At 32.5% G+C, this 72,089-nt stretch overlaps 7 protein-coding genes, 1 long non-coding RNA gene, 1 other non-coding gene and 1 pseudogene across 10 annotated transcripts; 6 read left to right on the top strand and 4 right to left on the bottom strand.

Annotated features, from left to right (window-relative positions):
• Positions 1-5,543: 5,543 nt before the first annotated feature.
• LOC108479634 (probable galactinol--sucrose galactosyltransferase 2) lies at positions 5,544-9,810 on the top strand. The gene is made up of 14 exons (XM_017782347.2): positions 5,544-6,063; positions 6,158-6,420; positions 6,563-6,653; positions 6,749-6,797; positions 6,881-6,972; positions 7,074-7,181; positions 7,337-7,456; positions 7,641-8,051; positions 8,139-8,280; positions 8,551-8,618; positions 8,705-8,839; positions 8,920-9,137; positions 9,214-9,302; positions 9,386-9,810. The coding sequence occupies exons 1-14, from the start codon at positions 5,885-5,887 to the stop codon at positions 9,668-9,670; spliced, it is 2,250 nt and encodes a 749-aa protein (XP_017637836.1). The 5' UTR covers positions 5,544-5,884; the 3' UTR covers positions 9,671-9,810.
• LOC108479635 (protein-L-isoaspartate O-methyltransferase 1-like) lies at positions 9,803-11,968 on the bottom strand. The gene is made up of 4 exons (XM_017782348.2): positions 11,628-11,968; positions 10,903-11,173; positions 10,491-10,655; positions 9,803-10,271 (listed from the first exon to the last, which is right to left on the bottom strand). Exons 1-4 carry the CDS (start codon positions 11,826-11,828, stop codon positions 10,024-10,026), a joined length of 885 nt encoding a protein of 294 aa, XP_017637837.1. The 5' UTR covers positions 11,829-11,968; the 3' UTR covers positions 9,803-10,023.
• Positions 11,969-21,672: 9,704 nt separating this feature from the next.
• Positions 21,673-23,985, top strand: LOC108477168 (leucine-rich repeat receptor-like serine/threonine/tyrosine-protein kinase SOBIR1). The gene has a single exon (XM_017779634.2). It carries the CDS (start codon positions 21,799-21,801, stop codon positions 23,815-23,817), a length of 2,019 nt encoding a protein of 672 aa, XP_017635123.1. The 5' UTR covers positions 21,673-21,798; the 3' UTR covers positions 23,818-23,985.
• On the bottom strand, positions 23,690-26,607 carry LOC108478306 (protein MHF2 homolog). 2 transcript variants are annotated; one of them, XM_017780752.2, is made up of 7 exons: positions 26,500-26,602; positions 26,360-26,408; positions 26,226-26,272; positions 26,088-26,127; positions 25,960-26,013; positions 25,760-25,865; positions 23,690-24,948 (listed from the first exon to the last, which is right to left on the bottom strand). In XM_017780752.2, the coding sequence occupies exons 1-6, from the start codon at positions 26,530-26,532 to the stop codon at positions 25,762-25,764; spliced, it is 327 nt and encodes a 108-aa protein (XP_017636241.1). In that variant the 5' UTR covers positions 26,533-26,602; the 3' UTR covers positions 23,690-24,948; positions 25,760-25,761. The 2 variants fall into 2 exon arrangements, with proteins under 2 accessions (XP_017636241.1, XP_052878730.1); XM_053022770.1 differs by lacking the exon at positions 23,690-24,948 and having other exon boundaries at positions 25,562-25,865; positions 26,500-26,607.
• Positions 26,608-26,648: 41 nt separating this feature from the next.
• TRNAT-UGU (transfer RNA threonine (anticodon UGU)) lies at positions 26,649-26,720 on the top strand. The gene has a single exon. It is a non-coding gene; the product is annotated as a tRNA-Thr (tRNA).
• A 191-nt stretch (positions 26,721-26,911) lies between these two features.
• On the top strand, positions 26,912-27,319 carry LOC108478094 (uncharacterized). The gene has a single exon (XM_017780523.1). The coding sequence runs from the start codon at positions 26,912-26,914 to the stop codon at positions 27,317-27,319; it is 408 nt and encodes a 135-aa protein (XP_017636012.1).
• A 2,599-nt stretch (positions 27,320-29,918) lies between these two features.
• Positions 29,919-31,269, top strand: LOC128285246 (uncharacterized). Its single transcript, XM_053022651.1, has one exon. The coding sequence runs from the start codon at positions 30,350-30,352 to the stop codon at positions 31,166-31,168; it is 819 nt and encodes a 272-aa protein (XP_052878611.1). The 5' UTR covers positions 29,919-30,349; the 3' UTR covers positions 31,169-31,269.
• A 2,550-nt stretch (positions 31,270-33,819) lies between these two features.
• On the top strand, positions 33,820-37,090 carry LOC108476863 (autophagy-related protein 16). Its single transcript, XM_053023475.1, is given in 6 exon segments — positions 33,820-34,117; positions 34,298-34,424; positions 34,595-34,783; positions 35,749-35,951; positions 35,953-36,424; positions 36,426-37,090. Coding segments are annotated over 6 exon segments (1,335 nt in total). The 5' UTR covers positions 33,820-34,115; the 3' UTR covers positions 36,768-37,090.
• LOC108476864 (vignain-like) lies at positions 36,833-39,599 on the bottom strand (annotated as a pseudogene).
• Positions 39,600-55,718: 16,119 nt separating this feature from the next.
• LOC128285747 (uncharacterized) lies at positions 55,719-56,590 on the bottom strand. The gene is made up of 2 exons (XR_008276290.1): positions 56,429-56,590; positions 55,719-55,982 (listed from the first exon to the last, which is right to left on the bottom strand). It is a non-coding gene; the product is annotated as an uncharacterized LOC128285747 (long non-coding RNA).
• Between the last annotated feature and the right edge of the window lie 15,499 nt (positions 56,591-72,089).

A 72,089-nucleotide genomic window follows, 5' to 3' on the forward strand; every position in this document is an offset into this window, starting at 1 on the left:
TTTATATTTACACTTTAACCCCTCAAATTTTGAGTATTTACTCTTGTGCAACAAAACTTTTCTCACTTTTACAATTTAATCCTTTCTTGAATTAATATACCATAATATACTTCCCAATATTGTCATAACTCAAAATTTCCCTTTTTGTCCCTTTATTTCCTTATTTTATTATATCACGGATAATATTTTACTGTAAAAATTTCCGGGATATTATACGGAGGACACCCAAAGATCTTTAAGTCAGAATAATTAGCAAGATTACCAGACCATACCTCTTGTGGAGTATTTTTCTCAATGGCAACGGATGGAGATCGGTTGATCAAAAAACATGCAGTAAAGGCTGCTTCTGCCCAAAACGACTTCGGTAAGTTGGCATTTGACAACATACATCGAACCTTCTCCATGATCGTCCTGTTTATTCATTCTGCAACGCCATTTTGCTGTGGAGTATGACGAACTGTCAAGTGTCTCACGATCCCTTCTAACTTGCACAGTCTATTAAACTCATCAGAACAGAACTCTAAGCCATTGTTTGTGCGTAGGTATTTTATTTGTTTTCCCGTCTATTTTTCAATCATAATTTTCCAAGACTTAAATGCAGAAAACACATCGCTTTTCTGCTTTAGAAAGAACGCCCAAACTTTTTTGGAAAAATCATCAATAAAAATTAGCATATAATTAGCTCCACCTCTCGAAGTCACTTTAGATGGCCCCTACAGATCAGAATGAATATACTCCAACGTTCCCTTCGTGTTATGGATTCTTCTGGTGAATCGAACTCTCTTTTGCTTCCCAAAAATACAGTGCTCACAGAACTTTAGTTTGCAATTTCCTTGCACATCAAGAAGTCCTTTTTTACTCAATTTTGTCATGTCATTCTCACTCATATGCCCTAGGCGCAAATGCCAAAGTTTAGTAATATCATCATCTGACAAGGAAGAGGAAGCGACAACTGCATCACCAGTAACAGTAGAACCCTGCAAAACATATAACTTGGTAGTCTTTATCTGCCCTTTCATCACATCAAGGGAACCTTTGGAAATCTTTAAAACTCCACTTTCAGCTGTATATCTGTACTCTTTTGAATCAAGAGTACTAAACGAAATTAAATTTCTCTTCAATTCTGGAACATGTCGTACGTCACTAAGTGTTCTGACAACTTCATCAAACATCTTAACTTTAATTGTTTCAACACCTGCGATTTTACATGAAGCATTATTTCTCATCAAAACAACACCTTCAGACATTGTTTCGTAAGTTGTAAACCAATCCCGATTGGGACTCATGTGGAAGGTGCAGCCTGAATCAAGTATCCACTCATCGCTCACTTTAGAATTGTTGACAAAAACGGCTAGAAGTTCACTATCGTTATAGTCTTCTACAACATCAGCTTCACTGAAATTTTTTGGTTGTTTTCCCTTTTGATTCGCAGCCTCCCTTTTAATCTTGTTTGGTAGCTTATAGTACTCAGATTTAATGTGTCATTTCTTCTTGCAGAAGTTACAAATTTTACCTCTTTTTGAAGACTTCGATCTACCCTTAAATTTACCTCGAGGATTCTGTTCCTGTGTCCTTCCATGATCATCATCAACATTCCGATCTTGTCTCTCACGAACAATGAGTCCCTTTCCCTAAGAGTCGGGTTTAGCCACAAGATGCTTCATCTTATCATACGAGGTCAAAGAATCATAAACCTTATCAACTGTGAGAGACTCGCGGCTATATAAAATTGTGTCTCTAAAGGTTGAATAAGACGGGGGCAACGAACAAAGTAGAATCAACCCTAGATTTTCCTTATCATATTGAACCTCCATAGCCTCCAAGTTTGAAATAATTTCTTTAAACACTGTTAAGTGCTCGTGTACAGACACACCTTCCTCTAAACGATGAGCATAAAAATGCTGCTTCATATGCAACTTGTTTGTTAGAGTTTTTGACATACATATTTGTTCCAGCCTCTTCTATAATGCAGCGGCGATCTTCTCCTTCATCACATCCTGCAAAATTTCGTTGGACAAATGCAGATGTAATTGTGTTAACGTCTTTCGATCATTACGCTTTTTCTCTTCATCTGTTAATGTTGAAGGCATCTTATCTATCCCTAGTAGGGCATCCTCGAGATTCATCTACGCAAGAACTGCTTGCATCTTAATCTGCCATAACGCAAATCTGGTGTTGCGATCCAACAGCGGAATTTCATACTTCAAAGATGTCATTACCATGATCGAGATGAACTACCTGGAAGCTGTGATACCAAATTTGTAAAAATAAAATAAAGAACACACAGATTTTACGTGAAAACCTTTTCGGAAAAAAACCACGGGCAGAGGAGAAGAAAATTCACTATGTCAACTACATCTATTTATAGGTTGAAAAAGCCTAATTCTAATCAAAGTCAAATATATTATGCTAATAAATGCTAAAAATATTATACTCATAAATAGTAAATCTTCTATAAAGAAGATATATTTTGTTTAACTTGACTTGTAAGCAATCTCTTAGAATTTGAGTCACACAACTCTAACACTTACTTTATCGCTTTCATTCATTTCATATGATTAGATCTATACACAATTCGTTTTTGGTTTTATCGAGTTAGCGGAGAGGCCGATTGGACATAAATAATTAGGCCTCAAATAATTTGTAATTAAGTTTTGGCTTGATTGCACACATCGGTGTTCATACACTAAACAAAGAATTAGCACAAATATAAAGATTTAAAAGCAACTTTGAGTGCAAGTGTGACAAGTTGAATATTTATGTGTTACAACTGAAAACAGAGTATTTTAAGGATCGAACTCAAAGAATTGTCAAAATGATAAATGTGTTATCAAGTTAATTAAAAATTAAGCAATTACTAATCTAATTTATTCAAGAATTATTAGTGCAATCAAATAAAAAGATATATTTAAGATAATTCTCAGTTAACAAATTAAACAAACTAATCTAGTTTCTTTCATATTGTTTTAGATGATGTAAATGATGAAACGATGGTTGATTGATTAGTCGGTTGCAAATTAAACTAATAACCTATCCTAATTATATTACTTGCTACTCGAATTAAGAATCTTCTCTCAGTCTCATCCTAACTCGAAATTACCATCTAAGCTCTCCTCTTGGTCTCACTACTCGACACAATTATCTCGAACTATCTAATGATAAACTCTCCTCTTAGTCTTGTTTATCTAAATTTTTGAATAGATGCGTCATTTCTAGGGTATTAAGAATTCCGATATAAAAGAATAACCAAACAATCAAGCATAAAACATTAACTTAATCTAACAATCAACTCATCCATTAACTAATAAGCAATATCAATACATAATAAAGTTTAACACCCAAATAGAAATGAACAATTGAAATGCATAATATAAAGGTAAAGGTAAGAAATGCTCATTTAGATGTGGAACCAATGACACCCAAAGGTTTGATCATCTCCATTTACAAAAGTCATTAACAAAAAAGAAGAAATAAAACAACAACAAAAAAAATATTTTATAAAAAGAAAATAGAAAATCTAATTTAAAAAATGAGAAGAAAAATAAAAGAAATCTAATCTAAAAATATGAAAAAGTAAAGAAAATGTTCTGCCTCCTAAAATCTACTCTCAAAAGCTTATAAAGTAATATTTATAGTCTAATAACAGTTATATCCTTAAATGAAAAGTGACTTAAGTTTGTTTGGTTACAAAATTATTCCTGTAGTTTTTAACTTGTCAGTCTTCAGTATCACGACACCCATAATAATTAACATGAAGAAAGTTTGAGGGACACTTGGTGTCATAGCACGGCCTTACTGTCATCGTGACATGAGCGATAAGCCACAAGGTTCCCTTCACTTCAACATTTGGTTTGGAGCCACAACCTCGAGGACTTGAAATCACGACTTTAAAGTTCAATGTGGCGATGCTCTATATTTAATGTAACAACCTCCACAACATACTATTCCAAAGTTGAGTTTTGGTGAAATTGAAATTCATCAAAATGATAAAAATATTAAATTTTAGTTGGTTCACGTAAAATTAATTAAATTCGGATATTAGAATATATGTACCGTAAATAGCAATGTGATAAAAATGTTAAATTATAAGATTAGAAAATTTGTCAAAGTTAGAAAATGAAAAGTGAATTAATGTAATAAACGTTAAAGAAAAAGAGACAATAATATTACATAAAAATATGGAGGTAGTTTTGGATATAGATCGGATGTAGGTGGGATTAGCAGCCCTCATATTTGAACAACACAAGAATTGGAGACCAAAGTAATTAGGAGTGAACAAATTCGATTTGATTCGAAAAAATCGAAAAAGATTTAAATTTCGAGTCAATTTGAATAAGTAGTTCAAGTCGAGTTGCATTTACCATTCGAATAACTTGAATAATTCGAATAATAGATTGGTGTAAATACTACTTTGGTCACCGTCAATTTTGAAAATGAGCAAAATGGTCTCTCTCTCAACAAAAATTACAAAGTAAATTCAAAATAAATTTTAAAACTCAAAATATTTATAAAATTCCAAAATTTATATTTTAAAATATTATAAAAATTTTAATTAATTAATTTTGATATCTAAATAAGTTAAAATTTTAAAATTTTCTAAAATAATAATTTTGGGATCTAAATAAGTTAATTGGTTATTCAAGTTTATCATACTAAATTTTTTTATTTGAATTTTTTTCAAATGTATAGGGTTTCAAATTTAAGTGTTACAACATGAAATTAGTTATAATGTAAAATATTTTAGTTTGACATGTTTAACTTTTTAGTTGTAAGGACCATTGTAGATAGATGTTTTTAACTTTTTAGTTATAAGGACCATTGTAGATAGATGGTGCGTTTACTTGTAGTTAATATAAAACAAATGATGACAGAGAAAATTATATACTGTAATGATATTATAATGTGAGAAAAAATTAAACGCACCATACTAAAAGTAAATATCCATATAAAAGAATCCTAAGTCTTGAGGTTGAATTGGGTTTGTTATGGCTTATTCATGTACTATAAACTTTGACATAAAAAGAATCCAATTTGTTGAAAGTTTATAACCCTCGTCACAATATATATACATATATATATATATATATATATTAGATTTTGTCACATTTACGACTTAGGTGAAAAAATATTATATGTTAAAAATTCATTTAATAATGAATATAATTGAATGGTAATAAATTTGTATTTAATATTATTGAACACATATTTAATTCTTAATTTGTAATTTTTAAACATTTTATTTAAAAACGATATAAAAGTATGAAAAAATAAAAGTGTCATAATCTTACTTAATTATAATTTAAAATAAAATATAATTTTATAATTTTATAATTAAATTGGTTATTCGAATAAAAATAACACTAATCTAATAAGTACTTAAATATAATTCTATTATATAGATTAATTATAATTTAAAAATAATTTTCAGTATTTTCATAATTAAATTAGTAATTAAATTAAATTAAGAGTAACATTAACTCATTAAAACAATAAAAGGATAGATGTTTTGATTGATTCATAAATTAGAATAAATGGAGTTTGATTGGAGTTAAAACTAAATTTCATCCGACCAGATAAAATCGAATCCGATGAAAGCATGTAGATGAACATCTTTCCAAAACTGATGTGTGTTTGACGTGGCATTGCAAAGCTGTAACTGAAGAGGAGCCAAACATGCAGCAGACCAAACTCTCGACAACATCGCCATCATCATCATCAAATCCAAGTCTAACCCCACGCTTTCATTCTTGGAGTTCACATTTTATTTGGATAACTATACTTCTCGCCGTTTGAATTACTTCAACCTATAAATAGCTGATCCCTTTCCATTGAAAAATCTGTCAAACGCGTCTTCTTTCTTCTTCATTTTGATTTCCTCAAACAAATGACAATCACAGCAGCGCCCTGTGTGAATGATGGCTGCCTCATGGTGCGGGGAAAGGTGGTTTTAACTCATGTTCCCACCAACATAATCCTTTCTCCGGGAATTTCAGGGGCAGCTTTTCTGGGATCAACTTCACCCATTCCCACTTCTCGCCATGTTTTCACTCTTGGGATTCTTGAGTAAATTCCCAGTTTCCTCCACTTTGTTCATACGAATCTGCCTCCTTTTTCATGAACTTCGGTTTCATCTTTTTTTTGGCTTTGATTATTACAGGGGATACAAGCATCTATGTCTGTATAGATTCAAAATATGGTGGATGATTCCAGGGTATGGGAAATCTGGCAGTGAAATTCCATTGGAGACTCAATTGCTTCTTCTGGAAATAAAAGAAGAATCGGTTGTTGAAGATGACGATTCTTCTGGTCCTCCCACACCCACCACTTTCTATGTTCTTTTCTTGCCTGTCTTGGATGGTGATTTCCGAACAAGTTTGCAAGGAACTCCTGCAAATGAGCTCCAATTTTGTGCGGAAAGTGGTCGGTATTTTATCTATAATTTCAAGTTTTCTATACGTTCAATCGTGTTACGATCTTCATATTTCTTAAAATAGGACATATTCGTATTCCACTCTCACATTATACAGTAGTAGCCTATAGGCTTACTGTTTGAATGTTCCAGGTGATGCCAATGTCCAGAACTCACAAATATTGGAGCCAGTGTTCATCAATTCAGGAGATAATCCATTTGAACTCATTAAGAATTCCATAAAGTAAGCTCAAAAAAGCAAACACGAAACTGACTACCAATGTTTTATCTGCTGCAATTTGTTGTCATTTGACATTTACCTTGTTTGTGTTTGTGTAGGATATTGGAGAAGCACAAGGGCACTTTCAGACATATTGAAAACAAGAAGGTATTTTATTAATCTTACACTGTTGAACATTGTACACATCAACATTTGTTCCATTCATAAATTTGGGATGTTTTGACGAACAGATCCCTGCACATTTGGACTGGTTTGGATGGTGCACTTGGGATGCCTTTTATACTGAAGTGAACCCTCAAGGCATCAAAGAGGGTCTTCAGAGGTACTAAAAGAATAAATAAATAAATAAAACTCAACGTTCATTTCTCCAAATTCATTACAAACCTCATACAACATATAATCTTTGTTCTGTAACTTGGGCAGTTTCTCAGATGGAGGCTGTTCTCCAAGGTACCTAATCATTGATGATGGATGGCAAGATACTGTAAACGAGTTCCAAAAAGAAGGAGAACCACTCATTGAAGGGACACAGTAAGTAATGCTAATGTGCCCAGACTCGAGATGAGTGTTGGATACATTTTTTCATATATTTGAAGGCTCATACCACCTTACCCGTATTTGAATATGTACCGAGCTTGAGCCTTGCTTTATTAATCATGCTTCTTGCTGCTTTTCTTCTCTGTAAGGTTTGCAACTAGATTAGTAGATATCAAAGAAAACAGCAAATTCAAAAGTTCGGAATCGGATGCCTGGTGCAACAATCTCCATGAATTCATCAACATGATCAAAGGAAAATATGGGTTAAAGTAAGGTTTCAATTCTGGAGATGAAAACTTCTCTGTTAATAATATTCTATTGCTATGTTACTACAACTCTTCATTTTCCTCGGAAGTACCCAAGTCTGGCACTCACCCTAAGTCTGACTAACACAGGATTTATGCTGTTTTTTGAAGTATTTTTATGATGAAACTTACATGTTAATGCATGCAGGTATGTATACGTCTGGCATGCTTTAACTGGCTATTGGGGAGGTGTACTTCCATCATCTGAAACAATGAAAAAATACAATCCAAAGATTGTTTATCCAATCCAATCACCTGGTAATATAGGGAACTTGAGAGACATTATTCCGGACAGCTTGGAGAAGTATGGTGTGGGGATCATCGACCCTCAGAAAATCTTTGATTTCTACAATGATCTCCATAGCTATCTCTCCAGCAACGGTGTCGATGGAGTCAAGGTAGATGCCCAGAATTTGATAGAGACCCTAGGTTCTGGCTTCGGTGGACGAGTTTTACTGACTAGACGATATCAACAAGCACTCGAACAATCTACATCAAGAAACTTCAAAGATAATAATCTGATATGTTGTATGAGTCATAATTCAGACTCAATTTATAGGTAAAATTATATCATCAAATCAAAATATTTCCCAAGTTGCTAAGTTGAATGTAAGTACTGATAATAAAATGTTTGTATGATTTTCAGTTGGAAAACCAGCACGGTTGCAAGAGCATCGGAAGATTTCATGCCACGAGAGCCAACATTTCAGACCCTACATATCGCATCTGTTGCTTTTAACAGTCTACTTCTTGGGGAGATTGTGGTGCCAGATTGGGACATGTTCCATGTATGCTGTTTTTCTTTTGCATGGAAACTTTTATTTGAATGCACATTTAACATCTGAATCACATTCAGAACTCCGGGTTTAACCCAGTTAGTTCATATAATCACCCTCAGGACTTAAACTGTGCCATCCAGTAGTTTCGGGCTTAGAATCCCAATACCTGCAATCCCTTCAGTATCCCCTATCTTCTACCCTGGATCACATAGAAGACTTCTTCTCGCTTATCACATGGCACAACCCAACTCCCAGCGTTCTTTTTCTTGTTTATTGCAGAGCAAACATGACACAGCTGAATTCCATGGTATCGCAAGGGCAATAGGGGGTTGTGCAGTGTATGTAAGGTTAGCCACAACTATTTGATAATTTTTTGTTCTTGTTATGTTTGAGAATAGGAACATTGTTATAATTTCTCCACTTATTATCACAGTGACAAGCCAGGCAATCATGATTTTGAGATCCTAAGAAAGCTGGTATTGCCTGATGGATCGGTTCTAAGAGCTAAACATGCTGGTCGTCCCACTCGAGATTGTTTATTCAGAGACCCTGTCATGGATGGCAAAAGGTAGAAGAAAATGCTGAAAACTTATTACAGATTTCGCTTTCAATATATATATATACCAACAAATATGAAGTGATTTGCAGTCTTCTGAAGATATGGAACTTGAACAAATTAAGTGGAGTGGTGGGTGTTTTCAACTGCCAAGGAGCAGGAAGTTGGCCATTGAAACAAACAATCAAAGACTTGCCAAGCACACCTTTGGTCATTTCAGGCAACGTTAGTCCCTGTGATGTCGACTTCATTGAACATGTTGCAGGGGAAAACTGGAATGGAGATTTTGCAGTATATGCCTTCAATTCAGGTTAGCCTTTAAGCTGAATCTGAAATTAAAGCACAGGCGCACACATATATATTAACCTTTTCTTTTTCAACTGCAGGATCTCTCTCCAGATTGCCAATGAATGGAAATATTAAAGTGACATTGGCCACTCTTAAATGTGAAACATTTACCATTTCCCCAATCAGAGTGAGCAAAATCCATCCACCACTCTTTTTCTTTTTCTTGAAATATCTGACATCTGTAGTAATCTTTAAAACGATGTCAAACAGGTATCGGGCGAGGGTGTTCATTTTGCCCCCATAGGATTGCTTGACATGTACAATTCAGGAGGAGCAGTGGAATCCATTGATGAAAACATGAAAAATTCTTCAGAGTTCATAATCAAAATCAAAGTTCGAGGGTGTGGCAGATTTGGAGTCTATACAAGCTTGAAACCAAGGTCTTGTATGGTGGATATGGAAGAAGAGGAATTCATATACAATTCTGAGAATGGATTATTGACACTTGATCTAACAGGTGATTGCAATTTTAGAGATATTGAGTTTATATATTGAGGTATCATTTACCATGTCAAATGACAAAACTTCCATGCAGATTTCTCTTAATTCTTTTAAGCAATCTTAGTAACAAATTCTTTGTAAATCTGTTTTGTCCTTAAATATATGAGAAATGCGAGTTGTACTGTGTTCTTCAAGTCAGTTTTAGATAATTTCGGCAGAAGTTATTAAAATATTTATATCCGAACAAAAGAAAACATAAAAAATGAAACAGTAAACAGACTCATCCCATAATGGGGATATATTCCTAGCATTCTGGAAAATGAACCATTAAACTACAAGCATTCTGCAGCACAATGGATAAAGTTTCAAACAAGCTTTAAGCCAATTGATGCATTTCCCGAATTCCATTAACTCTGCAACTGAGCATCACGACTCGTCAAAGGAACATACCGGACAGAACTCTCGCTTCGGATGCTAATCGAGCCATCCGGATTTTTGTCAACTACTTTCAAATCTTGGAATATATTTCCTACAGGAATCACCATCCTGCCACCCGGCTTTAATTGATCCAGGAGTGCCTGAGGCATTTCAGGTGCTGCTGCCCCGACATGTATAGCATCATAGGGTGCACATTCTGGCCAACCTTCCCTTCCATCTATATAAACAAAATCAGTTCATAAGCATTCAATGAAACATGGAGTCACAAACAGATTTAGATGATCCAATTTGTAGCCATGACAAGGTATAAATGAATTCTTTATGAAAAAATCCAGTCTCGAACCAAGAGATGCAATGCCTAGGTTGAGAATTCGAATTACAGTTTAGTTTAGAGCACAGTCTGTCAAAATACTGCAAGTTCCTGATAAGTACATACCGCCAACATGCATCGAAAGAGAGCCTTTTTTCAACAATGGAGCTGCAGCAGATTTTTCAATATTGTTTATGGAAGAAGCAACCAGTTCGGGAATGTGTTCAACACCGATGGCTCGACCCTGTGGTCCAACCATCATTGCAAAGCAAGCAGTCAAGTAGCCAGTTCCTACAGAACAAAGAAATTAGAGATGCTAAAGTTGATAGAGACTGCATACAATGACAGTAATAACTCTTTTCAATGATCCTCCCAAAAACCCCAACTCCCCACATTTAATGCCCCTCTTTTTTGCCTCAAAAGTCATAAACCACTCGTGAATGGATTGCTGATGGTTTTACAAAAAGATATTGCGTAAGTTACTCAGATTCAAAAAAAAAAAGATTTAGTGAAAAAAGCGTGGAGTTGCAAAAAGGACCTGAGCCAACATCTAGAGCATGCATGCCAGGCTGCAATTTTTCCTCCAATAATTGAAGGCAGGTAGCATGCATATGAGGTGCAGAAATGGTAGCATTGTAACCTATTTCCTGCGGACAGTCAGCATAAGCTGGGGTCTTATCTGGTACAAATAACGCCCTATCGATAGTCTCCATTACTCGAGCAACTTTCTCGGATGAAATCACCCCATACTGCTGCAAATGCTCCACCATTTTCTTGTTAGTGTTCATCCCACTTCGATCCCACAAGTGCTACAAATTATCAAGACAAGGGTTAAGCACTGAATCTAACTCATTTGAATTGAACAAAAGAACAGCCCAACTCAATGAACAACTTCTCCTCTACTTTTACCACCGAATCAAAAGCTGTGTCATTCATGAGCATCATGGGTATACAAGTCCATTAAAGGTTGCAGTCAACAATCCCAACAACTCCACCACTCAAATGTGCCTTCCACATATAAGCATAGGTCTTTAGACTCTTTAACCAGGTTCTGTTTACAATTCATTGATAATCATTGCTTATATAATCCTCAAAACTGTCCCTTCAATTCATAGCTTTCAAACACCAAAAACAAACTATAATAAAACTCAATAAAAACTCTTTACCAAGGTCATCATTTCTTGAAAAACCCACTTCCAACATGATCACATTAAATAACCCAGAAAGCAAAAATGATAAAGCCAGAGAGGGAGAGAGGGATACCTCCATGGTGAAGAAGAAAGAGTTAGAAGTGAGAAGAAGATTAAAGTTGGGGAGCTTAAGATTGTTAAATGAAGAAGAGAATAAGGAAGGAGAGCATGGTCGAAAACGGAGATGGTGATTAGTGGTGTGTAAGAGTTGCTTTAATGGTGACACGCAATAGCGGCATCCATAGGCCTTCATTGTGGAGGATAGATTCATCATTTTTTAAAATTCTTCGTACAGTTTCTCGGCCTTTCCATCTCAACATATATTTTCAGTGCTAATCCTAATTCACACTTGTAGGGCTCTGCTCTCTCGGTCAACTTCAATTTCTCAACTATTTTACTGATCTGATAGGTGTTTCTCGTGATGCTAAGCGGCTTTCAATTTGATATTTTCATTTCCTTCATTATTTGGGCCTTCGCCCCATTCATCTGGGACCGATTCCTGTTGGCCCCAACAATACTGAAAAATTTTTAGGCCTATTTTCTTATTTGAAAAAAAAAATTGCTAAAATTATTCTTAAGGTTAATAAATATATTAATTTTATTTCTATTTGTAATCAATTAAAACAAAAATATTATAAGATATGATAACTTTAAAAAGGACTATCATTTAGTATTTTGCTATTAGAAAAAAAACCACAAGATTAAGATGATTTCTCATGTCCCTTAGAGGTGTTTGGGTGAGGAATTTGTAGGAGGGATTTCATTTTTACTACCCGAAATGGATGGAAAAGTTATTGCCTGTTAACTTTTAGGTGATTTGACAAATAATGCAAGTTCAAAGGTTAAAAGAGACAAAAAAAAATTAAATGGAGAGCTAATATGAGTTTTTTTGTAAAGTTGAAGAACCAAATAAGTCATTATACCAAAAAATTGGAGTATCAAAATCACATATATGAAATTTATCACATTTTATTTTAAATTTTGGTAAATGAATTTTTTAATAAAAGGTTAAACATATTATTAAATTTTTTATTTATCAAAATTAGAAAATGATCATTTTCATATATTTGATTTTGATACTCACTCAATTTTTTTTATTTTAGATATTTACTAATTTTCTATTTATAAAAATTTGAACAATGAGATAAAATAAGGAAAAAAGTGGCACTTGGAGATTTGGTTTTCCAAAGCAAGTTACCTTCTGCTATGTTTGATTTAGATATAATTACATTGACTTCACCCCAAATTACCAGTCAACATGAGAATTTGGGAATCCTCAATACAAATCCATATTATTCATGTAAATAAAAATTTGTATATTATTTAGGTAAATATTTTTTTCTATATTATTCCATAAAAAGCCGACCTAGACATTAGTCTAATGGATACTTTCTTCCTCTCTCTAAAAGAGCTTTTCTCTTAGAGTTATCCCCTTAAGTGCTCTGATTGTTTTTTTGGCAATTAATTTTTACCTCAATCTCTCTCTCTCCCTCACTCCCTTACTCACCCACTCACTCACTCACTCACTCACTCTCTATCTATCCTTACCACTTGGATTCTTTTCCTCTTCCCAAAATTATTGTCTACCTAATTGTCATTGGACTCAACTTCATAATCGCCTACGCTTTGTTTTCCCCCTTAATCATTACCTAGACGATTTATTTTACTATTCTTACTTTTTCTTTTTCCTTATGATGCCCTGATACATGTCATTTGGATTGGGCATCACCCTTTGTTTCCTTAAATCTATTACAATCCCAAACATGAGCCTTCATCATTTTAAGTGGCAAAAATATCCAATTATGTTTCCTCCATCATCATTTCCCCTTTTAAATATGCATACAACACTTCCCTTGCCCCATTCTCTTCACATTCGTTTTCGCTTTGTCATAAACCCAAATCCATCCTTTTTAACTCTTTTAAACCTACATGAGCAAAAATCCCCTTCGCGATTAAAATTGGTATAAGAGCATAAAGTTAAATATCTCTTCTAATGAGTATAACAATATGCAACACTTTATTCAGGTAAAGTTCATCCCTAGATAATGCTTTGGTACGAAGAGATCCAATTTCGCCTTTAGCAGACGTGAGTTGGAAGACAACAAAACCCATTGGAACATTTTCCTCATTGAAAATATTCATGACTACAATTAACTTTTCTTCTAATCATTTAAAGGCTATTAAAAAAAATTGGAATATCTAAGGTCATATGACAATCTCCTCAAATGACAATGTGTTTGTTTCCTTCGCTTTGACTATATGGTCTAAACCAATGTTCATCTATTAAGAGGGCCCTTAATTGTTGATGAGACCCTTCTAATGATAGGAAGATAGATTCCCAACACATACCTTAACTTTGATCTTTTCACATCGCTCCTTATCTAGATCCAAATTTGGGGCTTATCGGTAGAATATCTCAAGTCTTCAATTGCACCTAATTAGGGTAAGTTGCAAGTGACATACTTCAAGTGGGTGAAATGATAGTCACCCATGCAACATCCACTGCCTAAGGGTCTGTGTTGATAATATCTTTGGAGGTCTCTTATCGTAGGTTGCACTATCCAGCTAGAGGGTGGCGTCAAGAAGTAGATTGACTTCCGCTATGAACGCATTTGCAAAATCTACATTCGATGTGGAAAAATAGGAAACTTTAGGAATAGTTGCCCTCATGAAAACTTAGAAATTGAAAACATGATAAATGCTCAAATTCAACATTCATTCTACATTCAACATGTACCTACAGTTCCAGATCGTTTTTATTCCATGCGCATGTATAGGTGGATTTTGAAGTTTCGAGAAGTGATTCAGCATTCAATCTGCAGCCCTCGACTCAACAAAGTTTGTATAGTCTCCTTATGTTTTTTTTATAAATGGCATGGACCTAGGTTTTGAATCGGTTTTTGTAATGTATATGATATCTTGGAATATTGAATAGGTAAATGTCAATTGAAATTTATGTTTATGAAATGTTAAGTTTTCAAATGCATATATGATCTATAGTTTAAATGGTTCTAAAGTTGAAATTGTCTTGTGCATTATGGTCAGTTTTGAATGTTGAATGGTTACGTTGTTGAATTTGATGACCATACAATTATGGTAGTTTATTAAGTGTTTGGTAGTGTGATTTTAGTTTCAAATGAGTAGATGTGGAAAATTGGCTATTACTAGGCCATTGTGAATTGCTATCATGTGAGCCTTTTGAAAACAGTCAATCACGTAAAGATGTCGAATTCTTAACATCGTGACGACGGGAAAGAAGTGAGTTACGCCGCGACCTGGAACTCCCGAAGTCGCTACATTGGGTTATTAAAAGAGTTTTCATAAGCTCGTATAAGACTCGATTATGATTGTAAAACATATTGTGTGTAATGACCCAAAATGCATGGGCATCGAAAAAGTACATTATCGGGCCTTTGTCTCACTAAACCGAACATGTAAATAATTATTAGAAATACCTATGAGTCTAGTAGTGTGTCTAATTAGGTTTTAATTGAGTAAATTTAGCTTAATTAATAGTAATTATGAAAAAGGATTAAATTGAATAAAAGGTAAAAATTGAATTATAAATTAAAAGAAAATAAAAGGGACTAAATAGGCAATTAAACCTATTTCAATGAAAGAGGCTGCAATGTTAAATATTAAATTATATTATTAGATCATATTTTAAATTATATAAATTATATTATATTATATTATTATAAATAAACTAAATAATTGACATATGTATAGTGTGAATAAATTACATGTGTAATAAATACATGTGGGCAATTGTAAAATACTAATGTATTTTCTTGTAATTTAAGTAAATAGATATTTATTATTTATTAGTATTATTTTATTAAATTATAATTTATATTAAATATTATTGATATATTATGAAATAAATTGAAATAGACAAGTGTATGGTGATTAAATGATACATATGTAATGCATATATTTATACAATTGTAATATATTTATTTAATTACTTATTATTTAAGTAAATAGATTTTTATATTAAATTACATAAAATAAATAAAATCATGACAAATGAAAGGTGATGATTTAGTACAAGTGTATTAATAAAATACATACATTTGTAATATTTATATCTAATTAGTAAATAGATATTTATTGTTTATTATTATTAAGTTAAAAGATATTTATTAATTAAATAATTATATTGTAAGATTTTTGTATTATTAACAAATTAAATGGTGACAATTGTAATTTAAATATTTATATTTAAATAGATATTTATTATTATTATTATTATTATTATTATTATTATTATTATTATTATTATTATTATTATTATATAAAGAAAAGAAAGAAACAAAAGGAAATAAAGAACAGAGACTTTCGAAAGTAAGAAGAAAGAAAGAAGAAAAAGAAAGAAAAAGGGGAAATAGAGTTTTTAAAGTTTGGAGTTTAAATTGGTAAGTCAATTAAGCCATTTTCTCTTAAATTTGATGTTTTTAAAGCTTTAGAACAAAGTTTTGATGAAATTAAGTTGAGGTTTTGGAAGTTTTAAGGTTTTTGAATATAGTTCATGTTGAACAAAATAGTGAATTAGGGATTTAATTAAATGAATTTCAAGTTAGAATTGATAAAGGGATAAAATTGTAAAAGAAGCTATAAGTCTCGTGATAGAGGGATTAAATTGAAAGAAATTTTAAATTAGGGTTTTATTATAAATATTGAATAGTTGAGTTTCATATGGCAAGAAATTAAGTAGAAAAGAAGTATGAATTTAAGTTAGAAAAATAAGTAAACTTAGTTAGGATTAAATTGAAAATAAGTAGGAATTGAATAAAATTCAATTATTTATTATAATTTAATGCTGTAATTAATAGTGAAAATTATTATTTTCAGTAGCTAGCAAAGAACCCGAGGTATCGGTACCGAAAGGAAAGGAAAAAGTTGTCGAGGAGTAATCGAACAAATTCGGGTTTGTATTACTATAATTCAAGTTATTTATTATTAAGTATTAATTTTAGATTTATTTATTTTAAAGTAAGTAAATATTGAGGTAAGTAATTTTATTGAATTGAATTTAGAAAATTGAATTGAATGAGAAAAACATGTTGGTATTACTATAATTCAATTTAATTATTATTAATTATTGAATTTTAAGTTGATATGCATAGTAAGTATTAGTATTGAATTGTATGAAATTAAATTGAATTGTGATTATATGTGAATAATTGAAATGCATTTTGAATTGAGAAAGTGTAATGAATTATGAATATGTGAATTGAAAATTTGATTGAAAAGTGGAAAACGATTGAATTGAAAATGTGAGAAATTGTAACTGATTTGAGATTTATATGTGATCGAGAAACCCTATTAACTAGTTGGGCTGAGTCGGATATAGTTGGCATGCCATAGGTGTAACACCCCCTAACCCCAAACCGTCGCCGGAACGAGGTTATGAGGCATTACCGGACATATCAGACAACTTACGAATAATTTACAATTAATATAACTTTCATAGTATAATATTATAATTAAGTCCCTATCTTGAACTCTCGAAGTTCAAACACGTATTAAAAGTAAAACGGGACTTGTTCGAGTATTCTAATTTTTTTTTATAAAATTTCGCAGCATTTCGCTTATTTTACCTAAACTTCCGCAAATTCAAACCAAAACAACCAACACCAATATTTCACATTCATATACTAATATTTATATTATTAACAAAATTTTAACTTAATAACTATCATAGCATCATTCAAAATTGATAAAAACTTCATTCATTTAACAACTTAATGTTCATGTATCAAAATATCATGTACTTTTCTTACCATTTCATTTAACCATCTAAATCTTATAATTCATCCTTCACTACTCAAAACAATATACATATTCAGGTGACTAAACAACACCTATGTACATGCCACCTTTACCCAAAAGAAAAATATATATCACCAAGTTTGTGTTGGAGTCGGGATTGTTCTAGATGCTGAGTCGGGACACTTGACTTCTACTAACCTGCGCACGAAAACAACCGTACGCTGAGTATGGATATACTCAGTGGTATTACTATAACTCAAGACTATTTAACATTAATAAATTACAAACATCAACCATAGATTTTATAATTATTTAAACTACTTTTATATAAAATTATTTTACTTCATAAATCTTAAATTCATAATTTATTTTTCTCATACTAACTCAATTCATAATTTAGTTCATACATTCTTTCTCATACTTTTCAATAGTGCTAAAACAAATAATCTCATTTTCAAGATTTCATTTCAATTATTTACCCTATTAACAAAGCTCGGACTATGATGATACGCTGGATTCCATCCAAACACACCAGAATGTCCAACCCAAACACACCCGAATATTGTAAATCCTCCATAACACACCGGTATAATATATCCTCCCAAACACACCAATAAGGCATTAAATGCCTATTCGGATAAACCAAGAATATAATAATGAAACATCCTCTCGGCCGAACTACAATCTCTTCATCACATCACAAATCCATGGCATGTCATTTGTATCGAATCTAGTCCGACAAGTTAATAGGGTATTATTTTATTTTATTTTATTTTTTCTAATTTCAATTTAATTTACACAAAATTTTCAATACTCATTCAATTCAAATATCTATTATCTTAATTCATATACAAATTAATTTTCACACAAGTGTATACCATCAACACCATACATTTGTCACAATTTATTTATTTTCAATCAATACACTTTTCAAATAATCACATATTCCATAATTCACTTATTCAATTCAATTTGATTCAATTTATATCACTTTCATTTTCACTCAATATTCATATCGATTTCACATACTTACCTCAAGTCTTATTTACCATACATAACAATTAAAATTTCAGCAATCAATAATAATTAAAATTTGAATTATAGTAATACACACCGTAATTCTCCGCTTTAGTCCTCGATGACTTTCTCCTTTCCTTTCGATGTTGATGCTTCAGGTTCTTTGTTGGCTACTGAAAATAGTAGTAATTTACATTATTATTTACAACACTAATTATAATAAATAATTAAATTTCTAAACAACTCCTACCTTATTCCCAATTTAATCCTAACTAAACTTAATTATTTTCTTAATCCAATTCACTCTCTTTTCTATTCAAATTTTGTCTAAACTTATATTTAACTATAAAATTTTCAGCATATTTCCCTAATTTCGAAATTTCTTCAATTTAGTCACTACAACATAAAACTTATAGCCTAGTTTACAATTTAATCCCTTAATCAATTCTAACTTAGAATTCATTCAATTTAATCCCTAATTCCATAATTTTTCCAACATGACCCTACTTGGAAACATATGAACTCTTGAACTATCAACTTAATTTCATCAAAATCTTGTTTCAAAGCTCCTAAAACATCAAAATTAAGAGAAAAGGACTTAATTGACTTATCTTTTAAAGCTTCAAACCTTAAAACCCTAATTTTTCCTTTCCCTTTTCTTTCTTTCTTTTTCTTTCCCTGTTTCGAAATGCTTCTGTTCTGTTTCTTCTTTGTTTCTTTTGTCTTTCTTTTTATTCTTTTATTCTTTTATTTATTTTACTTATTTATTTTATCATTTAACTAATATATATTATTATTAATTTAATAACAATATAATTAACACATTTGTATACATGTATCTTTGTACATTTGTACACTATTATTACCATCCATTTGTCTTTCTTTTATTTAATTAACAAATAAAAATCTTATAATATTAATATTTAATTAATAAATATCTTTAACTTAAAATTTAAGTAAATACATAATTATAATACAAATGTATATATTCATATCATTACAAATGTCATTAATTAATTTGTTTTTCATACCAAAAATCTTATAATTTAATTATTTAATTAACAAATATCTTTATACTTAAATTATAAGTAATTAAATATTTAAATTACAAATGTACCCATACAATTCTTACACATGTATATTTTATTACCATACAATTATCTTCTATTTAATTTATTTATAATATATTATCAATTAAATAATCATAACAATTTAATATAAAACCATAATAATAATCATTATAATATATAAAACCTAAAAAAATGTTTGATTTTATTTCACCAATATGTCACCTCATTTGTAGTCAATGGCTTAATTGCCATTTTAATCCTTTTTATTTTCTATTGCTTTATAATTAAACTTTTACCCTTTATTCAATTTAATCCTTTTTATTACTTACTCTAAATTAAGCTAAATTCACTTAATTAGATCCTAATTAGACACACCACTAGGCTCATAAATATTTTTAATAATTATTTTCGAACTTATTTCACTAAGACGGAGGCCCTATAACTCACTTTTCCGGTGCCCATGAATTTCAGGTCATTACAATAGGATTGGAAGTGTTCAGGGATACTTCGACCTCGAGTTAATAAGACATTGGATGTCACTATTGTACTTTGGAGAGATTCGATGAGGTACTGGGTACCACTTTACTTCAGCTAGGCCGATGAGACACTGGGTGTCAACTTTGCTTTGAACTATCTGATGAGGCACTGGGTGTCATTCTGGTGTGTTTGGTTGGATCTGTGTATCCGCCAAAGTCTGGGTCTGTTAATAGGGTGAAAAACTGAAATGAGAAATATAAATTGTGGATTGAAATTGAGATTGGAAGTGGAAGGCATGAACTAAACGTTGATGTTGTGAAGAAAATTGAAGTCTATGATATTTGATTGAAATTGATAAATAGTTGAAATTGTGTTACTATTATTAACGAATGAAGTTTAAGAATGAGTTAATATTTGAAAAAATTCAATTGGTATATGTTTAATATTTATATTTCATTATTGTTATTATAGTTTGAATTACAGTAATACAACCGAGTATGTCTATACTCAACGTACAATTATTTTCCGTGCGCAGGTCAGTAGGAGTCAAAATCTGGTCCAGCATTCAACCAATCCCGATCTCAGCAACCTTGGTGATGTATATTTTATTTTGGTATATGTGGCATGTACCTAAGTTGTATTTTGAGTTAATGTGGTTTTGGATTGTAAGGATAATATGTGATGATTTAAATTGGTAAATGAAAGATTAAATAAATGAAATGGTATATATATAACATTATGTTTGAATTGGTAATTGAATAGAACTTTTAATTTAATTTGAATAATGGTATGAATGATCATATAGTAAATTCTAGTATTGATATTGATATGTTTTAGATGTTTACATGTATGAATTGAATTGGTTATATCATTGGTATTGGATTGGTTTTGGTTTGAAATTGCAGAGAATGTTAGATGTATATGAAGGAGATTATATTGAGTTAAAAAAAATTTTAAAAGTTATGAAAATTCTCCGAGCACTTGGATAAGTCCTGATCCACTTCTAATACGTGTTTTTGGTCTCGAGGGTCGATTATAAGGACTTAATGATTAAATTTATACTTTGTATGTTAATTATTTATGAGTTATTTGTAATTTGTTCGATATATCCGGTAATGCTCCGTAACCCTGTTCCAGTGACGGTATAGGGTTAGGGGGTGTTACATTGTGAATGTGTAATATACTTAATAGCATGTGTAAATAGTTAAAATTAAATTATAATTGATCGTAGTTGTTCTGACAACAAATATAACATTTCGTAACTTGGACCCAGTAATAATGTAGAATATGGTGCTTTAACAACAAACACTAGAATCAATTTGTTTAGTTTGAGGCATTAGGTTATTGCATAGGTTAAAGGCTAGTATAGATTAGTATTGTGCGTTTTATTTTCTTATTTGGATAAATAAAACCAAATAGAATATTAATAAATAGTTGATTTTGGTGAAATGGGTGTCTATGGTTGTGGAACTGGAAAGATTTTAATAACATTGAGGAGTGTCGACTTCAGGACAGCAGTGAAGAAAAAGAAGAAAGAAGATCTAAGGGCTAAAAATAAAAGGAAGACTTAAAGACTCGTTGGGTTGACTTGACTGACTCAGCCAGAGTTGACTTGTATATTTCTTTGAAGTTTCGCTCATGGCGTGGGGTAAACGATGGAGAAAAACAACCAGTTGTAGCGTCTGCTTTGGTTCCATACTTCACTTTAAACATCAATATGAACATATTATTTTGAGGATATATCATGCACCTTCAAAGAAATTACAAAAACTGACCTAAATATTACATTTGGAAAAAAGAGAGCAAATGACAAAAAGCACTATGTGGCCATCAAATAACATAATTATTTTCTTGCGAAAAAACGAAAGGCCCAGTCAACACTAATCATCAATATTCCACACGGTTATGAGCTTTATAAAACATATCAAAATATTAGTTCTATTTAATTATGAACTAATTAAATATCAAAACCTTCCTTCACATCCCTCCGCCACAACAATGGCATTCTCTCCCGCCAATCGCCACCCCCACCTCCTCTTCTTCACTCTCCTCTCTCTCTTCCTCATCTCCCATGCAAGGCTAACTCTCCACCATTCAGACTTGAAAGCTCTTTCCACCATCGTTAAAAACCTTGGCATCAACGCTCAACGATTCCCTTCCACTAATCCTTGTACCGCGGCCGGAGTTTTCTGTGAGCGAAGGCTCACCCACAACGAAACTTATGTTCTTAAAATCACCAGGCTCGTATTCAAGTCCAAAGGGTTGGATGGGTTTCTGTCTCCTGAAATCGGGAAGCTTACTGAGCTCAAAGAGCTAACTGTTTCTCACAACAATATTGCTGATCAAATCCCCGCCCAAATCGTTGACTGTAAAAAACTTGAAGTTCTTGACCTCAAAAACAATATGTTTGATGGTGAGATACCATCGAATTTGTCTTCTTTGATCCGTCTTCGAGTTCTCGATCTGTCCTTCAATAAGTTTACCGGCGACTTGAGTTTCCTGAAGCATTTTCCCAACCTGGAAAGCCTTTCCCTTGCAAACAATCAATTTTCCGGGAAAATCCCACCATCCATACGTTCATTTCGAAACCTTCGATTCTTCGACTTCTCCGGGAACAGTTTCCTTGAAGGTTCAGCTCCATTGATGAGCAAAGCTGATGAAGCAGCAGTGTCCAGGTACCCCAAACGGTACGTTTTTGCGGAGACAAGGAACTTAACAAGCAATAATGGAGGTCCAGCTTCAGCTCCATCACCATATGGAAGCAGTGAAGCCCCCGCCCCTACTCCAGTATCATCACCTAAACACAAACACAAAAAAAGTATCAGGAAACTAATGGGATGGATTTTGGGGTTCCTCGCTGGAGGGACAGCTGGCAGTTTATCTGGGTTTGTCTTCTCAGTGATGTTTAAGCTGGTGATTGAAACTGTTAGAGGAAGAGGCAGCGACTCAGGTCCATCCATATTCAGTCCATTGATAAAGAAAGCTGAAGATTTAGCATTTCTAGAGAAAGATGATGGGTTGGATTCACTAGAGATCATAGGCAAAGGAGGGTGTGGGGAAGTTTACAAGGCTGAATTGCCAGGAAGTGATGGCAAAATGATTGCTATTAAGAAGATTATTCAGCCTCCAAAAGATGCAACTGAATTGACTGATGAAGATAGCAAGCTTCTGAACAAGAAAATGCGCCAAATCCGATCGGAGATCACCACTGTCGGTCATATCCGCCATCGGAATCTTCTTTCTTTGTTGGCTCACGTTTCTCGACCCGACTGTCATTACCTTGTGTACGAGTACATGAAGAATGGAAGCTTACAAGATCTCTTGCAACAAGTTTCAGATGGTACAAAGGAGCTTGATTGGCCCGCTCGCCACAAGATCGCCTCCGGAATTGCGGCAGGGCTGGAATATCTCCACATGCATCATAGTCCCCGTATCATTCACAGAGATCTGAAACCTGGAAACATTCTTCTGGATGATGATATGGAAGCTAGAATTGCGGATTTCGGGCTTGCCAAAGCCATGCCCGATGCAAACACCCATGTAACCACTTCAAATGTGGCCGGAACAGTGGGATATATAGCACCGGAGTATCATCAAACACTCAAGTTCACTGATAAGTGCGATATCTATAGCTTCGGGGTTATACTGGGTGTTCTAGTGATGGGAAAGCTTCCATCCGATGAGTTCTTTCAACTCACTGATGAAATGAGCTTGGTGAAATGGATGAGAAACATCATGGTTTCGAACAACGCCATCCAAGCTATCGATCTTAAACTTCAGGGAAAAGGGCATGATGAACAGATTGTTTTGGTCCTGAAAATCGCCTACTTTTGTACTTTGGATGATCCAAAGGAGAGGCCTAGTAGCAAGGATGTGAGATGCATGTTGTCTCAAATCAAGAGCGAAGGTCAAGCCAATAATTAATGTCAGATCACGATGATGCAAGAAGATCAAGAATATTTGAATAAATTTTAGTTTATGCTACATGTTTTCTCTTTCCAGCATATGATCCTTATGCTTTGTAACTGTAATTGTAATGCTTGTAAGAAATATAATCTATCTGGCTTTTGGGTTGTGCACCTAAATTAGAAATCTCAAGGGTCAAATTTACATATTTGTTGTTGTAAAGGGAACAACTCGAAAATGTTGAATCGGAACATATGGGTCGCCAATGGGGGAGCAATACCATGGTGAAACATGTTCTTCTTTGGTGCAAAATCGGCCGTATCTTGAAAATAATGGTGCTAATCCCATGGGAATATGACATATTAAATCAATCATTTCTTCTGGCCGACAAAAGCAGCAAATAACGTTCCCGATCATGACATGAACAGAATTTCTCATTAGCTCCCTCTCCTTTAAGAAAAGCTTTGCTTTTCAAGCATTGAAAAGGTAAAATTCAAAGAGAATTTATATTAACAAGAAACCAATTCCATTATTATTATTGCACAAATTAATCAAATTTAGTTAAAATTTTGGGTTATAAAATCACCTTAAAATTGAGTTAAACAGGTCCACAACATAAAATAAAATAAAATAAACAGTCCATATTTTTTAGTTTAAAGAAGTCGACACCAAGAATCTGGTTTTACCGATTATTAATCGTTTGTCAGTTTGTCAATTTTCCAGTATAATATATTGTTCAACCGTCTCTACCTGGTTGAACTGGCCGGTCCGTTCTTTTTTACCTGTGAACCCAGGTTCATCTGTAAACCCTTTTCATGAATGAAAACAGAAAAGGTAGCGTGATGAGATCAAGAACACGATCTGTACACTATCAATATATCAAAACAATTACTTAGGTTCACCACTGTGTAATCAAATGTCATGTCAACTAAAATCGACCTCGGTCATATTAAGCCATAAATACTGTAGTAAGTTCATAGGAATAAAACACTTGGAAGATATACTTGATACTAAATTACCACTAGGCCAATAAAGTCTACTTGTCCACTACACAATCAATAAACAATACGATAATACTACCTACAAGCTGATGTAGAGATACTGCATTGATGTCTGTCAGTTCCAACGAATTAGTTAGCGAGCTGAACCCTGGTCAGATGTTAAGATACAAATAAAGTTCAATTAGCAGTCTAGTTGAATGTTTCAACTTTCTACACTCAAAGCTGTCGGCAAGACAATCCCAACATCTAGTAACTACAATCAGATAACTCCAGGTCTATGCTTTATTTTCTATTAAAAAATCAATAAAGAAGATAGAATAAAATGCCAAATATCATGGATTTTTTTATGATATTGCTCCACATTATGGATCACAATTAGCCAAGTTAGTAAGTAGTACCAACTTCCTTGATGAATGAGAAACCTATAGTATCTTGTGTGGTTTTGGGAATAGTCAATTAGTAAAGCAGAAGAAACAAATATGCAACATCACAATAAACCAGTACACATATTCTTCAGATAAATCAAACTACAGGGTAAAGGAAAGTATGGCATTCTGAATCACCACAGTGACCTATATACTATTATGCAACTTCACAATGCAATAGGTTTAATTTCGATCAACTAAGCTTCAATCGCAACACAGAATTCATCAGATTCAAGCTATGTTGCTCTGATCTTCATTTTTCTTTAAATACCAATATCCAACACCTATGTCCAACTATATTCCAACATCGATATAGAAATTTCAACAACACGGAAATCTTGAAAATTTTGTAGGATACTTAAACCCCAGTCCACATAATAGCATTCTAGTACTTTTCAATTTTCTAACAATTTCTATTTTTACCAATTGGATGAAAAAAACAGCCAAATTAAACAATTTGCTTTCGATTTTTTCCCCTCATTTGTACAACAATCATACATAAAAAGAAAAAAAAAGGCATTCATTAATAAGTACCCTTAAAAATCCAGAAGTAATTGAGGAAGAATCCTTTCTAAATGAGTTGGTTCAATCATGGTACTACCCTCAGCTTCAGCAATTGTACCAGCTCGCTGAATAGCCTCTGTGTTCAAAACAAAATTGGGGTTTTATTTTATTTTAAAATTATAATCAAAGTTCTAAAACAAAAAGAAATTTTCCACAAAAAAAAAAAAAACCTGTGATAAAAATCCGAAGAAGTTCACAACTCAGCTTCAAGGCATTTGTATTAGCTGCAATCGAATAGTGTAAATAGTTTAAAAGTCAGTGACAACAGATCATATTTTCAGTTGATCCAAAACATTACCGGAAGTAGGTCGATTCTTCTTTGATGTTCCAGCTCCAACCTAAAATTGAAGAATCCAAAAAGGATAAAAGAAAGCAAAATAAAAGATTTTACAGAAGAATTTTAATTTGAGAAAATTGAAAGAAAAAGGAAGGGTACCTCGGAATCTCCGGCCTCAGTGTTTGGGAATCCGTTCCTTTCACGCTCTGGAAGGGAATCAGTCACAAACCCTTAAATCTTTGAAGAGAGAGAATAAAACTGGAGGAGGAAAAGGGCGAGAGGGAATTGCAAACCTTGAGCTTTTTTTATCCAAATGTGCTTGAAAATGGCTCTAATTAAATCCTTAAAACAAGGAAACAAAAACAATGTATCAAGCAAATTGATTCTAATAACCCAAAAGTAAGGAAATATTTTGGGATAATATAGGGATTACTGGTTCGAAAATGGGAGCTTCATTGTCATCCATGGCCAAAGTGAATCCGCTTTCTTCCTTCTCGCTTCTTCTTTATTTGAATCTTTTTGCTTTTGTTAAATTAATTACATTTGTAGTAATATAGCCTATTAAACATTTGGCAACAGCTAGCCCCTATAGCTCAGTGGTAGAGCGTCAGTCTTGTAAACTGAAGGTCCGTAGTTCGATCCTGCGTGGGGGCATTATTTTTAAAATCCGTCGGATTTGGGACTCATAAACCCCAGGCCTTCATCCTTAAACCTTTCAGGGTTCTTCGAATCAAACCTTCAAGAATCACAGCAAAAAATTATTACCCAAATCCCAACTTTCTTCACTTATTTTTTGGAGTTTCCAGAGTCAGGCTCACTTCTTTGGACCTTTCTTCTATGCAAAAATGGCATATCTCATGCACGAACTCCTCAAAAACAAATCAACTCAAAGATTCATCCTATCTCTCAAAACCCCACAACACCAACATCGACTCTCAAAAGTTAGCCCTTCACTAATCCCTCAACAAACTCACCATTTTTCATTAATCCAACCTGAAAATTCCCTTGAAAATGACAAATCTACTGAACCCTCGAAGTTGTACCCAAGTTTCCCGTTTGGGTATTTATTGAACCCCGTTAGCTCAATTGGGTTTGACACAATGGCTATCATGGAGGTCGAGGAGGAGGAAGTAGAGACTGAGGATAATAATGCCGGAAAAGCATGGGCAGATAGTGTGAAGAAGAAGAGGAAGAAGAAGATGAACAAGCATAAATACAAGAAACTCAGGAAGCGTCTCAGGAGAAAAACATAGGCTTTCTCTCTGGTGAGAATTTCACGGAGAAGTTTTATTTCCTGTCTTTTTTTTTAATAATTTATTCAAATATTTTGGAACTAGATGATATGGGACTAAATTTTCCCTTCGTATTTTTTTGAACAAAACTTGATTTGAGTTGAGGATAGGAATGGAACGTTTGAGAATTTTCACATCCGATGACAATAAATTAGCTCAGCTGAAATGAGTCAGCTTACTAACATTGACAGGAACGATTACCATCATACAATTTTCAAAGGTAATTGAATACAATGAGTTTGACATTCGAATCTTAATATCCACGAAATCCTTTTATCTTACCCTCGGACTACGACTTCCTTTGTAAGAACTTGACTATTTCCTTCTCTGCATTGTTGTTTAATTTTTTTTTTTTTTTTACTAGTATGAATGAATCCTACCTCACATATGGTGGAAATTCTTATCACAGTTGAGTATGAATTAAGATGTCAAATGTCATAGGATAAACAATGAACAATTGACATGAAGTGATTTATGCATATGATATGATTGATTTCTTCTTTATTGGATATGGGACTAGGATTGACTGGAGATGAAAAAGTGTATATCAGGCAAAATCATTCTCAAATATTGTTGTTTTTCTGATATTTTTCTTATTTTAATGGTGTGAAGTTGATGTCCTTCCTTTAGATGGATCTCATCCACTTTGGTTTCCCTTTATTCTTTTGTGAAACTGATACTTTTGTTGTCAATTAAACTTTTTGACAAAGATTGTGTTGCTAAGTTAAGGCTATTTAGAAGGTAGCTAGGAAAGAGCTAACTCTTAGGACTGATGCCTGTTGGTCTTCAAGTAGAATGAATATGGTTTTTGTTAGATTCTATGTTGCTCAGATTCTTCATTTTGTTAGAAGCATTTTTATCCGACAAATATCGGTATATGGGTATGGGGATGTAATCCTTCAATGACTATTCAAATACCTGGAAAAACTTAGGGGGAAAATGGGCATACTCCTGTCGGAATATACCCAATCTGACTCTCACACACGAATCCGAATAACATAGGTTGAATGAGTTAATAAATTGGTAGAGAATGTAGGTTGAGGTTTCAGGTAATGTAGAATTTCAATTCAGCTATGATTGTCTGTTTTCCAAATAAGGGAAAATGACACACTTGAAGTTTAGCTGATTACACTGGTTGGGTTAATATAGTTTATTGTCCTTCTACTCATGCAAGTTTCGAGTGTTGCTGTCTTACCAAAGGAAGCTAAGCCAAATAAGATAGAATCACCATTGCGAATTCAGTCCTCATTAACCCCGAGTGTCGCTGCCTTATCAATGGAAGCTAAGCCAATTAAGTTAGAATCACAATTGCAAATTCACTCCTTGTTAACCCCTTGACTAATAAAAAAAGATCAGATTTCTTTGTTTTTGTGTCCTGGATTAATCAATTCATTCAGTATTTATATACTTGGCATTTGGTGTTTTCTTCATGATTATTTGATTGGTTCTCTCTACTTTCTAAGGTCTTTAAATGTAGAACATTTGGGTTTTGCCCAAAGCAGATCGAGATTGAATTTCAGAATTTGCATGCTCGTCTGTTCTTTGTATTGTGTGACTTGTAAATGACTAGTTTTTTTACTGGTATCTTATAATATACGAAATGATAGTTTATATTTGCCTCTTATTTTGGGCATAAAGCAGACATATTAACATCCAAGTCCATGCCGGGTGGTTTAGACTTTGAGAGGTTTCCTTGTAGAATTTACGAAAAGATTGAAGTCTCTGTTTTTAGCATCCATGGGAATCATTTACCTGCAATTAGTTGGTGATTTGAGCTGAATCACATATAATAAAGCATTTATATGTGACTTGTTTATTTGTGTGTACAAGTTATTTGGATTGATGAAGAGGTTGGGCATGGGGAATTCCATGATGCTCAGACATGATCTTCAGTGATAGTATCAAAACTTACCCTTAATTTCTGTCATCACTTGTATTTCCAGCACAGGCATGCTAAATTTTTTCCTAAGTTTTTCCTATATGTTGGAAGATCCTACCTCCATATGGCTGTTCACGTGTATGTTAGGGATGAAAAACCACTTTGGTTCTTGTTAACAACCTCTGGAAGATGAGCTTGAATTCTATTAGCATGAATCATGGTTATACACATAAAATACAAAATGGTATGATATTGGTCGAAACTCTTTTATAGAGATTGGGTTAAGGCATTTAAGCACCAAAGTGACATTAAAAAGCAGCCAACATTGAACCAATTTTGAAGAAGTAGTCATATATATCCATTAGGGCCGGGACTCTTATCACTATTCAATGAAAACGTAGCAGCTCTGATTTCTTTGTTGGTTACTAGTTTGTCTATATCCGGTGGTGCTTCACTGGATAAAATCTCTTGCGAACAACCACTAACCTTTGCGTCTGCAGTTCCAAGGATGAAGCATAACCAGCTTCTACCATTTGGATCATGCCATTTTTACTCTCCTTTCCAGTATACATGCAATATCCATCTTTATAAAGCTTAAAAAGTTGATTTGCAAATTACTATGTTTCAAAACGCAATTTAACCCTCTTACATTCCAAGACAGAATAATGATGATTGAGAGTTTGAACGTGAAGTCCCTAAGGTATAATCATTTGTTAAAATGCTCTTATATATTACAAGCTGTGTTTCCATTATCAAGTGTAGGGGCTTTTTCTAACAAACTGTAATTCCAGAAGTTAATGATCTCCCATTATATTTATATATGCACCACCCACTTTCAAATAAAGAAGCAATTAAGCATCGCTTTGTTGATATGTCTAAAACTCATGAAGTTGGAGAAGAAACCTGTGAAAACAATATGTATAATTCATTTGTCATGTGATCTCTTTTAAGGCTATTTATTACTATTGTAGATCTCCAACTATATCACCCTAAACCGCTCCAAATTTAATCCATTCACGTTTTAACTACCGATTTAATACACTTTTTCTTTATGCTAAAAAGTTGGATTGAATTCAAACGCTGTGTGATAATACTCACAGTTCATCGACCCCATGAAAGATCTATCCTTCTTCCTTTTGAAGAACTCGGTTGGGGCCAAGATGAAGAAAGGGATTCGTAATTTTTGCAATGGTGATGGCTCCACCTCCACTCTTAACCAAAACCGAACGGACCACGGCGGGGCCGGTATTATTACTTCGTCCGAATTGGTCGCTCCGCCATCGGTTGTTGCCTCGAACACCACGGCGCAAAGCCCTCCCACAACGTTGGAGGAGATGATCTTAAGGTTAGAGCTGGAAGAAGAGCTTGCTAGAAAATCAAAACTGAATGAATACTACAGTGAGAATTTTCGAGGTGGTCGGATGTCTTGCGTCAACAACTCCGACATACTACGGTCTGCAAGGAATGCATTGAATCAGTACCCTCGTTTTTCCCTCGACGGGAAAGATTCCATGTACCGATCATCGTTTCGAAACCCTGAAAAAATCAATGGAAGGAACTCGGTTTGCTGCGATCATGGATTGAGAGAAAGGTTTTACAAAGCTTCATGTTTGCCATCAACTTTGGGTGGCGAAACTGTGATTTGGTGCGAACCAGGAGTGGTGGCGAAGCTGATGGGATTGGAGGCGGTGCCGGTGACGATTAGTCGGAGAAAAGATCGAAGTAATCAAAAACTTGGTTCTGTGATAAAGAGACAGAATCTTCGGAGGAGAGGTGAGAGACATGAAATGGAGCGAAGAGTGGGCGTGGAAGAAGATTTCAAGAGAGGTAAGGTGGGTGGTTGTTCCAACTCAGGCTACTGTGTGATGAAACCAGTTGTTGTTGGGGCAGCAAATGGTGAAGGTGGATGGCCAACCCGACGTTTCCTTTAGATTATGCCTTCTCTAATCCGGGTTATAACATCTAATACCAGTTGTTCTCTTATTTATATCAAAGTATATGTTGAATATAGATATATAACTTTGGAAATCAATCTTCCTCTTTATTTACCTATAGTTTCTTTTTCTTTTTTTTTTCCCTAAACGATGTCGGATTTTGTTACATTGTAAGATATGTCTGGCAAAAAAAGATACACACTCTCTCTCCTGATTTATTGGAAAAATATAAATTTAAAATTATAACCTCAATTTGTGATGGTGGATTAATTGGTGCAAGAATTCAGCTTGAATCGGCTCCATTATCGTAGATTAAACGCTTGATTATAATCGGATTTGTTTTACTTAATAAAAAGAAATTAGTTGTATTAAGCCTATGATATTTGTGCTCAAACCAATTTCAATTGTGATATCTTTGTAGATCAAGTACAAAATGTTTCCGTATTAGTTCACGGTGACATCAGCCCCACTTTCGCTCCACCTTTAAATTCTTTAGTAATAAGATCAGATAGATTACTCAATTTTTAGGGGTGTTTGTAATTTTGTCGCTAAATTTTTAAGATATTTTTATTTTAGTCATTTAACCGTTAAATTTTTAACGACAATTAACTTATACACACTAAGTCATATTCACACATTTATATTAGTCCCCCAAAATATATTGCTATAATAATTGTCAAATTGTACTTGTTTATCTCCTTGTCGAAAGTTTTATTTTTTCAATATTGAAATTTTAAATTTCAAAAATTAATTAAATAAGTTATTAAAAAAATTATCTCTTGATAGAGTCGATCAATTTTTACTATAATATTGAAATTAATTAATTTAGTCTCTTTTAAATTTAAAAATTTATTTAATATGAAAACATAAAATAAAATTTTAAAATTTAGAAAGAGGTTAGTTTAATTAATAATTTTACAATAACAAATCGGTTAACATTATCAAAGGAAAAATTTCTAATAATTTATGTAATTGATTTTATGTCTTGAAATTTAAATTTTAATATTGAAAAAAATTTAGAATTTTTGGCAATGTGATAAAAAGTACAATTTGACAATTATTAAAGCAATATATGTTTAGTTTAATCCTTTCAAAAATAATATATTTTGAGTGACCAAAATGAAAGCAACCTAAAAGTTGGATGACCAAAATGAAAATGTGAACATGATATGGCGTGTATAGTTAACTATTGTTAGAGATCTAATGATTGCATGACTAAAATAAAAGCGTCTTAAAAATCGAGTGATGAAATAGCAAGGATTTCATTTTAGGTGATTGAAAGCACCCTAAAAGCTGGGTGACCAACTAGATAATTTACTTATAAGAAATTTACATTATTTTCTCTTTCTTTCTATTATATCCCTATTTGACTTATATACGTGGCAACGTGAGAAGTGATCTGAGAAGTAACCATGGATGACCGTTCACCTTTCATTATTAACTAGTCATCCAGTGACCAACTACCTGTATGCCTCAAACCATAAAGCCAATCATTGTGGGCCACACGCTATTAATAGGTCCTCTATTAGGCTACCAGCTATTAGCAGGTACGCACTTGTCCCCACCATTAAGGGACCACCATTGCCTGACGACAACCAACAAGTAACAACCTTGCCACCTAGTCAACCACACGATTGGGCCACCACTCGTACTATCAATGACATGGCACCACCAGGCATAGGGGTCTTCCCCTTATAAAAGCCTTAGGCATGAGGATGAAAGGATCCTTTCCCTTCCTTTAGCAACCTTAAGCATATTACCTAGCATAAAGTTTCCCTCTCCTCTCTTTATCTCCTTCACTCCCCTCACATACATTGACTCTCGTATGATTTAGGTGAATTGACCTCCTTATTGTTACCACCATCTCTTCTTGCTTCCTCCCTCCCTTGTTAAACACCAATACAAACACTTTCTTTAATAATGGACCTTTAAATATTTTAAATATTTTTATATTTATAAATGAATAATTTAAAATAATAAAGTAATAGATTATAGAGAATCAAAAGTATATTAAAATTTATTTATAAAAAATATTTAACAAATGAATTGTAAAGCGGTGAAATGTTTATATAAAATCCTTATGGATATTGGGTTTAATTCCAATGTTTGATTTCTTAGTTGTTATATTTAACCATTTTATATAAATTTATACTGAATAAAAATATTGTAAAAATATTAATTTATTTAAAAATAGCTTTAAATTAATGTTGAATTGATTTAGGAAACTAAATTCAACAAGAGATTTTATAAATGAAAGAAAAAATAAAAATAAGAATATATTTATAATAATGATTTCTTAATTAAATTATAGATAGAATAGTAAAGTACTTATGATTAAACATGTCATTTTGGATTCAATCATTCAACATTTGATTTTTAAATTTAAACATTTTACATAAAAATAATAAAAGATAAAATTATTATTGTATTGATATTTTCATGATCGAGTTGGTTTAAGATATCAACTCGCTTAATCATGTTTCATACAACATAGAAGCATATCATTAAAAATTAAAAATATTTTATTTAATTTTAATTTTTTACGTTATTAAATGTGATAAACTTAACAAATAATTTTATCATTTTAATAAACAAAATTACATAATCTATAAAATATTATGTAATATTATATAATTAACAATGGGCCGAGTGCGAAATGTTGAGGTCCGAACCCTTTTTCTTTGTACCAAACCCGTTTTGTTGTCCAAACGGTGACGGATTCGGAAATCTTGGATTGGATGGATGGTTGAAGTGTGTGGGAAATTGAAAGCGTGCCGGGAAAAGTTTCATTTCCTGGAAAATACCATCGGATCCGATTTTCCTGGAAAAGTAACTCATCGAACAATTCTCTCTTTTCTCCATATCGCCTTCATTTCAATCTCTTGCTAAAGCAATTCCGATTTATGAATCGATTCATCCACCATATAAACTCAGCTAGCTTCCGATGTAAGTCAAATCAATTGAACTAAAGAAATTTTAGAACATACTGTTCTTTGAGCACATGAAAATGTTGCGAATTCGATTCAATCCAGTTGAATTATCTTTTCTTTCGTTCAATGTTTATTGAAAGTAATCTTCGACATACTAATTGTTCGAAACAAATTTGATGTTCAATCTTATTTTCAGGTGGCAAGAGGAGGTAGCCAAGCAAGCTATAAAGCACGCATTGAAGGCGCTTAAGAAACGACATTTAGTCGAAGAAGGAGCTCATGCTCCTGCTTATATTGCTCTTTCTCGGCCAATCATTTCCCAGGTTTTCTTTCTTTTTGGGGGGCTTATTTGATCGTTGACGATGTGTTAGTTGATAGTTATAAAAACAAATCTATCTGAAATTAGGAATTGGATGAATCTCTTGAGTTTTCATTATAAAAGATAGCCGCTATGCAAATAGCAATGTTAGGTTATTGGTGAATTTTGTTACAGGGTTCGGAATGGAAAGGGAAAGCTGAAAAATTGGAAGTAGAACTTCAACAATGTTATAAAGCGCAATCAAGATTATCTGAGCAGCTTGTGGTGGAAGCAGCTGAATCCAGAACATTAAAAGCTTTTCTTCAAGAGAAAGAAACTGCAATGGCTGAATTGGAGAAGGAGTTGACCCAAACGAGGCTTGATGTATCCTTATGGTTTGGCTTGCAAGGGTGATGCTCTTTTTTTAGATTTGGAGTTGATTTGAATGAATACTTGATTCATTGTTTATTAAGACAGAGATGAATACTCTCAACTAAAAACGGATTTTGAAGAAAAGGTTAGAGCGTTGGAATTATTGTTGAGCGAGTACAAGGAACTCAAAGCTCAACTAGAACAACTGACTATTAGAGCTACGAATGCAGAGGCCGAAAATAAGAGGTTAGTCGATCTTTGAATGCTTCAGAAGATGCAGGATGCTGAACTGCTTAATGTGGTATGGACGTATGGTATATTGTTTTCATAGCTACATGAAAACACGGAATAATGTATATATTGATTAGTTGTCTTAGAATGATGAAGAACTGGATTGTTATGTGCTTAACAAATAAAATGTATCAAGCATGTGACTCATTAAGAGGTAGTTCATGCAGTAGTTAAGTTAGAACATTATACAAGTCTCACCATTGGCATTCTTTGGGACTTTTTCTTTTCAAAATTTGATGGAATAAAGGATCTTAGAACAAACATAAGTTGAGAGTTGCATTCCCAATGGATTGCACAACACTTAAGAAAATGGAATAACAAAAACGAAATGGAAAAGAGGGCCTGAAGGATTGTATTTAATCTTTAGGGTTTTGGTGAATATTGCCAATAAGATATAAAATTGAGTAGTAATGTTTCGATGATTATATTTCTTACAACTTCTTCTAGGTCCAATTTTTTTAGCATTCATTTAACTCTATCACAGTTGACAGGATATTATGAGAAAAACTGTCACTCAGAATGGTATAGCTCAACAGTCTAAAGTTGAAATCAAAAGGCCAAATATATGTGGGGTATGAGGTTTGGCTTCTGCCCCTTGATTTTGACAGAGTATAATGCTTTTCAATTTGCCTGCTTTAGATAACTGATATTAGTGGTTACCTCTAGTTTTCCTTTATTTAATTTAGGCAAACGCACTCTATGAAGATATGACTGAGCGGCTTAAGGCTAGTGGTTTAGAGAAACTTGCTCAAGAGCAAGTAGATGGTATTGTCCGTAGAAGTGAAGAAGGTGCTGAGTTCTTTGCTGAATCAACTGTTCCCTCTGTTTGCAAAGACAGGATCAATGCTCATGATGGTGGTTGTGCTTCTATAATGTTTGAGTACAATTCAGTTGTTGGGGGGGCAGGATCGATCTATCAAAATTTGGAATTCTAGCACTGGATCATTAGGTCATAGTCTTTTTGGCTGCCTTGGTTCTGTCCTTGATCTTGCAATTACACACGACAATAGATCCATAATAGCAGGAAGTAGTTCAAACAATTTGTTTGTATGGGATGTCAACTTGGGACATGTCCATCATACTCTCACCGGTCACACAGAAAAAGTGTGTGCCGTAGATGTGAGCAAAGTTTCAAGTCGTCATGTTGTGAGTTCAGCTTATGGTCGCACTATAAAAGTATGGGATTTGCAGAAAGGTTACTGCACTAACACAATAATATTTCACAGCAACTGCAACGCGCTTTGCTTCAGCACCGATGGACTGACTATATGTTCAGGTCACGTCGACGGGAATCTTCGTTTGTGGGATATCCAGACAGGAAAGTTGCTTAGTGAAGTTTCTGCACATTCACTTGCTATCACATATCTCTCTCTCTCTGTCGCGAAACGGAAATGTAGTATTGACTAGTGGCAGAGATAATTCACACAATTTATTTGATATCTGATCTTTGTAAGTTTTTGGTACATTCAGAGCAACCGGAAACAAAGTGGCATCAAACTGGAGTCGCTCGTTTATCAGTCCGGGTGACAATAATATTGCTGCAGGCTCTGCGCATGGGTCCATCTACATTTGGTCAATTTCCAAAGCTGACATGGTTAGCACTCTGAAGGAACATACTGCTCCCATCCTGTGTTGTACATGGAGTGCAATTGGAAAACCATTAGCCTATGCTGATAAGAATGGGGTTGTCTGTACCTGGACATGATCCGCACGGGTTGCGCATGGAACAACTTGGAAAGCTGAAGTATATGTTTGATGCAGGTACATTCATTCTTTTTAAAGCTTTTTCATAAATTTTGAAGATCTGTAGTCTCATACAAATGTCTATATATATATCAAACATAAGCGTCGTAACATAGTTGAAGTGTAAATTATTCAATCGTAATTATGAGAACGAAGTTGGAATCAGTTGGGTAGAATTTTAGAGTTCATCTTTGGGATAAAAGGAAGGTGTTGTAGGATTAGAGGAAGAGTTCTTGATGGGATATGAAGCTTCCCTTGCTATACCACAGAGACCTTGTTTGTCTTTGATGCCACGTTCCATTCTTATGTAACCTTTCTCACCCCAATCAGGTCCCCATGAGTTCTTCACTATCCAATACTTAGTTCCATCAAGGGTTGTTCCATAGCCCACTGCTGCAACCCCATGGTTCAGCTCTATTCCACATTGTCCAGTGTATACCCCCTGCAGACCGAATTTGGTTAAAATTTATAATGATAGCATTCATTTTTTCTGCAACTGTACGGAGGGATAAAAAATTTGTCCGAGATCTTTAAATCCTTAGCTTCCCATTCAACAAAGTATTGTAGATATAGTATACTTATATTACACTCAAATAGTCTTTTACTCTTTTAACCTGTGCCAAAATAAGTAGTTAGCATTTAACAATATCTAAATGAACTCTTAATATAAATCAACATTGTGGTTACATATATGGGCTTGTGTTGGTGAAAAATCAAAAGAGAATGGTTTAATGACTTATTTAAGAAAAGTGAAATAGTTCAAGAGTCTGTTTAACCTTTTAGCCTTTTAATACTTTGCTTTGGTTCCTCAATATATCAAATCTTGGGAATTTCATTGAATACTCTAGTCACTGACCCCGAAAAATAAAGACATTCTGACCTCTACCTTTCCCACCCCACATTTTTTCATATATTATATTAATTTTATAAAACTAAATATCTAGGGACAGGGTGAATTTAATCTAAAACCACATTCAGATAAAACGACTTCAGATTCAGTTCTGAATCTGAGGGCTTGGGATTATTTAGTCAACCCTACATTCAGATAAATTTACCTCCGAGTAGAATTGGAAATCCGTACCACCAGCATCTATGGCCACTGATACAGGCTGATTTGCAACTGCTTTACGCAGAGCCTCCTCATCATTAACCGGCACGTTCTCGTGCCCATTGATCGACACCACCGGAGAATTCTCCTACACAAAACGGTCAACAGCTTCTCACCGAGTTAAATCAAATCTTAAGATGAAGTATGTTCCTTTTATCATAATATTCATTTTACCTTGGAAACGTCGCAAGTGCCTTGTTTAGCGGCGCAAGGATAATGAATCTCTGAAGTGATCCCACCTTTCTTGTTGATGAAATCAAATGCAATGTCCATTAACCTCCATTGCACCCTTGATTTTTTTCAGTGTCACAGTCTATCAACTCTTGCTCTGATAAAGACACTAATTTATTCGTCTTTATTTGATTAATTCCTTCAACTGCTACAACACTTGAAAACGCCCAACAGCTACCTGTTAACACTTACTCCACATGTAAACATATATATATGACTAGCATCAACAGGAGAGGTTAACAATTTTAGGATCGCAACAGTAGGAGAGAAGCGGTTTTTTTTTTTTTTCCTGCTTATCCCCATTTTAGCTCAACTTCTATCTATCTATATACTCAAAATCTTACTCAAATTCGATTTTATTTAAGATTTTATCTCTGACTCTAAAACTATATATATTCAATCTTGTTCCAAGATGCAAAATTTTACTTGATGCTTTATATTATATTAATTTTACAAAATTAAATGAAATTCATGTGATAAATCTTGTAAAAGTTAAGGCATGCTAATTAAAATATATAAAAATAGTTACAAAATTAAAAGAGAGTTATTTTAGTGAATATTTTGAGACATGTTAGTGTATCTAAAATCATCGTTTAATCAAAAGTTGAGGCCATTTTTAAAATAATAATAATAAAATCTGTAAAAGATGGGGTTAAAACATGATGATTCTGATAATTTTGCCAACCTAAATTACCAGGGTACACAATCAAAATAGATGGCGATGGTGATTAAAAGAAAAATGCAGAATGAAACAGGAAATGCATGGTGATGGCGTACCACATTGGCCTTGGTCCTTAACAGCGGTGACAGCACCTTTCTTTCTCCAATCAACGGAGGTTGGGACATTGTTCACGTTTTCATACGTGAAACTGCTTGTTCCACGGGGTGTCCCTTGGAACATCCTATGATGTCTGATCTTGGAACTGGCATAAGCATTTCGAAATTCATGGTTTGTCATGTCTGCAAACTTGTTCAGCATCAACTTATAAGGCTTGTTGTCATTATTGGTGTGGAGCACATGTTTGACATTTTGTTTAAACACGTTGAAACGCTTGTGTTTCTCGTCTAGACTCCGAGAAACCATGAGATGGCTTCTCCACCTCTCGTACAAATCCCACAGACTCTCCTCCGATGCTAAATCCTTCTCATGGAAGTCGAAACTCTCGGCTATTCCGAGCACCAGAGCCATCGCGACCACAACTGATAACACGGCATTAACCGTCGTCATAATTCCGACACAAACAAATTATGGGAATTGGGAGATGTTTAGTATAAAGCTTATATAGAAGAATGTAAGGAGAGGATTGAATAGAAGATAGAGATTGAAAAGTAGGAAGAAAATAAAAAAATGAACGAGTTACAGGTTTCTTATGGCAATCAAACAGACAATGGAGGGGTGGGGGAAGATATTAGAGATGAGGTTTTGAGATTAATGGAGGAAAAGAAGTAAGTTTCATGAACAAATTTGAGGTAGACAAGCAAAAGGAAGTGATTAAAAAAGAGTGAAAAGGAAGGGAAAAAGATGCGTCTTATTAATCAACATGCTAAAAAACTTTCGTTGCAACTGCTTTGACATTAGCTCAGAAACTAAACCTAAATGCAGTTTGAGTTGAACCTTTGCAACCAGACCTCATCAATCGTCTTTCTCTGTGAAAGGCTAAACTCAAATTAGATTTTAAGATGCTTTATTGTTTTCTTTTTTCTTTTAAACATAAACCATATTGCTCCATCTTTTCAGTTTTTGTTCAAAGTATTTCTCTCTCATATCTTCACTACTTGGAATATAATCCTTCAATTATAGAAATTTCAAAGAAAAAAACAACACATTAATGGTATCTCCTTTCTTGAAAGAATTGGAGTTGGAATCCCTCTTACCTCAAATCCAAACTGACTTTGAAATATAAAATTTGAAAAACGACAATCTCAATTGTTTTTCAAATCATATCGGTGGTTTGGTCGATTCAAAGTTTTTTTTCTAACTGATTTTCCAATCAGTTGTCAATCCAACTGGTTCGATTTGGTTCAAATAACATTGAAAAAGGATTGTATTTGTATGAAAGTGTTTATAAATATGATTTTTTAAAATATTTGGGAATTTTTTATTTTTTGAAGTTAAATTACAAATTGAAAAAATGAGATTACATCAACCAGACTTGAACCCTAATTATCAATATTATTTGAACCAGATTGGGAACTAATTGGTATATTGGTCCAAAAGGTGCTTTTGAACTGGTTAGATTGAAAACTGGTACAAATCGGTTGAACTAACTAAAAAATCGATTAAATCGATGGTCGAACCGATTGAACCAAGATTTTCTTTAAAATTATTAATAATTTTTTAATCAAATCAATTAAATCAGTAACCTAATTGATTTCAACATCGGTCCAATTTAGAAAATTACTTGAAGTTTCAATGAAACACTTAATTACTCCTCTCTTATATTGTGGACAAATATAACCCTTTAAATATATTAGTATTATGTACTTGTCCTAATTTAAATCTGATCATTTATTGGTATTTTTACAACAAATATTAGATGCAACGTTAGTCTCATTTTCAAAAAGATAATTACCAATTTACATGTTTATATTTACGTAACAGTTGCTTGAAAGTAACTGTTTCCTTTAGTGGATTGCCCATTTACTATGGTATTCATCAGTCTACTTCTATTTAATAAAGAAATTCATTTTAAAATTTAGTTCAAATTATTTTATTTTTTTTTGATAAAGAAAGGATTACAAGAAAAAAAAAAACTGCATAAAATCGTCTAACTCCCTCAACGGAAATCTTACAAACATTCGCAATCCTTAATTCCCTGAGTGACTATCTAACTTCTTAAAAATGTGATAAATATTTAATGTGAAATCAGAGATAATAACTAAATAATCCTCCTAATTAGAGCCAAAAGGGTCAAATTATTTTTTAATATATAATTTTTTATCCATTTGACTCTTAAGCATATTTAGTTCCAAAAAGAAAAAACTAAAAACGTTTGCATCCTTACTTTAGTAAGGCATGGAAACCCAAAACTTAATGAATTCATCCACTAATTTACTTTTAAAAGGAGAGCAACCCATTTATATTTAGATAAACTATTAAAATAGTTATTTTGTTTACTTCAAGTTACATTTTAATCATTTATGTTTGAAATATTATATTTTCATTACTTACGTTATCATGTTGTAATATTTTAGTCACTGAGCCATTAATTATCGTTAACGGGATAACGATAAGATGACATGCCACATTTAACCATCATTTCAAACAAAAAAATTAGATTAAATTATACAATTGATCCTCTTATTTTTTTCGTTTTGAGTAATTTAAGTTTTTTTCTTTTATGTTTTTTAACTTTCCTTTTTTTTTTTCCATTCTCTTTTGCTTCTACCTTTGTTTCCTCCATTCTCCATTTCTTTTAATATAGTTTTTCTATGTTTTCCATTTGTTAAAACTTTTTTATGTTTATGAAAAAAGAAAAGGCAAAAGCTTAAACCAAAATAAAACTTGTTTCACATATTCTCACCCTACAATTACAAACTCTCATCATCCATCACCACTTTATTGAACCAATTTGGATCTCTCAATGACCTAGTCGACAAGCTCGCCTCACTCAAAGACCTTCCCAGTCGTGACTTATGGCAGTCCACCCTCAACAAAGTTTCCCAAGCCCGTTCCCTCAATCTCCTAACCAATTCTCACGACCACCTTATCTATCTTACCTACAACATTCTCACCCTCTCGAAATTACGTTGTTACACGGATTCTTCAAACAAACTCTACACTTTAATGACTAAAACGTCCACTATACGAAACTTATCATCAACTTTACCCAAACCAATTTGGTTCCATGCTCCATTTCTCTCTTCGGTTCATCCATGCTCAGCTTCCAATCAAGCTTGCTTGGGAATATCCAAGAAGGTTTAAATCAATTTTATCGTTTGCTTAATTTTATTTGTCAGAAAATAAAAGAAAAGGAAATGAATAATCTACATAATTCTGTAAAAATTTGGAAATGGAAAAAATTGTTTTGAATATAAAGAATACTTGATTAATGTTATGATTTTTTATATTGATTAGTTAGATCCAATTTTAGTTTCAAATCGAAATTTGATTAAGAATGATTGATATTCGATTTTGAGTTAAATTCAATTCAGGAATAATGTGAAAGAAACAAGGACTTAGTTTATTTGGTGGGCATTATATTTCTGCGGTGAAGAATATTAGAAGAGAGAAAAATAAAGGGGAAGAAGAAAAGGAAAATAAAGAAATAAAAAGAAAAAATTAAATTGTTTAAAAAATAAAAGGATAGGGACTAGTTTTAACAAATGAAAAACATAGAAAAACTATGTTAAAAGAAATGGAGAATGGGGAAAAACAGAGGGAGAAGCAAAAAAGAATGGAAAATAAAGAAAAAAAAAGTTAAAAGAACGTAAAAGAAAAAATAAATAAATTGCTCAAAATAAAAAAAAAAATATAGGGATCAATTGTATAATTTAACCTAAAATTTTTGTTTGGAATGATGAGTTAGCATGCCACGTCAGTTTATCATTACACTATTAACGACAATAAATAGCTCAGTAACTAAAATGTTACAACACAATAATATAAGTAACTAAAACGTAACATTTCAAACATAAGTGACTAAAATGTAATCTGAGACAAATAAAAGTGACTATTTTAATAGTTTACCCTTTATATTTGTATAAAATTAAAATGTTAATTTTTAAATATTTTTGGTCGATTAATATTTTAACAATATAATAGTCATATCTCATATTTTATTTATATAAATTATGTATCTTAAATTTGACATAAATTAAAATTTTCTAGCAATTTTTTATGTAAACAAACTTTGTTTCATTAAATATATATATATATATATATAATATTTTAGGTTGATATGATAGAAATATTGGATTGGTTTGAAAATTTATATGCATAACAAGTACTTATATAGATAAATTCAACGGTTGAATCATTAAAATATTAATCATACAAAAATATATAAAATGTGTAGTGAATCCTCTTCTTTTAAAATGTATAATTTAACTAATTTGATATTTAAATTTCAATATACACTCAGTCGACACCGTTATTATAACAACTAAGAGGACATAAGTTCAACTATAAATGTCTTTTCCTTTAATTTAAAGGTGGTGAATGATTAATGATTGTTGATATTAGGTATCAACAAGGAAGGAGACACGGAGGAGAAAGTGGTGGTGCTAATGGAGGCCGGTTTGTTTGTCTAGGTGGAGAGCCAAAGGAGGTAAAATAGCCAGGAGGTTGAGATTGCAAAGGAGTATGCCGAGGACAACAAGGAGGCTTGAATGCTTGAGGGTTGATCCTATCTTCATCACAAGGAGGGGTATTTATAGAGGAGGTTCCATGTTTGGTAATGCTAATGTGGTGAACTTGCTATCATCCCTTCATTGTAAGATGTATGGGAAGGATATTTGTGATGGGACACATTCTATCATTCCTTCTGAACCATGGTGCAGAGTGGTTAGGCACAATAAGATTTAGTGGCCTAAAGAGTCACATTCCAAATAAAAGAAAGGGTGTCGAATGAAGACCTTCCGTAGAAAACGGATGATGAACTAAACCCTTTCAGATAAAACGAGAGGTCAGCTAGAATCAGCCTTCTAAGCCATAAGTTTCTTGATGATTAGCCAATCAATATTGAGCAACTATCTTGCTGTAGTTTATGGTTTATGATTTGCAGGGTGTTGCGAAGGGAAGCCCATTGAAAAGAAATCTCCGGCCCTTGCTTTATTCTAAAATTGGATAAACCCCATAATATAGTTCTGTTAATGTGTCAATTCTATTTTTTATTTTTTATTTAGAAAATTTTAAGATCACAAACCGACTCTCAAATGGATCATAGCTTTAATTATGTGAAGAGTACTTGAAACGAAACATGGAGAAAGATATAATGCAATTAAATGGTAAAGCTATGACTTTTTTACCTATAAACAGACATAATCATTGATTAAAGTTAATAAAATTTTATTATATCATCTTCTTTTCTTATAGTAAGGGGGCAAGAAGCTTTGGGTTAAAACTTGTATAATGACAGCTAGCTACCAAAGCCAAAAAGGGGTAACGTGATTTATACAACACCCATTGCACATGCCTACCAATTTTATTATTCATCTCCCTTTTTACTCTATCTCCTTATTTTTTTTAATATATAAGTCCAAAACTAGGGTGTAAATAAATAAAACGTTCGATGAATTATTCGTACAATGTTTGTTTATAAAATTAAAGAAACGAGAATAAACAAGTTTTTTTTATTCGTTTAATAAATAAACGGACACAAACAAAGGTGTGTTCAGTTCATTTATAGTCATGACCAAGCTTGTTTAAAAGCTCGTTTATTGATTCATTTATGACTCATTTATTCATTAATTGATATTTTCTTATAAAAATTCTATTGGTATATATTAATAAAATGATCTTAGAAGTCGTTTATTGTTGCATTAGTATATATTAAAAATTTTATTTTGGTTTGTATTTTTCATTTATAATGTAATTATTAATATTTATATTTGACTATTTTATATCTAAACAATATATGTGTGTATGTTTGTTTATTATTTATTAACATTATTCGTGAACATATTCAATTATATGTTCATGAACTTGTTCGATTAAGTTAAATGAACATCTTCGTGAAACATTAAACAAACGAATATGGACACACATAATTTTAAATAAATGAACATGGACAAAAATTTAAAATTCTTAACTAACACAAACTGAACACGGACAAGCTTAAAAATTAACAAATGAATATGAACAGAGATTTGTTCGTTCAAGCTCGGTTCATTTATAGTCACACTCAAAACATGGATTCGAAGAAAAAACAAGCATGTTTAAAATATGGGTTAAGTTTGGGTTCAAACATTTAAGTTGGACCGATTTAGTAAAATTTTAGACCTATATATTTATAAATATGGATAGACTTGGGCAAAACTTCAAGTATATATTTTGAGTTAAGTCGATCGGGTTTAGATAAACTTAAAATATGTTAATATCATGCTTAAATTTAACCAATATATGAACATCTTTATTTAAGTTTATATTTTAAATCAAGTTGAACTTAAATAGGCATAAATATATTAACATCATATTTAAACTCGATCCACCCATAAATATGTTTTTACATAAAACCTCTTACAACTTGCTTGATTAAGTTGTTAACAAATATAAAATTTATGAGTCTTAAATAAAAATTTAATATACCAAAATTTTAAAATTATTAAAATTTATTTGTTTTTCTAATTGAATCACATTACTACTCAATAAAATATAAACACCAAATTTTAACGAAGGGATTGTTTTGCTCACTCATTTAATGTACATGGGTTAATTTACTTATTTTTTAGTAGAAAAATTAAAATGCAGTCTAAAATATAGTAGAAAAATATTTTATAGTAGTTTTATCAAAAATAACCTTTATATCAAATTAGATTTTATATAACCAATATTTTTAAATTATTCAAACATAATCTACTCCATTCAAAAATGTATAGATATATATATTTACCAAAGAAGTGAATGTAATTAATGTATAAATATTCGCATGAGATTTATGCTTTCCATCTACGCAAACAAGTTGATAATTAATGTAAATAAATATTTATATATGAAGCCTTTCAACCCATCATGAACTATGAGTAGAGCTCTCATGCTTCCAGTTATTAGATTTGGATTGTAAAACTTTTGTTGGTTAAAAGCATGGTTTGATCTGTCATATTAATTATTACAAATTAATTTATTCTTTTTCTTTCATTCAATAATTGAAAGCTGATGGAAGAGATGCTTAGGGACCCTAATTCAATACTCTTACTGTCCAAAAAGTTGTAGGCTTTAAAAGAGAGAAAAAGAAACTATTTATCTATTAAATAATTATTATGATTGGATTATAGGGGAAGAGATTGTATGAAACTATAATTTCATATCATCCCTATCCCTTTCCAATAAGAGAATAACAAATCAGATTTTTCCTCCTCATTTTCAGCTTTTTTCTCCTGACAAAATTTAAATTCAACTAAAAATGGTAAAAAACATGACGAAAAATCTGATTTGTCATTCTCTTATTGGAAAGGGATAGGGATGACGTGGAATCACAGTTTCATACAATCATTTCTCTAGATTATAATATAATAATATTTTACATGTTTATTAAGTAAGACAACTATATTTGCTCAAAATTGTTTGAAGAGGTGATAAGTTCACAAATAAGATGTCATATTGAGTTTTTGAAAAGGCAAACCATTCATGCTGTTATTATTAGACTCGAACTTGTACCCTATAACAATTATGACACTTATGGGTGAGAATGTTAGTAGATGGGCATACCCAACATGCATGGCTTGCCTCTCAAGCATCCATCGTACCACTTCTCTGTGAACTTATTATCTCCTCAGATAAGACTCTTTAGGTTGTTAGTAAAATTGGGAGATAAAACCTCCACTAAGAACAATAACAAACTTGTTAAGGGGCTTCCCAATTTTTGAACGCCCAAAAAAGTAAAGGGTCATTCTACAATCCAAAAACAATAGTTAAAAAAAATACCACTTAAGTTGACCGCTTTCATAAATTTATACCATAAATATTATGCTAAGTTTTTTTTTCTAAAATAATTATGATCTAAAACTAAATTATATGGATCTTGGTTTGAATGGAATGGTGATTAAAACTTTTGTTAGACATCTGTTTGGTATAGGTTCGAACTATGTTACTCTCATCTTTAATATTGTATCGAAAAATCTAAACTATATAGTAAAACTTGCTTAAAAATGATAAAATTATTTCAATCATTTGATACACAAGCGGTGGAGTTTTTTTAACCCTACAAAAAGAGTTAAGAGGGTGATCCCTTATCTTTGTTTATCAAGTTAAAAACTCTATAGTTTATGTATCAAATAATAATACTTTATTAATTCAATTCAAAATTATAGTAATTTAAAAGGATAAATATAAAAACTGTACACATGAACTTTAATCTAATGTGCATTGTCAACATGAATTTCGATTTTATACGATTTTATACATGAAATTTTAATTTGATTCAATTTTACAAATCACTAACAAAATTATCGAATTAACACAATTTTATGTTGACATATTCCATGCACAAACAATTATATTAACCCAATATAAAATAAATGTATGTATTAATTTCTTTAAATGTATGCAATTGAACAAAATCAAAGTTTCATATATATATATGAATTACAATTCAAGTTTCATGTAAATAACTGTACCAAACTAAAAATTATAATCCAAGTTGTTCAAATTAAAATTATATATCAAAATACGATGAAAGTGATTTAACAATGCAAACTCTTTATTATTATTGAAATAAAATAAAATAAAATAAAGGAAATTAAGAAAAGAAGTGGTACGTGGGGAAGAATTGAGTTGGAGCGGAGTATAGGCGTGGGTCTTCTTGTTGCGGTTAAGAAATGAAAGAAAGGCCCTTCCCTGCCCTTCAACCTATTAAATCATAGTTTGTTAGACCATTTGCTTTGATGAGCGGTTGATGTGTAGGCCCATCCTTCCACCCCTCTCACTGCCATTCTTGCTTTCTCTCTTAATTCTTTTCGACGTTATTCCTTTTTCCTCAAGTATCCGCCTTTGACACAAATGAATAATACATATTAACATCTTTTAAAAATATGAAACAAAATTTAGAAAAATATGAATGCACCAATGAAAAATGTGAAAATAGTGTGTGAAAGAGAAGAATTTATTTTATGAATCATTTTCACCATATCATTTATGATTCTTTTCCAATTATTTCAGTAAATTTTTGTATGTTATACATAATTTTGGTAATTTTTTATTTTATTCTGAACTATGAATCTCGAAAATTAGACTCAAAATCATGAATTTTAAATCCTAAACCTTGAGCGATGAACTCAAATCATAAACTTTAAACCCTAAACTTGTGGTTTAGGATTCAAGATTCAAAGTTTATTGTTTATGGTTTGGGTTTAGGGTTTAAGACTTGATGTTTAAGATTCGAGGTTTAAGGTTCGGGGTTTAAGGCACAAGGTTCTAGGCTTAATGTTTGAGGTTCTAGGTTTAGGGTAAATTTTTTTTTATCAAAATTATGTGTTATTGACATAGAAAAAATTACTGAAATAACATTAAATAATTGGAAAGAGACCATAAATGATGTGGTGAGAAAGATCCATATAATAATTTCTCATGAAAGAGATACATAGGCTTGTAAGTTCAATAATAAATAAACTCGATTCAATCATAGTTACATTATGACGAGGCTAAAACAGTGTGATTGAACTTTTTTTATTTTAATATATTTTTAATTATGTAAAAAATCTTAATTATATTCCAAATTTTATGATCAATAATAGAGTTTGAAGTCTAATATCAGGGGAGAAGCCAGAACAATTTTTCAGAGTCGAATGAAATCTTAATTTTTTATATCTATATCTTTATAATTTTAAAGGATTAAATCAATTTTATAATTTTAAGGGGGCCAAAGTGTAATTTTATCTTTACTAATTTAAATTTTTTTTAAAAAAAATTAGAGTGTCTAAATGACAATTTTTCATTTTAAGGGGAGCCAAGGCCCATGCCAGCCCCCTAGAATCGCCTCTGTCTAATATTATTTTTAAGTTTATAGTTCTACTAAATAAACAAATTTAATCAATAAAATTATGTTACTTTAAAAAAAAATTCATCTCAAATCAAATTTAAATTATATTCGAAAATTTTAAGTAGAGTTGAAAAAGATATAGGATTCAAAGCTTAATTTAATGACGCCCTTATCTCCCTCAACTTGTTGGATGAATATCATTATCCAACATGCATTAACATGCATGTTTGAGGTTCGCGATAAGAAGTGACAAATTGAGACTTAAAGAAACCCAAACATACAATGATACAAAACATTGATAAATACGTTACACCTTTCTATTGCAATATAATGGACGGGCTGCGACCATATCATTAATTATGCTTCTTCACATCTTTTAACTCTTAATTGCGGAAATGGCTACTTTTATAACTACATTCAATATTAATTTTTTTCAAAATTAAAATTATTGATTATATGTCTGTAATTTTATTTTATTATGAATTTATAAATAACATAACACGTGGCATGAAAATAACAAATCTTACGTAATCATATGAAACTTTCTGACCAAAGCATTATTTTAATAGTAATACTATCAATTTTTTATTTATTAGGAATTCCTTGTTTGTTGCACATTTTAGTTGTATTGATAGGGTTATTTTTTTAAAAAAATCCAACCATTAGAGAAAATATTAAATAGTTTTTGAAGATTAAAATGTTGCTTTCAAAATTCCCAAAAAAATGTATACAAATTTTGACCAAAGTTAATTAATTATAGACTATCACCTAAAAACTTGACTATTAATTTTCAATACCTAAAATATTAATTATGTTTAATCATAAAAACTATTAATACTCTATTTAGACTTATATTTAAACTGGTATGAATCCAAATTTTTGTTTGAATATAATTATAACTATATGGAATGATAAATAACAAAATATTATATCCCAATTAATCATTAAAAACATAAATAGGATAAATTAAGAATTTGGGCAATATAAATAGTCGTAAAATCAAGTCTAATATGAATATCATTCAATTTAATCCTTAATTCTTACTACCCAAAATTATATTGAGCTATCGGTTCAAAAATTGACGTTCAAAATCTATTACGAATGATTTTCAAATCCTAATCCCATGAATTAAGCAGCAAAATATGAAATAAAGACATGGAAAAAAAAGGAATAAAATTGAAGGAAAAGAAAACTGAGTGTGAAATAACATGATACCATACATGTGCATAGGAGGAAAACTATTGGCTAACATAGCATGACACGTAATGAACAAAAAGGTATGGCGTGACACGTGGCATGAAAAGCGCAGACCACGTGTTAAGTGGATGAGGGAGTTGCCCCATTGTTTTCACTCACTATCCCTAGCCTCCCATCAAAGAGAGGAAAACGAAATGAAAAAAGCATGCACGGACCAATCATCTCTAAAAATGCCCAACTAATAACATGGCTGTGCCTTTCTAATATTGTATTTCATTTAAATTTTTAACCTTTTGATGATAACACCCATATTTTTATTCAAATTTCCATAAAATTAAAAGTTAATATATGATAAAATTATACTTTATCTTTTAAGTATAAAAAATTTATTTAATTCCTTTAAAAATATAAAATTACAAATCAATACAAATTTAAATTACAAGAGATAAATTTATAGTTCAATTTTGTCCTTAAAAAATTTGATTTTGCTCATAATTTGTGCATTACAATGAAATATTTATATATTTTATATTATTATTTATTAAATAATATATTTTTACATAAAAATTTATTGACTTATTTGATATTAGTTTTGGAAACGCACCACGATTTAACATTTTTATCATGCATCTAAATTTTTCTTTATAAAAAAGAAAAAGACATTCACTATTGAAAAGAAAAAGGGTTTCACGTTTGGTAGATATGGTGTCCAGTTTCCAGCTGTTTTGTAAAAGTGGATCATGCCCCCTACCAACGGCGGCGATCGTCCTTAGAATCCGAAATCAACGGGCATGAATCTCCGATGAAGGAGAAAAGTTAAGAGTCGACGTAGCTTTCAATGGAGATGTGTCGGCTAATTGTTCAAACAAGTGGCAGACTGTGTGATTCACAGTAGCTTATATTTTCTCCTTTTTCATTATGTTATTATCATTTCTGCGAACTTTGCGGCCATAAAAACATAAATTATAAGAAGAAAATATAAGGTCCTACAAAGTTTGAATTATAGCAAAAAAGCATGTGCTGTGACACTAATAATTTTTAATGCATTTTAACTGTCATCTATTTTTAAGAGAACAAATTTTTAAGAAAGAAGAAAGTCTGACACGTGGAAGTTTATAGTTAACTACTTCCTGCCACTACCAACATAGTTAATGATAGAAACCAAAAATAACTTTAAAAATGTTAAAAATAAATGTGAAAGTTCATTTTCTAACCCCATTTATGAGGTAAAATCTCTCATTTATTATACAAAATTTAATATGAGTTAATAAAGCACTTAAGTAAGCTTCATTTATTGCATTGAATACTAATTATAAATTATAAATAGAATCCTTACCTGAATGAAATAAAAAGAAAACGAGAAAAATTCTCTTGTATTTTCATCCACTTTTATTTATTGTTTTATTAATTTTTCTATAACACATTATCAGCAAGAATTTTTACGAGTTCATAGTGAAGTTCATGTCATTTCGCTTTATATAAATTGCCCGTATAACTCTCGTTAAACTATATACGGTATCGTATTTTCATAATTCTTTTATTTTATTTTCTAGATGAAATATTTGCTTTGTCTAACATTTGCACATTTATTTTTACAACTAAAATCTAATAATGATAATTATATATACATGTTTTTTATTAAAAGAAATTTCAATTAATTTAATTTGTGTTAAGTTATTATTATGATTATTCCTCCTTATGCCAATATTTGACATACATATTATTATTTAGCAAATTTGGTATATATAATTGAATTATTTTACAATTGAGAATACTTATTATTTTACTAATATTTTTTATTTTGATTCAAGTGATTATAATATCAAATCTTGCCAAACTTGGATTTGCGGCCTTAGACATCTCAGGTAAGAATTATTTGTTATGGGTGTTAGATGCTGAAATTCACCTAGATGCTAAAGGTCTAGGAAATACTATATTAGCAGATAAAGAAGCATCTAATCAAGACAAGGAAAAAGTAATGATTTTCATCCGTCATCATCTACATGAAGGATTAAAAGTGGAATATCTCACTGTGAAAGACCCTCTTGAGTTGTGGACAAAATTGAAAGAACGATTTGACCATCAGAAAACTGTGATACTCCCTAAAGCTCGTTATGATTGGATGCACTTACGGTTGCAAGATTTTAAGACTGTAAGTGAATGCAATTCAAAACTTTTCAAAATTAGTTCTCAACTAAAATTATATGGAGAAAACATAATTGATGAGGACTTGTTAGAGAAAACATTTTCAACCTTTCACGATATTAATGTGCTCCTGCAACAGCAATACCGTGAAAAAGGTTTTAAAATGTATTCTGAATTGATTTCATGTCTTTTGGTGGCTGAACAAAATAATGAGCTATTGATGAAAAATCATGGAATTCGTCCCACTGGTTATGCACCATTCCCTGAAGTGAATGTAGCAGTACACAATCATTATGAAAATAGAAAATATAAAAGTAGCGGCCGTAGTCGTGGACGTAGTGGGGGACGTGGTCGAGGACGTATTAGTAATCGTTATCATGGTGGTCATAACAATGATACTTCTAACCACTAGAAAAAGAATAACAATGAAAGTCAAGAAAGAAATGGTCAAAATAATCCTTTAAAGATTGTTGAGAATATATGCTACCGATGTGGTATGAAGGGGCATTGGTCACGTACCTGTCGTACGTCTGAGCATTTAGTGAAACTTTATCAAGCATCTATTAAAAGGAAGGGAAAGCATATGGAGACAAATTTTATATCCCAAAATGATGAAATGGAGGCAAAAGATGAAGATATTTACTATAATACTAAAACTGACCATGCCTACGAGGGTGATAAATTTAATGACCTTAATAATATAACTCACCTAGATGTGGCAGATTTCTTTGAGAATCATTAGAAAAATTGATGTTATTTTGACATTTTTATGTTGTTTTAAATATATTTTATTTTCTTGCATAAAGAATAATTTATATATTTAATAAATATTTACAATGTTTCTCATATTATATTTTGTTTGTTTTTATAAAGAATATGAATGTTCAACAAAATTTCGATGAACCCAAAATCAATGAAGACATGTGTCTTGCAGATAGTGCTACAACACATACGATACTCAAAGATAAAAAATATTTTTCTCATTTGACAATGAGTAATGCCCATGTTAATATAATATTGGGTAGTTCAAAACTTATTGAAGGCTCTAGAAGAGCTATTATATTATTACCTAAAGGTACAAAATTTATCATTGATGATGCTTTATATTCCACTAAGTCTCAAAGAAATTTATTGAGTTTTAAAGATATTCGTCTTAATGGATATCATATTGAGACTATGAATGAGAAAAATGTTGAATATCTATATATTACAAATGTTGAATATGGAAAGAAATATGTTTTGGAAAGGCTACCTGCTTTTTCATCAGGTTTATAATATACACATATTAGTGCAATTGAGTCACATGTTACTACAAACCAGAAGTTTGTAGAACCATATACTTTTACTATTTGGCATGACCGATTAGGCCATCTTGGATCTATTATGATGAGAAGAATCATCGAGAATTCAATTGGACACCCATTAAAGAACCAAAAGATTCTTGAATTCAAGGATTCATCTTGTGTCGCTTGTTCTCAAGGAAAATTGATTATTAGACCATCACCAGCTAAAGTTGGGATTGAATCTCCAGCATTTCTGACAAGGTGATATATGTGGGCCCATTCATTCACCATGTGGACCATTCAGATATTTTATGATATTAATAGATGCATCTAGTAGGTGTGGTCACATGTGTGCTTATTATCGACTCGCAACCTGACATTTGCAAGACTACTTGCTCAAATAATTCGATTAAGAGCACAATTTCCAGATTATGCAATCAAAACTATTCGTTTTGATAATGCTGGTGAGTTTACATCCTAAGCTTTTAATGATTATTGTATGTCAATTGGGATAAAAGTTGAACATCCTGTAGCTCATTTTCATACACAAAACAGTTTAGTTGAATTGTTTATCAAATGCCTCCAACTAATAGCTCGGCCATTATTCATGAGAACAAAACTCCCTGTTACAGCTTGGGGATATGCTATTTTGCATGCAGCAGCACTTGTGCGCTTAAGGCCAACAAGTTATAATAAGTACTTCCCATTACAATTGGCTTTTAGTCAGGAGCCAAATATTTCCCATCTTAGAATTTTTGGATGTGCAGTATATGTTCCAATTACTCCACCACGACGCACAAAGATGGGTCTTCAAAGGAGGTTGGGAATATATGTTGGTTATGAATCTCTTTCTATAATTAAATATGTTGAACCATTAACTGGAGATTTATTAACTGCACGATTTATTGATTGTCATTTTGATGAAACAACATTCCCAACATTAGGAGGAGAGAAAATACAACTGGTGAAAGAAATTACATGGAACGGATCATCATTATCTCAATTAGATCCTCGTACAAGTCAATGTGAACAAGAATTTCAAAGGATTATACATTTGCAAAACATTGCCAATCAACTGCCATATTCATTTACTAACCTAAACAGAATTACAAAATCTCACATACCAGCTGAAAATGCTCCAATACGAATTGATATCCCAAGAAGGCAAATTGTTAGTGCAAAAGAAAGTAATCCACGCCTGAAGCGTGGAAGGCCAATCGGCTCTAAAGATAAAAATCCTCGTAAAAGGAAAAGAGCAATTATTCAAGATGGTAATATTGTGGAGGCAAGTGCCCCAGAAGAGACCAAAGATATAACTAATCAAAAAACCCCAGAAGAGGTTCAGGTACCTGAAAATTGTGATAACGAAGAAATCTCAATAAGTTATGTCACTTCAGGAAAAAAATGGAACCGAAAAAATATAGTTGCCGAAAACAATTTTGCTTATAATGTTGCTATTGAAATAGCAAAAGAAAATAATGATCATGAGCCTAAATCTATTGAAGAATGTAGAAATAGAAAAAATTAGCCAAAATGGAAAGAAGCAATTCAAGCAGAATTAAATTCACTTTTTAAACGTGAGGTTTTTGGATCTATAGTCCAAACACCTAAATATGTAAAGCCGGTAGGATATAAATGGATATTTGTGAGAAAACGAAATAAGAAAAATGAAGTTGTAACATATAAATCACGACTTGTAGCACAAAGAATTTCGCAAAGGCCCGACATTGATTATGAAGAGACATATTCTCCTGTGGTGGATGCAATCACGTTTAGATACCTTATTAGTCTAGCAGTACGTGAAAAACTTGACATGCGTCTAATGGATGTTGTTACAGCCTATTTGTATGGTACACTTGATAGTGAAATTTATATATAACTCCCAAAATGATTTAAAATCCCTGAAGGATATAGAGTTTCCCGGGAAAATTGCTCAATCAGATTAAAGAAAATTCTACATGGATTAAAACAATTTGGACGTATATGGTACAATCGTCTTAGTGAATATTTGTTAAAAGAAGGTTATAAAAACGATCCAATCTGCCCATGTGTTTTTATAAAAAGGTTTGAATCAAACTTTGTAATAATTGTTATTTATGTTGATGATCTAAATATTATTGAAACTCCTGAAGAGTTTCAAAACGCAGTAAATTATTTAAAGAAAGAATTTGAGATAAAAGATTTAGGAAAAACAAAATTTTGTCTTGGCCTGCAGATCAAGTATTTAAAAGATGGAATTCATGTCCATCAGTCAACTTATATGAAAAAAATCTTAAATAAATTTTGTAGTCGGCCAAATATGCCCGGGCCCGTTACAAACAAACCATAAAACATAAAATAAATTTATAACAGTCCAATAAATGTCCAAAGTTCAGATTACATGACCCAAGACCCAAGTCACAAGCCCACTTACGAAATGTCTCAGCCTAATACCCCGAATGGCCCATAAATTTTAGGACCCTAGGGTTCTTTCCCATGCGCTGCAACCAGCCAAGCCCCATGTACGGCCTCCGTACCCTCTAGCAACCACACCCGCGCCAGCACAGTCTCACGCCAAGCACCAGCGCATCCCGTACCTGCAAAAGAAAGGACGAACACGGTAACAAACACAAACAAAAATAGCAGAACAGCAAATGAAAAAATGGCATTTTTTATTTATTTTTCTTTTTCTTTTTTCCTTCGGCTATAAAGCCATAGTTCTTAGTCTATGTAAAGGTTACGAATGCCTACACATTTTACGCAAGATATACAAGCAATACAAAGCAAAAAAGGTGATTTTCCAGATCTGTTTTCTTTTCGTTTCTCTTGAGGGGGTTCGCAAACTTAGCGTGAACACGTAAGGGGAACTTGAATCGACGCCGATGAAAATCCAAGCATCTAAAAACGCATGGATGTGGGTAAGGGTCGAATGGTGTTAAAATTTTAATCAAATCTTTTAAGTTTGTTTCGTTTTTTAAGAACAATATAAGATCTAAGTTTTTTTCAAAAAAGGGGAAAAAAGGAAAAGAGAGAGCGAGGTTACCGGATCTTCGTGGTCGAGGCTCCCGCCGGAGAAAGTTAATCGTCATTCGCGTCACTAGCCACCAAACTGATGGTGGTCTAATGGCTGCATAATAGACGAACCCTAGCAGAGCAAAGATCCTTCCTTTTATTTTTTTATTTATTTCATTTCATGTTGCGTTTTTGGGGAAGGAAAATGAATGGAATGGAGAGCTTTAACCATCAAAGAAACGGCGTCTTTATGTTCTAAAGGGAAATTTGCGCCAAGGGTCCTCCCCTTTTGTATACACGTTCAATTGGCCCATTTTTTAAATTAGCTCCTCGATTTGCACGCAATTTCGTTTTAGCCCATGGTAGTGCTGCGTTTTGGACTAGGGGATATTCCCATTTCTAGTCCTCGCATAGTCGGGCGCTTCATATACTGGTCCCTTTAACTATTTCATTTGTAAACCATTCTTATTATTTTAATTTGATTTCAAATAATTTGCTTCTCCTTCATTTTTCATTTTTTTTCTTTCCTTTTAATTCGTGTTCACCATTATGTATCATTGGCTTGTTCTTCTTTCGATAATTATCTGCCATATTTTATACATTGTTTTACATGAATGTCTTTTTGTGTTTTGGTATACACCATTGTACAAATATATATGCATTTTATAATAAAGTTCATTTTATTATATGTGTACTATCAACTTTATGTTATTTTATACATATAATATCTTTTAAATTCATTCTTAATTTGCATAACATTATCCCATATACATATATCTATATATGTAACTATATATATATATATATTTATTTTCTTTTAAATTTGTTTGGTTTAAACTCCTCTATATATATATATATATATATATATATATATATATATATATATATATATATATATATGTATATATACTCTATAATAAGGTTTCTTTTATTTTACGCATGTTATTAATCTTACATTACTATACATATAGTTTCTTTTAAATGCACATTCTCATATTTTATTGTATAATCTCTCATAACATAGCTTTTAAATTATTATGGTATATATGTCTTTTTAACGCCTATGCTCAATCCATATTTATATTATTAAATTTATGTATTTACATACGTAGTTTTCTTTATATATATATGAGCACGTTCATAAAACTATTATATAAGTTATTATAAAATTAACTTAAGTATGCATTGTATTTCTATGCTTTTACAAGTAATTTTTTTAAAGTTATATATATACATATAATTTATAGAACCATTATGTTTTTAAAGACTACATCGTATTATACATTTTATTATTATCATTTGTAAAATATTCTACATATATTTTGAATTTTTCATACTAAATCCTTTTTTACACCAACATTATTTTATGTTTTAATATGATATTCGATAAAGACATTCATTTTATAATATGTATTTTAAATGATTAAGTATATATCTATAGTTTTTTTTAAAATAGATTCTAAAATGTACTAATTCATTAATTCGCAAGTCGTATAAATATTTGGTTCATTAGGTCGTTTTTGTTTCGACATCGTCTTATACCACTTTGACTTTCAAATTCTGTTTTGTTTTGCATATATTTTGTTTGTTCTATACCGTAACATATACATTATCATTGCATGATATTCGTTTTGTTGATATGTCGATTATTATTCATACGTGATTGAAGTTAGGTCATAATTTTTAGATTAATTATATTTAATTTCTTATTCTACTAGTCGATTAATGCTCTGTTCATCAAGCATCGTACCATCATATGTGCCTTTTACCCCGTATCATCGTTTCATTTGATTTTTGAAATGTGGTTCTATAAAACCCAAATTTTATGATTAATTTCGTCTTATTTTAAATCAAATTAATACGTCTTAAGCTAGCTTTATAATCATTCATTCAAAAATTCTTCAAAACAAAGACGAGATTTGATATTTGGCAATCCGCGGAATCGTGCCCTAACGTGTTGGGTTGCAATTTCGCGTTTGCTCAAAATAATCGAATATCACTTCAAAATTCCATTCATGTCTTTTAAAAATTCTCTCTAAAACGAAGACGAAATTCGATATTTGGCAATTCGCGGAATAGTGCCTTAACGTGTTGGGTTGCAATTTCGCGTTTACTCAAAATAATCGAATATCCCTTCAAGATTTCACCCACGCCTTTTAAAAATTCTTTAAAATAAAGGTGATGTGCGATATTTGGCAATTCGCAGAATTGTGCCCTAACGTGTTGGGTTGCAGTTTCTTTGTTGCTTAAAATGATCAAATATCCCTTCAAAATTTCATTCATGTCTCCTAAAAATTATTTAAAACGAGGACAACATTCGGCGTTTGACAACTCGAGAATCATGCCCTATCGTGCTTGTTTGTGATCTCTCGTTTGCTCAAAATAACCGAATGGTCCTTTATATTCCCCCTCACGTTTATTAAAAACACTTTAAAACGAAGACGATGTTCAATGTTTGGCGATTTGAGAATCGTGCCCTACCGTGCTAGGTTGCGCTTTTTCATTGGTCCGAAACAATTGCAGATCCCTTCGAAATTTCACTCACATTTTCTAAAATCTTTCAAAATGAAGACAATGTTCGATGTTTGGTGATTTGAGAATCGAACCCTATCGTGCTGGGTTGCGCTTTTTCATTTGTCCCAAATAATCGAACATCTCTCCGGGATTTCACACGTATTTTCTAAGGAAAGTCAATGGTCAATGTTTGGAAATTCGAGGAATCGTACCCTACTGTGCTGGGTTTCGGTTTTCCATTAGACTAAATTATTGAGCATCTTTTTGTGATTTTAGAATTATAAATTTTCGGATGTCGAAACAAGAAGATTTTCGGCAACCAATTCGGGTTATTCAAATGTTGTTAACAAGAACCACATTTCAAAAACATTTTTAATTTTAGATATAAGGACAGTATTTAATCGATTTGGCACCAATTTTGGGCGTAATGAGGGTGCTAATCCTTCCTCATACGTAACCGACTCCCGAGCCTGTTTTCTCATATTTTCGTAGACCAGAATCATTGTAAACCAAAAATGTTTTATTAAAATAACCAAATTCTTAGGTGACCCGATCACACCAAAACAAAAGGATCGGTGGCGACTCCATATTTCTATTTTCCAAAAAGTCAATCTCTCCTTTTTTAAAAATTAAAATATTTTAAAGAGAATGATGTTTTCGACAAATTTTATATGGATAAAGCACATCCATTGAGTTCCCCAATGGTTGTACGATCGTTAGATGTGAATAAAGATCAATTTCATCCTTGTGAGAATGATGAAGAGTTTCTTGGTCCTGAAGTACCATATCTAAGTGCCATAGGAGCATTGATGTATCTTGCAAATAACACAATACTTGATATAGCTTTTGCTGTAAACTTGTTAGCAAGATTTAGTTCTTCTCCAACACGTAGACATTGGAATGGAATTAAACATGTATTTAGATATCTTAAAGGGACCATTGATATAGGGTTATTTTATTCAAATAATTCAAAATCCTTATTAGTTGGTTATGCTGATGCTGGATATTTATCGAATCCACATAAAGGTCGATCTCAAACGGGATATTTATTTACATGTAGAGGTACTGCCATATCATGGCGTTCGACAAAGCAAACATTAGCTGGTGCCTCTTCAAACCATGCTGAAATAATTGCAATGCATGAGGCAAGCCGAGAGTGGGTTTGGCTAAGGTTATTAACCCAACATATCCAGAAGATATGTAATTTGCCTTTACAGGAAAAAATGCCAACTATCTTATACAAAGATAATGCATCATGTATAGCTCAATTAAAGGGTGGTTATATCAAAGGTGATAGAACGGAACATATTTCACCAAAATTATTCTTCACTCATGATCTTGAGAAAAAAGGTGACATAGAAGTTCAACAAATTCGTTCTAGTGATAATTTAGCTGATCTTTTTACCAAGGCATTTCCAACTTCAACATTTGAAAGACTACGAAACAAGATTGGAATGCGTCGACTCAAAGATATAATGTGATGTCGTCATTAGGGGGAGTCTAAAACACGTTGTACTCTTTTCCTTTAACCAAGGTTTTGTCCCACTGGGTTTTCCTGGTAAAGGTTTTTAACGAGACAACTTGTAATAGGAGACCGTGTACTCTTCTTCCTTCATTAAGTTTTTATCCCATAGGGTTTTTCCTAATAAAGGTTTTAATGAGGCACTGTTTTCTCTAGTGGACATCCAATGGGGAGTATTATAAATAAATGTGAATGTCTATTTTCTAACCCTCTCCCCCATTTATGAGGTAAAACCTCTAATTCATTATACAATGTTTAATATGAGTTAATGAAGCACTTAAGTAAGCTTCATTTATTGCATTGAATGCTAATTATAAATTATAAATAGAATCCTTACGAGTGAGATAAAAGAAGACAAAAAAATTCTCTTGTATTTTCATCCACTTTTATTTATTGTTTTATTAATTTTCTATAACAAAAAAAGTTATTCATATTTGTAAAACCCATACAAAATATTATTAAATATTCGATTTCTTCTTTGTTATTTTTAAATTTTGATTAAAAAAAGATATAGGATCAAAACATGTGATTTTTAGGTCATTAGTTTAATCAGCTCAACTTTATTCTTTGTAGTTTAATTAAATTAAATTATTAAAACTCTAAAAATTTAAAAATTTAAATTAGTTTATTAAATTTTTAAAAAATTAGGTACCAAATTGAAGATATAATATTTTTTATGGTGGATATAATAAACCTTTAGATATCTCACTAGTCTAACAGTTTATGAAAGATTTAACATGTGTTTAATGGTTGTTACAACTTTTATATGAATCATTATATTATAAATGTTATATTAAAATCCTTGAAGGATTTAGAATGCTAGAAGCATATAAAAATTCTTGGGAAATTATTCAATACGTTTGAATAAATATTTATATAAATTGAAATAATTTGAACATATGTGGTAAAACTAACTCAGTGAATAATAGTTGAAGGAAGATTATAAAATTATCCAAAATACCCATATGTATTTTTATAAAACGACCGTAAACAAAGTTTGCTGATTATTATTTGAACTCCTGAAGAGATCAAAATATATTTTCCCAAAGTTCTTCCTCACTCATGACATTTAGAAAAATGATGATATAAATGTTTAGCAGATTAGTTCAAGCAATCATTTGAAAAGCTAATATTCAAGATTGTAATATACAAAATTTGAGATATCATATGATCACGAAGGGAAGTAAATACGCACTGTACTTTTTGTAATATCCTAAATTAGGGCTTAATCGGAATAGTGGTTTTGTGACCACAAATCCGAGATAGAAATAATTATTTTACAATGATTTTGATGTTTATGATATGATTGCATGATTGTGTGAAAATTTCGTGATGAAATTCTATGCCTAAAGTGCTTAAATTGAAAGTAGGGACTAAATCGAATAAGTTGCAAAACTTACATTCTAGAAGTTTTTAGTATGAAATTGTTTTGGAATATTAATGAGGAGGTCTTAAATAGCAATTTTACCAATTTTAAGTTCATGGACAAAATTAGGACATGGAAGGAATTTTTGGAAAGTTTAGTAGTAAGGGTATTTTGGTCATTTAGTTATTAAAATGAATTAAAAACAAAATTAAAAGCCAATTTTGTCCATCTTCTTCATTAGGCCGAAATTTCAAGGGTTCTCCATAGCTAGGGTTTGTTTCAAGCTTCCAAGCTCCATAGTAAGTGATTCCAAGCCCGTTTTTAATGATTTTTACGTTTTTGAGATCCCTAAACTCGATAAAGCTTATGTTAGAATAATTTAACCTAGGGTTTATATTTGGAAAAATACCCATAGGTGAAATTTGTGTATTTTGATGTTTTATGATAGAATATGAAGTTTTAAATTATGTTAGACAACTTGTACTACTCGATTTTAAGCAAAAAGCGAGTAAAAGGGCTTAATCGGTAAAAATACCTAATAGTCACAAGTACATGTTAGAGTGAGAATTTGATGTTGCCATAGAAGAGAAAAGTGATCAGCATGTTGTAAAACATAAGAATAAGGAATAAAGTTTAATCCAGAGCCTAGGGGCAAAAATGTAAATATGCAAAAGTTTAGGGGTAAAATTGTAATTTTGCCAAAATTTGAGTTAAGGATTAATTTGATAATGTGAGTATTAAATAAGCTAAATGTGTTATTTTAGATCAAGAAAGACGTGGAATCGACCTCAATCGAGGAAAAGAAAAGATTGTGGACTAAATTGCAAAATCTTTGTATTTTGGTACCAAGGTAAGTTCATGTGTAAATAATGTAGCATAATTGTTATTTTTAAGTTATTGATATTAATTATGTGTTATGCTGAATTTTATTATGAAATGTATGCTTTGTGGTTAATTTCAAATAATATGTAAATTATGTGAACTACTTGTTAAATATAATTGTTACCGAGTATTGATTTGGCATTCTACGGAAGACGGCAAGGATAAGTGTTCGAGGAAAAAGCCCGTTTGAACCTTAGGAATAGATTAGGATACAAGTGACATGTCACTAGGATGGTTGAGCATCCGAACTCGTTGAGTTGAGTCCGAGTTCACTTATGGATGCGAATGTCCGAACTCGTTGAGTTGAGTCCGAGTTCGTGAGATGTAACTAGGCATCCGAACTCGTTGAGTTGAGTCCGAGTTCACTTATGGATCTGAACGCCGAGCTCGTTGAGTTGAGTCCGAGTTCGCTTATGGGCGGTTACATGATTGCTTGATTGAATATGTGGCACTTATGTGCAAGTTATCCATGTATCCGAATTATATTCGATGTGTTCAACGGGTAAAGTTCTACTCAAATGGAGGAAAATTTCGAGATGTAAAGAGACGTATTGGTAAGTGATATGAAATGGATATTTTGGACAGGTATATATTTAACCCTCGGGTTGAGTATTGATACAACCACGATAAGGTAATAAGATGATGAAGAATGATTAAAATGTGATATGTGTTTTAGTGATGTATGCTAATGTTGACCGGTATAACTGTTTGTTATGTTACTTATTATTTTCATATGAACTTACTAAGCATTTATGCTTACTCCTCCTTCTTACTCATTGTAGTTTTGGACAAGCCACTCAGAGTCGGGATAGGTCGAAGGCTCACCACACTATCCGAAGATTTTTGGTAAATGGCTTGTAAATTTAAGTATGGCATGTATAGCAATATACCCATTTTGTGTAAATGATCTTATGGTATGGTTGTGAAATGGTTGAGGAAATGCTTGATAATGATAAATTATGAAAATGGTTAGTTTATATTATGTTTGATGTTAAGGAAAACTATTAAGATACTTAGTGCATAAAACTCATAAAAGGATGAAATTTACCATAAATAGAATACCGCAGCAATACTAACGCGAGTTTGAAAATTTACTAAAAATCATAGAAATTGAATTTGGTGGTGAAATACATATAAAATTGAAGCTTATTATGTCTAGTTTCACATGAAACAAATGAAACAAGTAAAGGAAGTATATGTTAGAAGATATTTTAATTTTAGTGAAACAGAGTCATAGCAGTTTCTGAATCCCCTGTTCCTACTTTAGAAATTCACCATAAATTGTAAAGATATAATTAGGTGGTGTATTTTATATCCTCAGAATCCTTATTGAGTCTAGTTTTAGTATAAACAAACCTCATAGTCATATGAATTTTGTACAGAGAGAAATGTGGTTCGTAGTAAACAGAGGTCAGACCAGTCGAGTCTTGAAACAGGGGTAACTTTAACTAATAAACTGTACTAATTGGCCCAACCAAAAAATTCTAAAAAAAAATTAGTAGATAGTTTTATGAGTCTAGATTCAGCTAAAATTTACGGATCTTAATTTCGAGTTTCGTAACTCGAGATATGATTTTTCTTGTAACTGTGACGCAAGTAGCTTAAAAGCTGTGAATGTAGAAACAAATAATTCAAAGTTCTAAAAATGTTAAACTAAGCTTAGTAACACCTCATACTCGACTCTGGCGACGGTCTCGGGTGTGGGGGCGTTACATTTAGTGGTATCAAAGCAGGTTTAGTCGGTTCTCGGACTACGTGTTGTATGTACGGATTTTGCTATACATGCCATATGTATGAATTGTGATAGTGTGACGACTTCTGACCTTTTTAAATGAAATTTTTTTTATATAGTAAATGGATCCCGATCCAGCTGTGGCAGATGAAGTACAGAGTAATGCGCCAGCTCCGGCTGATGGAGCAGCGCCGACTGAAAACCCACCCCTCTGTTGGTCGGGGAGGAGGAAAGGGATCGGAAGCTTTTCTCCAAATGATGAGTGCATGGTACATCGAGTTCGTTCGTACGAACCCAAATGTACGACCTCCCCCACCTCCCCCAATTCCTCAACCTATGCCTCCAATGCCTCAAGGAGTGGATATGATAAAATTTCACAGAACCCCCGTTGATAGAATTCGTAAACAAGGGGCTGAAGAATTTAGAGCAAATATTGATGATGATGCAGAGAAAGCAAAGTTCTGGCTTGAAAATTCTATCCGGGTATTTGATGAATTATCTTGTACACCTGAAGAATGTTTGAAATGTGCTACATCTTTGTTGAGAGATTCAGCCTATAATTGGTGGAAGACTTTGATTTCGGTGGTACCGAAAGAGAGGGTAACACAGGAATTCTTTCAAGAAGAGTTTGGAAGAAATATATTAGTGAAAGATTTATTGATCGAAATGTAAAGAGTTTCTTGAGTGAAGCAAGGTAATATGACGATCTCGAATATGAAAGAGAGTTTGTTCGATTAAGTAAGTATGCCGGGAATATGTTCCTCTGAAGCCAAGATGTGCCGACGATTTGAAGACGGGCTTAACGAAGACATTAATGTATTTGTTGGGATCCTTGAACTAAAAGAAATGGTGGTACTTGTCGATCGAGCTTGCAAGGTGAAGAATTCTCAAGGAAAAGAAAAGGTAGAATCAAACACGAAATTGGAAGAAAAGACCAATGAGTAATGCACCCTCACAAAAAACCGGAAAGTCAAGAAATATGAATCCTCGTTCCCAAGTTTCAATTTGGGCAATCATATGGAAATTTTAAGAAGCGAAATGTGGGTCCTAAATCTCGGACTACTCATGCGGCTAGTGTGGAAATACGAGATTTGTTAAACCCGAAAGTGCCGGTGTGGTAGAAATCATTTTGGTCCGTGCGAGCAAATGAATATTTTCGATGTGGTTCTCCGGATCATTTTATTAGAGACCGCCCAGAGAGAGTGAGAAAGAAAAATTTCAGAATGTAAAAGCTAGTGGTGCGGACTCGGGGAAGGTATCCAGAAAAGTTGGAAGTGAAACAAGTAGTAAGAATGTAGCGAGGATGCACCGGTTAGACTGAAGGAAGGGCTCGGCTAGAACTTATGCTATTAAAGCGCGTGAAGATGCTTCCTCACCGATGTGATTACTGGTACATTTTCTCTATAATGTTAATGTTATTGCTTTGATTGATCCGGTTCTACTCATTCATATGTGTGCATGAAATTGGTGTCTAGTATGAATATACCTGTGAGAATACTGAATTTATGATTAGAGTGTCGAATCCGTTAGACAAATGTGTGATTGTTGATAAAGTATGTAAGAAATGTCCTTTAATGATTCGGGATCATTACTTTCCTACCGACTTGATGTTGTTGCCGTTTGATGAATTTGATGTTATTTTGGGTATGGATTGGTTGACATTGCATGATGCTATAGTAAATTGCAAAGAAAAGGTTATAGAATTAAAGTGTGGAAATAGTGAAACTCTGCGGGTTGAATCGGATAAATCGAGGCATTGCCTAGTGTGATTTCTTCAATGTCGGCTCAAAGATATCTCGAGAAAGGGTTATGAAGCTTATTTGGCGTATGTAATTAATACAAAAGAAGTTGAAAAGAAAGTTGAATCAGTCTTGGGTTGTGTGTGAATTTGCGGACGTATTTCGGAAGAATTGCGGGTTTGCCTCCGGTCGGGAAGTAGAATTTGGTATTGATTTGATACCGGAACAGCTCCGATCTCGATTGCTCCATATAGAATGGCACCAACAGAGTTGAAAGAATTAAAGTCGCAGATTGCAAGAGTTGGTGATAAAGGCTTTGTGAGACCGAGTTTTCACCTTGGGTGCTCCGTGTTATTTGTGAAAAGAAGGATGGTTCTATGAGATTATGTGTTGATTATCGGCGGTTAAACAAGGTGACAATCAAAAACAAGTATCCGCTGCGAGAATTGATGATTTGTTTGATCAGCTAAAAGGAGCGACATGGTTTTCAAAGATTGACTTGAGATCTGGTATTACCAATGCGGGTAAAGGAGTCGGATGTACCTAAAACGCTTTTAGAACAAGGTATGGTCATTATGAATTGTTAGTTATGCCATTCGGATTGACAAATGCTCTGTTGTGTTTATGGATTTAATGAATCGCATATTTCGCCATACTTGGACAAATTTGTTGTGGTGTTTATAGATGATATTTTAATTTATTCAAAAGATGAGACGAACATCTTGAGCATTTGAGGATAGTTTTGCAAACTTTGAGAGATAAGCAGATATGCTAAGTTTAGTAAAAGTGAATTTTGGCTCGGGAAGTTGGATTTTGGGTCATATTGTTTCGGTGATGGTATACGGGTTGATCCTAGTAAAATTTCAGCCATTGTTGATTGAAACCACCGAAAAACATAACGAAGTTAGAAGTTTCTTGGGGCTAGCTGGGTATTATCGGCGGTTTGTAAATGGATTTTCTATAATTGCTGCTCCTATAACTAGATTACTCGAAAGGATGTTAAATTTGAATGGACGGAAGAATGTCAACGAGTTTTGAAGAATTGAAAAGTTATTAACAGAGGCACCAGTGTTAGTACAGCCCGAATCGGTAAAGAATTTGTGGTGTATAGTGATGCTTCTCTAAATGGTTTGGGGTGTCTGCTCATGCAAGAAGGAAAAGTGGTGGCATATGCTTGAGGCGATTAAAACCTCATGAGAGGAATTATCCTACTCACGATTTGGAATTGGTCGGTGGTGTTTACTTTGAAAATTTGGCGACATTATTTGTATGGTGAAAATGTCGGGTATATACCGACCACAAAAGCCTTAAGTACTTGATGTCACAAAAGACTTGAATTTGAGACAACGAAGATGGTTGGAGTTGTTGAAAGATTACGAGCTTGTTATTGATTATCATCCGGAAAGCGAATGTGGTTCTTGATGCTTTGAGCGAAAGTTGTTGTTTGCTTTGAGAGTTATGAACACTCGGTTGAAAGTGTCAAATGATGGTTCGATTCTAGCGAGTTAAGAGCAAAACCAATGTTTTTACAAGAGATTTCAAACTCGGAAAAATGATCAAGATTTGCTAGCCAAAAGAAAACAAAGTGAAGTCGACACGGGATCGATTTGAATTGGTTCGATGGGTGCTTAATGTTTAAAGATCGGTTTGTGTATCAAAGAATGAGGAATTGATTCAAAAGATCCTCAGAGGAAGCACATAGTGGTTATTTCTCGATTCATCCGGGTAGTACGAAAATGTATAATGACTTGAAGAAAATGTATTGGTGGAATGGAATGAAAAGAGATATATCGAGTTTGTGTCCAAATGCTTAATTTGTCAACAGTGAAAGTTGAACACCAAGTACCTTCGGGATTACTCCACCTATTATGGTTCTGAATGGAAATGGGATCGGATTACTATGGATTTTGTTTCAGATTGCCATTGACTCGGGAAAGAAAGATGCCATCTGGGTAATAGTTGATGATTAACTAAGTCGGCTCATTTTATCCGATGCGTCGAATTATTCTCTTAACAAGTTGGCTGAATCTGTATATTAAAGAAATTGTTAGATTACACGGAATACCATTATCGATTATTTCAGATAGAGATCCAAGGTTTACCTCGCGGTTTTGGCAAAAGTTGCAAGACGCGTTAGGTACGGTTAAATTTCGATCGCTTTTCATCCACAAACCGATGGACAATCAGAGAGAGTAATTCAGATTCTTGAAGACATGCTCAGATGTTGCGTATTGGAATTTCAAGGAAGTTGGGAAAGATATTTGCCGTTGTAGAATTTGCTTACAACAATAGCTATCAGACGAGCTTGAAAATGGCACCTTATAAAGCATTGTATGGTCGCAAGTGTCGAACGCCTTTGTATTGGACTGAACTCAAGGAAAATCAGATTTATGGAGTTGATTTAATAAAAGAAATCAAGAAAAGTGAAGATAATTCGAGATTGTTTGAAAGTCGCTTGAGATAGACGTAAATCTTATGCGAGACCTAAAGCGAAAGGACATTGAGTTTCAAGTTGGTGATAAGGTATTTTTGAAAGTGTCTCCATGGAAGAAAGTCCTTAGATTTGGACGAAAGGGCAAGTTAAGTCCGCGTTTTATTGGACTGTATGAAATAATTGAAAAAGTTGGACCTGTAGCATATCGGCTAGCTTTACCACCCGAATTAGAAAAGATTCATGATGTGTTTTACGTATCTATGTTACGTCGGTATCGTTCAGATCCTTCACATATAATTTCACCGACAGAAATTGAACTGCGACCTGATATGACTTATGAAGAAGAACCGATTAAGATTTTAGCTCGAGAAGTCAAACAACTAAGAAATAAAAGTGTTGCACTTGTGAAAGTGTTGTGGCAAAAGCATGGGGTAGAAGAGACTACATGGGAAACTGAAGAAACTATGAGAAACCAATACCCACACCTGTTTACCGGTAAGATTTTCGAGGACGAAAATCTTTAAAAGGGGGGGAGAGTTGTAATATCCTAAATTAGGGCTTAATCGGAATAGTGGTTTTGTGACCACAAATCCGAGATAGAAATAATTATTTTACAATGATTTTGATGTTTATGATATGATTGCATGATTGTGTGAAAATTTCGTGATGAAATTCTATGCCTAAAGTGCTTAAATTGAAAGTAGGGACTAAATCGAATAAGTTGCAAAACTTGCATTCTAGAAGTTTTTAGTATGAAATTGTTTTGGAATATTAATGAGGAGGTCTTAAATAGCAATTTTACCAATTTTAAGTTCATGGACAAAATTAGGACATGGAAGGAATTTTGGAAAGTTTAGTAGTAAGGGTATTTTGGTCATTTAGTTATTAAAATGAATTAAAACAAAATTAAAAGCCAATTTTGTCCATCTTCTTCATTAGGCCGAAATTTCAAGGGTTCTCCATAGCTAGGGTTTGTTTCAAGCTTCCAAGCTCCATAGTAAGTGATTCCAAGCCCGTTTTTAATGATTTTTACGTTTTGAGATCTCGGTAACTCGATAAAGCTTATGTTAGCAATAATTTAACCTAGGGTTTATATTTGGAAAAATACCCATAGGTGAAATTTGTGTATTTTGATGTTTTATGATAGAATATGAAGTTTTAAATTATGTTAGACAACTTGTACTACTCGATTTTAAGCAAAAAGCGAGTAAAAGGGCTTAATCGGTAAAAATACCTAATAGTCACAAGTACATGTTAGAGTGAGAATTTGATGTTGCCATAGAAGAGAAAAGTGATCAGCATGTTGTAAAACATAAGAATAAGGAATAAAGTTTAATCCAGAGCCTAGGGGCAAAAATGTAAATATGCAAAAGTTTAGGGTAAAATTGTAATTTTGCCAAAATTTGAGTTAAGGATTAATTTGATAATGTGAGTATTAAATAAGCTAAATGTGTTATTTTAGATCAAGAAAGACGTGGAATCGACCTCAATCGAGGAAAAGAAAAGATTGTGGACTAAATTGCAAAATCTTTGTATTTTGGTACCAAGGTAAGTTCATGTGTAAATAATGTAGCATAATTGTTATTTTTAAGTTATTGATATTAATTATGTGTTATGCTGAATTTTATTATGAAATGTATGCTTTGTGGTTAATTTCAAATAATATGTAAATTATGTGAACTACTTGTTAAATATAATTGTTACCAGTATTGATTTCGCATTCTACGGAAGACGGCAAGGATAAGTGTTCGAGGAAAAGCCCGTTTGAACCTTAGGAATAGATTAGGATACAAGTGACATGTCACTAGGATGGTTGAGCATCCGAACTCGTTGAGTTGAGTCCGAGTTCACTTATGGATGCGAATGTCCGAACTCGTTGAGTTGAGTCCGAGTTCGTGAGATGTAACTAGGCATCGAACTCGTTGAGTTGAGTCCGAGTTCACTTATGGATCTGAACGCCTGAGCTCGTTGAGTTGAGTCCGAGTTCGCTATGGGCGGGTTACATGATTGCTTGATTGAATATGTGGCACTTATGTGCAAGTTATCCATGTATCCGAATTATATTCGATGTGTTCAACGGGTAAAGTTCTACTCAAATGGAGGAAAATTTGAGATATAAAGAGACGTATTGGTAAGTGATATGAAATGGATATTTTGGACAGGTATATATTTAACCCTCGGGTTGAGTATTGATACAACCACGATAAGGTAATAAGATGATGAAGAATGATTAAAATGTGATATGTGTTTTAGTGATGTATGCTAATGTTGACTGGTATAACTGCTTGTTATGTTACTTATTATTTTCATATGAACTTACTAAGCATTTATGCTTACTCCTCCTTCTTACTCATTGTAGTTTTGGACAAGCCATTTCGAGTCGGGATAGGTCGAAGGCTCACCACACTATCCGAAGATTTTTGGTAAATGGCTTGTAAATTTAAGTATGGCATGTATAGCAATATACCCATTTTGTGTAAATGATCTTATGGTATGGTTGTGAAATGGTTGAGGAAATGCTTGATAATGATAAATTATGAAAATGGTTAGTTTAGATTATGTTTGATGTTAAGGAAAACTATTAAGATACTTAGTGCATAAAACTCATAAAAGGATGAAATTTACCATAAACAGAATACCGCAGCAATACTAACGCGAGTTTGAAAATTTACTAAAAATCATAGAAATTGAATTTGGTGGTGAAATACATATCAAATTGAAGCTTATTATGTCTAGTTTCACATGAAACAAATGAAACAAGTAAAGGAAGTATATGTTAGAAGATATTTTAATTTTAGTGAAACAGAGTCATAGCAGTTTCTGAATCCCTGTTCCTACTTTAGAAATTCACCATAAATTGTAAAGATATAATTAGGTGGTGTATTTTATATCCTCAGAATCCTTATTGAGTCTAGTTTTAGTATAAACAAACCTCATAGTCATATGAATTTTGTACAGAGAGAAATGTGGTTCGTAGTAAACAGAGGTCAGACCAGTCGAGTCTTGAAACAGGGGTAACTTTAACTAATAAACTGTACTAATTGGCCCAACCAAAAAATTCTAAAAAAAAATTAGTAGATAGTTTTATGAGTCTAGATTCAGCTAAAATTTACGGATCTTAATTTCGAGTTTCGTAACTCGAGATATGATTTTTCTTGTAACTGTGACGCAAGTAGCTTAAAAGCTGTGAATGTAGAAACAAATAATTCAAAGTTCTAAAAATGTTAAACTAAGCTTAGTAACACCTCATACTCGACTCCGGCGACGGTCTCGGGTGTGGGGGCGTTACACTTTTTTTCCTTAACTGGGTTTTGTCTCATTGAGTTTTTCCGTTAAGATTTTTAATGAATCAATATGTTATGCGTACTATAAAAATATGTACTTTTTTTTTTCTCGAAGGGTTTTAATTTTAGTAAGGTTTTAACGAGACATATTACCTACCAATGAATATATAATAGGGAGTGTTATGAATATCTTATTATTAAGTCGGTGTCTATCAAGAA

The sequence above is a fragment of the Gossypium arboreum genome, chromosome 12 (assembly GCF_025698485.1).
Source record: "Gossypium arboreum isolate Shixiya-1 chromosome 12, ASM2569848v2, whole genome shotgun sequence".
NCBI classification, from domain to species: Eukaryota; Viridiplantae; Streptophyta; class Magnoliopsida; order Malvales; family Malvaceae; genus Gossypium; species Gossypium arboreum.

Excerpts from the sequence above, each read along its gene's own strand:
- LOC108479634 (XM_017782347.2), top strand. The coding sequence starts at position 5,885 with ATGACAATCACAGCAGCGCCCTGTGTGAATGATGGCTGCCTCATGGTG. Across the intron at positions 8,052-8,138 it reads AATTCAGACTCAATTTATAG|TTGGAAAACCAGCACGGTTG; the intron begins GTAAAATTATAT and ends TATGATTTTCAG. Across the intron at positions 8,281-8,550 it reads CAGATTGGGACATGTTCCAT|AGCAAACATGACACAGCTGA; the intron begins GTATGCTGTTTT and ends TGTTTATTGCAG.
- LOC108479635 (XM_017782348.2), bottom strand. The coding sequence starts at position 11,828 with ATGATGAATCTATCCTCCACAATGAAGGCCTATGGATGCCGCTATTGC. Across the intron at positions 11,174-11,627 it reads CTTTCTTCTTCACCATGGAG|CACTTGTGGGATCGAAGTGG; the intron begins GTATCCCTCTCT and ends GATAATTTGTAG. Across the intron at positions 10,656-10,902 it reads TGCTCTAGATGTTGGCTCAG|GAACTGGCTACTTGACTGCT; the intron begins GTCCTTTTTGCA and ends TTTGTTCTGTAG.
- LOC108477168 (XM_017779634.2), top strand. The coding sequence starts at position 21,799 with ATGAGCTTTATAAAACATATCAAAATATTAGTTCTATTTAATTATGAA.
- LOC108478306 (XM_017780752.2), bottom strand. The coding sequence starts at position 26,532 with ATGGATGACAATGAAGCTCCCATTTTCGAACCA. Across the intron at positions 26,273-26,359 it reads TTGGATAAAAAAAGCTCAAG|AGCGTGAAAGGAACGGATTC; the intron begins GTTTGCAATTCC and ends ATTCCCTTCCAG. Across the intron at positions 26,128-26,225 it reads CTGAGGCCGGAGATTCCGAG|GTTGGAGCTGGAACATCAAA; the intron begins GTACCCTTCCTT and ends CTTCAATTTTAG.
- LOC108478094 (XM_017780523.1), top strand. The coding sequence starts at position 26,912 with ATGGCATATCTCATGCACGAACTCCTCAAAAACAAATCAACTCAAAGA.
- LOC128285246 (XM_053022651.1), top strand. The coding sequence starts at position 30,350 with ATGAAAGATCTATCCTTCTTCCTTTTGAAGAACTCGGTTGGGGCCAAG.